Genomic DNA, 72,089 nt, shown 5'->3' on the forward strand with positions numbered 1-72,089 from the left:
TCCTCCTGATTACCACCAATTGTTAAATGAATGTAATATTTTTATCATTTCCACTGTATCCACTAATCGGTATATTCTCAACCAGTGTATTTAGTAAACTTCTATGTGGGTTTAATACAATAAAAACACCTTTGACTTTGACTCGTTGCTTACGAAAGTTCCCATTTACGATTGTTACCGAAAACTACGATTGATTGTTACCATATACTACGACTGGTTCTTTCCGTATGCTACGATTGTTACTGATTCCTACGAGTGATTGTCATCGTTAACAACGATTGTTACTGATTGCTACGAGTGATTGTCACCGTTCACAACGATTGTTACTGATTTCTACGAGTGATTGTAAACGTTAACAACGATTGTTACTGATTGCTACGAGTGACTGTCACCGTTAACAACGAGTGTTACTGATTGCTGCGAGTGACTGCCACCGTTAACAACGATTGTTACTGATTGCTGCGAGTGACTGTCACCGTTAACAACGATTGTTACTGATTGCTGCGAGTGATAGTCACCGTTAATAACGATTGTTTCTGATTTCTACGAGTGACTGTCACCGTTAACAACGATTGTTTCTGATTTCAACGAGTGATTGTCACCGTTAACAACGATTGATACTGATTATTACGAGTGATTGTAAACGTTAACAACGATTGATACTGATTTCTACGAGTGATTGTAAACGTTAACAACGATTGTTACTGATTTCTACGAGTGATTGTAAACGTTAACAACGACTGATACTGAATGCTACGAGTGACTGTCACCGTTAACAAGGATTGATACTGATTTCTACGAGTGATTGTCACCGTTAACAACGATTGTTACTGATTGCTACGAGTGACTGTCACCGTTAAGAATGATTGTTACTGATTTCTACGAGTGATTGTAAACGTTAACAATGATTGTTGCTGATTGCTACGAGTGATTGTCACCGTTAACGACGATTGTTACTGATTGCTCCGAGTGATTGTCACCGTTAACAACGATTGTTACTGATTTCTACGAGTGACTGTCACCGTTAACAAGGATTGACAATCACTGGCTTGTCTCGTCCGGACTCGATTGTTTACAAACGTTCAGCTGCCGAAACAAATACATACTCTTGATATAGTCAGAATTGTACAATCGACTCTGCTTTTAGCAACAACAAAAAATCATGAATGTGGAAAGGATTTTGTCACTTCCATTTCAGAAAGTATTTGAAACGTGGAATTAATCCCTTGTCAATTAAAAAAAACCAAAAAAACCAACCAAAAAAAACAGCAAAGGATCAGAGCAGAACCGAGTTCAGTTCTGTCATTTATTTTCAAACGTTCTACTGCGCTGGTATCCACGACAGAACGTGAAATATTCCGCATTCCGGTAAGAACTAGGCATCCCCATAGGCACCAAATGTACTCCCCTTCTTGCTAATCTGTTTCTTTGTGCATATGAATCTGTATTTCATACAAAGGCAATTTGGACAACACGTTTAACCGCAGGGACATAGCTGATCTGATATCATTCAAGAACGGTCCAACACTGACTTATGGACCACTATGACGGCCTAATTTCATATTCAGATCTGTGTTTAACGTTTGAAGGAAAAAGGAAACATCACCTCAAGTCAGTGGGACAAGAGGGATAACTTTTAATGAGTCAATTTTCCTTTCAAGTTTAGTAATACCCAAACAGTACCAGCCTGTGATGTCAACCTTTTACAAATGAAGAGCAACATTTTCTAGAGCAATTTATAGTCTGTTTGCGATGAAAACGTACCGATGAATTTCACTTTAAACAAAAATGTAAAATAAATAAAGTGAAATTAAGATTGCGAATCCTCATGATCTTACCTTGCAAATTGAACATTTAAATCTCAGAATTTTATTCACCTTAGGATAAAAGTTGTTTAACAAACGATCATAGATTCAAATCGCTATTATTGGCTTGTATTTCGAGGGGGTAAGCGCACATAGTTGGAACAGTGAAACAAATGCACCCGCGGTACGTGATGAGCGTTAAATTAGATCAACTCTTCTTGTTCTCGGTGTTTCATTTAAGGTGCATACCCCCTTGTAATACAAACCAATAATAGCGATTTGAAACTATACTGAGTCAGAAAAGAAACTTCATATTCTTTCTTCAGGGCACTATAAAAGAACAAGAGATGGTAAGATGGTTAAATTGTTATGATTTCATTGCTGAGATCTGTGTGATGTACTCGATACACTGACAGTGCAATAATCAGTTCCATTAGGCTACACCGCCGTTCCAAAACATGGGTATACAGAATGTCAAGTCACAAGAATAAAAATGCGAAATTTCTCAGTTCAATATCTCGTACGGCCGCCCCGCACATTCACCACTGCCAAACACCGTCTCCTCATCGACTGCCTGATGCTTGTGAACAGGTGGTTGGGGATTCTGCGCCATTGCTCTTGCAAGGCAGCGCCAAGTTCCTGCAAATTCTGAGGTTGGTTCCTAAGACCACGAAGCCTTCTCCCAAGTGCATCCCAAACGTGCTCTATTGGATTAAGGTCAGGGGACCTCGATGGCCAGTCCATTACGTTGATTGCAGCGTTTTGAAGGAAATTTCGTGTCAACATCACGGTATGCGGCCGAGCATTATCATGCTGGAACTGTAACCTGGGCCATGAACCGCCATGAAAGGAACGAGTTCAGGGGTGAGCACCTGGTCGCGGTAAGCAGCAGCTTTGAGGTTTCCACGGATGACCAGAAGTCGGGAACGGTTGTTCCCACAGAAAGCACCCCACACCATGCAACTTCCGCCCCCGAATCTGTCGACTTTTTGTACACAACATTGGGCATACCGTTCACGACGTCGTCTCCAGACTCTAGGCCTGCCGTCCGCGAATGTGAGGGTAAACCTGGATTCATCGCTAAAGACGACTCAATTCCAGTCTCTCTCGGTCCATTGGAGGTGACGTTGGGCCCACAGCAGACGTTGACGTTGATGGAACGGCGTCAATATTGGCCCACGATATGGACGTCGAGAATGGAGATTGGCAGCCCGCAACCGATTTCGAATGGTCTGTGAGAACAGTCGACCTCTAAACATCTCAGCCCTGGTTCTGTAGCCGGCAGAAATTTGTCACGTAGGTGACGTAGGACGATTTGACGGTCTTCTGCTCGTGACGTCACACGTGGACGACCCGACCTTGGGCGATCAGAAGTGGTGCCAGTTTGATGTAGACGACCTCGCAAGTCATACACAGTACGACGGCTGCATCCCATTGCTCTTGCGACGTCAATAACTGATCTTCCCGCTTGCAACATGCCAACGGCACGTTCACACTGCACATTTGACAATCGTGGCATTTCAAGTACCGTTAGAAATGTGGTTTAAAAGTGTTTTTTTCAATTCTTGAGGCCAATGCAAATACGTGCATATGGAGAAAACGTCGATGCGAAGATCACGTGATCGACTGCACGTGCAAAACCTGATTTGGCACTAACGTCATTTGCACGACGAATGGATGGGTTTGAGTGGGTTTTGCTAACGTTTTTCTAGAGTCGAAAGATAGGGATCCCATTTCGGATACATAGATGTATCATCAGAGAAAAATTATTCATTATTTTTCAAATTACATTTTGTGAAGTTTCTTTTTTGACTCAGTATATGATCGTTTGATAAACAACATTTATCCTAAGTTGAATAAAATTCTTAGATTTAAATGTTCAATTGGCAAGGTAAAATTATGAGGATTCGCAATTTTAATTTCACTTTATTCGATTTACGAAATTCATCGGTACGTTTTCACAGCAACGAGACTACAGCAAATATTTCTCAAAGCGTCATATTTCAAAAGTAATCCGACCAAGGTTACAACACTGAAGGCCTTTAGTTCAGCATAACGTTCAAGAAGTACTCCTGTAGACATGTGGAAGATATGTCTGAATTCAACGTATCAGTAACAAACAGTGCATCCCGTGAAAATCCTACATGTTTAAGTGAACAGTTGACAAATGACACACTTGTGTTTGGACGAGGCACCATAGATTAACCTTTCCACGAACATTACTTGATAGCTACTGATATATGGTCGGAATTGAACAATGAACTTCCATTATCAATTTCCATCATAAACTGTGTCATGTTTTCCATGGAAATATTTTATATGTTAAGTACAGATAGCACATTGCTTACATATTCTGCATTATCATCCAACCAACTAGAACCCACCTTTAAAACACAAACCCAACTTGGCATATCTTTGTGTATTAAGCATATGGTAATTCGCACAGATTAAGATTTCTGTATATACCCATCCCATGTAATCTGACTTACATTCAGGCCAGAATGTTGCTTATCACGCTTGTGTCTGCACTGCTGTTCCGCCAGGGACTCTCGGACACCACAGTCACCATCTACAACGAGTGGCTCTCCCAGGGTGGACGGGTCCATTATGAAGCTGACCGTTGGAATAAACATAATGGTCTGACCAGAAGCAATCTGATTTCAAAGTGTAAAGCTATTGGAACTGCGAGTGGGCGCTGGATTAACAGAGACATAGACCTGTTCAGAAATGTAGGTATCGCCTTTTTGTTAAGTTGGTACACTCGTAGTTTGTTGTTAGTGGGTTTCTTAAGGATGTTCGCTGGTCACGTTTTCAACTACTGCTGTGCAACTCAAACAGCCGTATTCGGCTAAGATTAACGACAACCACAATAAATAATACTCACTAATAATTTTATTCTGATTGAGTCTATAAGTGTAACTATCGACTCCTTACATCTCATTGAATACAATAAACACGTACAAATCGATAGCTAATACTTATTGCACGACTGCCGCAAAGCAAAATATCTCAAGAAAACCAACAGTACCCCCTGCTTTTCTGGGCTGTTTTTGCAAAGACAAACGTCATAATTTAAAAATACACCAATTAGAAAAAAATATTAAGACTATTTATATTACCAGCGAACATCCTTAAGCAAAACTACCCGTGAAGATCAGAGTTAGAATTGATATGCAGTAACCCCTGCTTGTCGATCTGCGCAATTGGGAACCGATGACATGTGTCAACCAAGTCAGCCGAGCCTGGCCACCCGATCCCGTTAGTCGCCTCTGAGGATACGCATGGGTTACTGAAGACCAATATTATACCCGGAACTTCACGGGTTCATCTGAAATGACTATTTCCAGATGTGGGCCCCACTGTGACTGATCATGAATTACACGTTTTTATCCCACTGTTGCCTCAGTCTGCTAAAATACACTGATAAAAAGCTGAACCTGATTTCCAAGATTTATGGTTCGGGTTTCAGTGGCACCAGAGCCCAAGTCACCATGGTTACCCAGATCCACACTACCTCCAAGACCACGCGCAACAGACGAAAGCATGGAACTACTGGATGGAAGAGGTGCATGGCTATGGCAGTCAAATCGACAATATGGTGTGGGAAACAAAAAGTAATTATCCCCCAAAAGAGTAAATTGTGCAAATATACTAGCAACATAAAGAAACATTGCATTGTCAAAATATTATCCCAGTTGATAAGTACGATAACTATGTCAAAGGTACATATAAACTGTAATGTAGGGATCATGAGACCATAACAAGTCGGGAGAATTTCAATTGAAAAGTCAATCACAATGACGTCACGAGTCCACAAGCGGGACAGGGGTCAAACGACCATGTCACAAGCTCAATAACGGGTATGTCCACCATCACCATTGAGAACAGCAGTGCATCGACGACGCATAGAGCCTATCAAACGTGCATAGAAGGCTTGTGGGATGTCACGCCAGATTCTCTCAAGGTCTGTTGCAAGGTCAAGGACGTTATCTGGCGGATGAGGAAGACGGCGTAGACGTCGATCCATCTCGTCCCAAACATGCTCTATCAGGGAGAGATCCGGTGAATTTGCAGGCCAAGGCAGTAAGTCAACGTTGTGGTGTTTCAAGAAATCCATAGCAACCCTTGCCGTATGAGGGCGGGCATTGTCCTGTTGGAATGTTAACCCAGGGCCATGACGTTGCAGAAAAGGAATTGCCACAGGTCGAAGAATCGGATCCCTGTAGCCCACACCAGTTAAGTTGCCCTGAACAATCACCAAAGGAGTTCTTTGGCGTGCTGTTGTTCACCCCACATCATCACGGAACCACCACCAAAGCGATTCCTCTCCAAGACACAGGCCTGTGCATAACGTTCTCCCACGCGTCTATAGGCACGTTGACGTCCATCACTATGGGAAATGTTAAACCTGGACTCATTTTTAAAAACAACATTTCTCCACAAAAACAAGGGTCTGCAGACATGATTTCGGCACCTCATTCGGCGAGCTTGTCGGTGACGTTGTGTCAGGATAGGCCGTATGGCGGGACGTCGTGGTCTGATCCCGTGATGACGTAAACGTTGTCGAACTGTGTTGGGGTGGATACGGCGTCATCCTGGGAAATTTGCAGCCACTTGTCGTTGAGACATTCCCCCCACGGACCATCCCAATTGCCTCATGACGTTGTGCAGACGTGAGCCTTGGCATGCTTTGCGTTTCAATAGCTGTTTAATTTTTTTGAACGATCGCAAGTGCAGGGGTTGAGCTTTCCAAAGTGACAGTATTGTGTGGCATTCATTTGCTCTGTTTCTCTTTCCCGGAATGCACGTGCAACAACGCATTGCACGTCTCAAGGACGAACCCACTGACGTCACGGAACGTGGCATGTGCATGCATGTTGGATACATGTCACTAACCTCTGAGTTTAACTCCTTATGTGTCTACACAGGTTTGATGAATTTAGTACTTGTATGCACAGTTTCTTTATGTGCCTAGTATATATTGAAGGAACCATAGTGCACACTTAATAACTTATACTCATACGTCCACGAACTGATGGTAAACTGTGGTATTAATTCCTGTTTGTGATCCTTGAAGGAATATTTACTTTGGCGACATGTCATCAACCACGAAAATATCTACCACAGTAACCATTGAATCAATTTTCTCAGTTAAACCGTCATCATCTGTGGTCAATTACGATATATGTGATTTGACATTAATAGTTTGTCGTTTTAAAATGGTATTCCTTCCCAAGCTTCCCATCCTTTTTACGATGTTGTTGTCTACACCAGAGGATGTCCTCGTTTGTCATCCCTATGTGCGGTGGGGGTTACGTTGTGAAGGTCACCATCACTTTATTTAATATACTATAAACTATTCCCAGAAATTATTGCGAAAGTTGTTTCGGCAAATCTAATACGAGTATATAAACTATAGAAGTTTTACTTAAATTGATATGTTGAGATATGATTCTCGTACAGTCTAAGTGTCTTTTCAGTACTTTGTGAGACCTCCTTGCCCTGCTATACACGACTGAATGCGCCTAGGTACACTGTCGATCAAAGTTTGTAAGAAATCGTGTGACAGCGTATCCCAGTATTCGACCACTTCTTTCTTCATACCCTCAATATTTTTAAGCCTTTTTTGATTCATTCTGTCCTTCATTGGTCCCCACGCATTCTCATTAGGTTTAAGATCTGGGCTGTAGCTGGGCCAGTCTAAAACCTGAACATTTTCGTCCGAGAACCACTGTCTTGTGTAGCCCGCAGTGTGCTTTGGGTCGTTATCATGCTGGAAAATTCAATTATTTTCATACAGTGTTCGGGCCTTTGGAAGGAGGTGATCATTTAAGATCAACATATCGTTCTCCACAACGGCGACACTCCATGTGATGATATCCCACCCCACATGTGAAATTTCAGGCTATGTTTTGGGCGTTGGTAGATAGGTTTCACGGTATCTTTTGTCTAAACTTTCACACAGTTAAAAAAAAGCCAGACAGAACTTTCATCAGAAAATAAAACATTTCGTGAGCCCTACACCAGTTTTAACGTCTTTCTTCGTGTGCATCTTTCATCAATTGTGAGGGAATTTCGCGCTTTTTCACCCAGTTAAATCTTTGTAATTCTTGTCTAAGGATTTCATTAGATACCGAGGACTTCCTCTATTAATAGTTTCATTCATGAATTCTAAACGATTTTTAATTTCCCCCCTACTCTCAATCTGACCAAGTCGCCGGCGATCCGTAGTACTGAACTTCCTTTGCCTCCCTGCCTCTGTATTGTGCTCAATCCCAACTCCTGACTGAATATTCTTCAAAGTTCTGTATACTTTAGACAGAGGAATGTCATGTCTGTCAGCTAACTCTGTTCCATTAGTCACATCCCTTTCAAAATCATCTAGGACCAGCTTTCTTGTCTCTTGTGCTGTCAAATCTGCCGTGTCAACAATTGAAGCCGTCTGCTACACCAGGGCAGATAACTCTTGATGTAGTAAGGTTCAATCTTAAACCTACAAGAGTTGCTTCCCATGTTGAGTACCTTACCACGTAAAGCTTTATTATCAGTATCAGGAAACAAAGATTTTCTCAATAATTTCTGGGAAAACTGTATGTAAACCTATATAGACATGCACATTTGTAACATAACGATAGATTTTATTGTGTGTTCCTTTGCGTTTTAGAGATTTTGAGTTTATTTATTAATTCCCATTTTTGTCCTAAACAGGTCAGTTCTGGCCCAGCTGGATTGATAAGTCGCATCATCAGGGTAAATTCCCCAACAACCTCGACGCAGTCGGAGAGTTTATGTCACTCATGGTTGAGAGCGCCAAGGACTACTCCAAAGGACACATACCTAAAATATTTGAGGTCATCAACGAACCTGAGGTAGAACACTATATTGATGAACAAACCCTTCTAGATTTACATAAGATAGTAGCCCAGAAGCTGAAATCCAGGTTTGGAATGAAGGTTGGAGGACCAACGTACACTGGCTATACCATCCTGAAATCAGATCTTAACAACTTTGGCATTTGGAAAAGGACAGCGAGGTTTTTGGACATGTCTCTTGATCACTTGGACTTCTTCTCTTTCCATGCCTACAATCACATCTATGTATCTGGTGGAAGTCATAGGTTCAGTGGCATCAACGAAGCTCGTCTTGTTGGTGGTATTGACCTAATAGAAAATTACTCCCATCTGAAGAAAGGAAAAAAGGTTCCGCTCATTATTAGTGAGTATGGCAGAGGTGGTGTACACGGGATAGATCAGTGGGCACCCAGTAGTTTACTCGACTTTCAGACCATTTACCAACCAAATGGCTTCATGTTTACTTATCTGCACCTGAGGGAGTTTATTGACAGGGCTATAGTTTTTATTCTTGCAAACGAACAGCACTCCGGTCACACCAGTCTCAACTGGTCCTTGTTTACACAAGATGGTCATCCAACACAAATGGTCAAATTCTTTCAGTTTTGGCATAATTTCTATTATGATCAGAAATTCCTCAAGACTGGAAGTAAATTCGATGGAGTTGAGCGAGTAGTCTCCCCTCTTGCTCTGGCAAACCCACACAACAAAGAGGTGGTAGTTCTTCTCCACAACTATGGCACTGCCTGGCAGAATGTGAAGCTGGACTTCCACGGCGGGTGGATCAAACCTACAACTGGAGAATCAACTTGTGTCCGGTTCCAAAACGGTAAGCCAGCAATGAACTCCAATGTCCACTTCGACACTACCAAGAACCATGGAAATGTTGGCCTTCCTGGAGAGTCAACATGTTTCTACAAGTTTAAAACCAACTACAACTTTGGAGGCGTCCGCACCAACAACGAGAACACCTACTATGGCAAGAACATGGTCATCCCCATCGTCAATGGGCATGTCTATCAGACAACGATCAATCTGCCCAGCTCTGGCTACCATACATCTCATCTTAGAGTGGGAGTTAGTCGTTCTAAAAACGCCAATGCAAAACCGTTGAAAGTTGAGCTCAATGGATACACCCTATCCTCAACCTACACGCTGTTTGACGCCGACAAGGTTGAAGCATCTACCAAATGGGAGGTGTGGGAGTACTGGGTACCAACGGATCACGTCAAATCGACTAACACCATCAGTATGACCTTTGCTGGAAATGGCGGTCATGTGTCGTCTGTGGCGCTGATTGTAGGGAAGCTTCAATAAAGGAAATTGTCGCCATCAAGACCTTTTTTTGTTTAATGTTTTAAAGTAGACAAGGAATAATATTATTAGAAAATATTTGCATAGACATATTTTTATTCATGTTAATATGTATTTTCAAGTAGCGCCTACTACGGATACAAAAACATGATTTGATTGCTTTTATCATTCAATTGTATACCTAATGTTATATTGTATTATTTCATTTGAATTCAATATAAGTTCACAATAATATTGTACTTCATGCATGGCGAATTGGTGCTATAGGGCACGAATACCAGGTATCCTGAATGTTGGGTAAACCAAAAGGTGTAGTGCTATAACAAGTATGGGTTGGGTTGCAAGGAGAACAGAAATCGTCATTCAATATCATCTCATTGCCTTAATTACTCTCCGGAAGATTAAAATCTGCTCCCGTTATCACCTACCAGAATAAAAATTGAATAAGGCTGCCTGGCTGAAAGCAAGGCCTCTCCTGCAAAAGGTGTGACCATGGGAGGTTAGTATTGGCAAGTCTGGAGTAGATTAAGCTCGCCAGGTGTCTTCGCAAACTTGTTTCCCGACAATATCTCTCCAAAGGGCCATGACAGCTTTGGTCATTCTGACAGTTTTTTGGTTGGGACGTTTTTGCAAGGCTCGCTGTATCATCAAAGACGAGATGAAAGCAATTAAGACCCTTTGCAATCTGATTTGTGGCAAATGTACCTGCCAACTGCAGTTTTTAAGCAAAATCGGACGAATTCCTTTTAGCCTCTGGCGTTATTACGGACTGCAGAATGGTGTAAGATCCCTTCCAAGACATTCAACTGGGTCGTTTTAATGTATAAGTACACGTACATAATTCATACCCTGTTACATATTGTAGAGTGCACTTATATTAGTTCTGTAGCGTTCTTGCGACTGGCACTTAATTGACACATTGTATTGGCTTGATGATTTTAAACCAGAGCTGACTGTTTAGATAGCAATGACTTATAGGTGCGTGGTTATTTACTTACTTAATAATTCACTTCTCCTCTTTGGGAGCAATTACATAAATTCACCTCAGAAATGACCTCGATTCATTTGTCTTAAAACCAGAGCTGAGGTATATTTGACCTGGTCATAGATAAACATGAACACTCGTGAATCCCTGGAATAGTTCACTGATAGTAGTCGGTGACTGAAAGTAGAACGTTAATATTTCACGTGGATCGTCGTGGAGTGTTTGGTCCAAACTATGTATCATGGTGCCACGTTATTGACAGAATCTGACGTTCAACATTAACAAGCCCGGCTACCCCCTCACATATCAAGTTCATATTGTACTTTGATGCTCAGCTACATATTAAATATACATTGTACACATACGTACACGTAAAGACACAACATAACACCCTTCATTGACAAATGATATATTGTATACCTGACCTATCTAACCTACTCTAGGCGTAACACCAGGTCAGTTTCCAAAAGATACAGAAGTTCCCTGTCATTCTAAATATTAAAATTCACGGTTGAAATGGTCAAACAGGAAATCGCATTGTACGGCGTGAGTGTCATCAGGATTGGTACCATAATTTAGAGTGATATGTCTACAGGTGCACAGACACTATCATCAGTATCCACAGTTTCTCTAATCTCACCCGCGACACAGATAGCTGAACATTACCTACAGTTTGACAAAATAAAAATGCAGTTTTTATTTCTGGGAGAGACAGACGTGATTCACTACTGGACAAACTGAAATCCACACTCTGAGTGCATGGATTCTCGTCAAAACTGATAAACTACCGAAAAAGGAACTTACCAAAACTAATATGAAATAGCTCACTCAGACTGGGGAAAGTAAACATTAAATTGGTGCTCTTGGGTAGTAGCTATTTGAGAGTGAGTGAGTGAATGAGTTTAGTTTTACGCCGCACTCGGCAATATTCCAGCTATATGGAGGCGGCCTGTAAATAATCGAGTCTGGACCAGACAATCCAGTTATCAACAGCATGAGCATCGATCTGCGCAATTGGGAACCGATGACATGTGTCAACCAAGTCAGCGAGTCTGACCACACGATCCCGTTACGTCGCCTCTTACGACAGGCATGACTTACTGAAGGCCAATATTCTAACCCGGACTTTCACGGGTCAGCTATTGTAGAGATCTACCAGACTGCCGTCACACACTTGGTCAACACCATTCACATCATCTACTGCACATCTTCCGAATTCGATATATGAAAACTAAGGTTTATTTCGTGACAAGAGTGTACTGTTTAGTCATGTCTACAGCACCAAGCAGTCAGTCTTCGTTGATGCAGCTGAAAATTGCAGCTCCACCACAAGCATAATGATGGCCACAGCCATTGGTGGAGAAAAGGTCCTAGAGACACATCCAGATATGTTGCTGTTCACCTCCACACAAACATGAAAGGATCAGAATTAAGCACAGTGAAACCCCGATAAATAAACTATTGATAAGTGGTAACCCCGGATAAGTAAACCTTTTTTCTCCGGTCTCGGCAATAGCCTTCATTATTTATCATTATTTCATTTTGGATAAGTAAAATCGAATAAGTGGCAATTTCGTTTAAGTAATCCTTTCTCCGTGGTCCCTTCAGACATTTTACAACAGAAATATCATCGAATGAGAGCAGGACAAAAGCCACCCTGACAACAAGTGTAGAAGTGAGCACAGCTCACATACCCCTGCTTCCCACTTTGGGACATGGAAATGACTGATATTGATATATATATAATGTGACAAGGATCAGCAGCTCACAAGACTTTCTCCTTGACTCTACTAAACTTTATATACATGTTTAATAATAGTTTTGCCATGTACTGATTACAGTAATAATTTATGGAAACACTATTTTTTTGTGTTTTCCGTGGAAACCTGACATACAATTGACTTGACTGTCTCATGTTGCACACAATAAAGTGGACGTAGATGAAGATTGTTACTGACTCTCATGTTGCACACAATGAAGTGGACGTAGATGAAGATTGTTACTGACTCTCATGTTGCACACAATGAAGTGGACGTAGATGAATATTGTTACTGACTCTCATTTTAAAGTGAAAAGTTAACATCACACTTTGAATAATCACATTTTGCAAATAAATAGCACATGGCACATCTGTGGGTCATGATTAACTTGTGTATTAAGCTTGGTGAACCTAGCATGTATACTTTCGGTGATATGCTGTGGCCGGGTAACCATCAAATACATTTTGCACCAAGTCGTGTTTCCCTTGAAACAACAACAAAACAAATTCTGAAAATAATTTTGCAAAAGGCACATCAATGAGTAATGATTAATATGTGTGTGAAGTTTGTTGAACCTAGCATGTAAACTTCAAGACATATGCTCCGTACAAAACCATCAAACGCATTTGGCACTAAGTCGTGTTTCCATGGAAACAGCAAAAAAAATTTAAAAATTCAGACAAAAAATTAAAATAGCAAAAGGCACATCAATGGGTTATGATTAACATGATTGTGAAGTTTGGTGAACCTAGCATGTAAACTTTAAGAGACATGCTCCGGACAAAACTATCAAACACATTTGGCATTAAGTCGTGTTTCCATGGAAACAGCAAAAAACCTAAATTCTGAAAAACTTTAAAATAGCAAAAGGCACACCAATGGGTAATGATTAACATGTGTGTGCAGTTTGGTAAACCTTGCATGTAAACTTTAAGAGATATGCTTCGGGCAAAATCATCAAACACATTTGGCACTAAGTCGTGTTTCCCTGGAAACAGCAAAAAGACAAAATTCTGAAAAAACTTTAAAATAGCAAAAGGCACATTATTGGGTTATGATTAACATGTGTGTGAAGTTTGGTGAACTTTGCATGTAAACTTTAAGACATATGCTTCGGGCAAAATCATCAAACACATTTGGCACTAAGTCGTGTTTCCCTGGAAACAGCAAAAAGACAAAATTCTGAAAAAACTTTAAAATAGCAAAGATCAATGGGTTATGATTAACATGTGTGTGAAGTTTGGTGAACTTTGCATGTAAACTTTAAGACATATGCTTCGGACAAAACCATCAAAAACATTTGGCACTAAGTCGTGTTTCCATGGAAACAGCAAAAAATCAAAATTCTGAAAAAACTTTAAAATAGCAAAAGGCACATCAATGGGTAACGACTAACATGTGTGTGAAGTTTGTAAACTTTAAGAGATATGCTACGGACAGCGTTTCGGGACGGAAGGACGGACGGATGGACGGACGGATTGACGGACGGAAAGACGGACGGATGGACGGAAGGACGGAGGGGGTATAAACCCGTTACTTCGTAGCGGGGGTATAAAACCACCCGGACAAAAGCCACCTGGACAAATGCCACCAAGGACAAAAGCCATCCATTTTTACCATTAAAGAAAGGTCAATTACCACCCTTATTGACTTTTATGTTGATTTTGGTGTAAAATTATGTTTATAATACTCTAGTTCTTTGTCCCACCAAGGTGGTTAAGTGACATCATATAGTTGTGACTTGACGTAATGGATACTTTTTCTTCATAACACTAGTAGCTGACTGATATATACATGTACTATCTTTTATACACTTTAAAGTAGTATCTAATGATAAATAAATTCAATTATAACTGGCAAATAATAGGTAAACATTATCCACTCTACCATATGCAACAAACACTAAATACAAAATGTAAAAATTATCACCAAACACTCCACTCAAAAAACAAAATAAAATGCTTTACTCCAAAACATACCTAACAAATAAAGTTAACATTATAATAATAAATAAATTCAATTATAGCTGGTAAATAATAGGAAAACGTTAGCCACTCTACCAAATTCAACAAACACTAAATAAAAAATGTAAAAATTATCACCAAATACGCCGAATTGATTTTTGCCATAACCAGACTAAGACTAGCAAATTGCAATCTTAATCACTATCTACACAAAATCAACCTTCATCCAAAGGGCAAATGTATCACTTGTCAAATTCCAGAAACAATAGCCGACACTATCGTTTACTGCTCAAAATATAATAAACAAAGAACCCCATTTACCAATGCTTTAAAACAGTACCTCAACAATGCTAACTCTTCTGATCTCAAGCACATTCTAACAAATCCCAAATTAATTCAAAAGAGTTCTCTCTTTTTTATCAACTTCCTTTTTTTAACCTTTTATATGTTTATCATTATTCACATAATAAATATGTTTTTAAACATGGGTCGGTTGAAAAAATACAATAATAATAACAATAACCATTTACTACACTACATCTATATTAAATTCCAAATCTCTATTACTCTTTACCTATTTCAATTTTTTTTTTAATTTTTAATTCTCAAATTTCCTAATTCAAATTTGTTTTTAATACTCAGTTGTTGTTTTGGGTTTTGTTGAGTAGTAACACCTCTCTTTCAAGATTTCTGTTTTTTGTTCCCCCTCATTTCTTAATAAGTGTACTACCCTGTCGCCGAAATATCTTAGTTGTGCGTGCGACGTTAAATAAAGCAAATAACTAATAAACTGACCATTTCGCTTCCAATATGCACAACCAAGTTGAATATGTTTCATCGCAGGAAGGAGTATGAAAGCAATATTAATAAAAGTGTGAATGAAAAATGAAAAAAGATGAGAATGAAAGTAATAATGAAAGTGTGAAAATGAAAATGAATTATCATGCAAATACATCTGGGAAACATGATATTGTGTTGGTGGTTTTAATTTTATTTGGGTGGCATTTGTCTGGGTGGCATTTGTCCTAGTCGGCTTTTGTCCGGGTGGCTTTTGTCCGGGTGGCATTTGTCCTAGACCTCATCGAATAAGTGGCAACATCGGACCTGTCCTTGTGGATTCACTCAGCAGTAATTAACGTGTCTCACCTCGCATCAGCCACATGGGTTGTTAACGAGCCGACTAATTAGTCTCTTCCTGCATGTTGGTTATTGTCACAATTAATCCTAATCCATGTCAAGTGTGCCATACACTGGATATAGTGGATCTAAGTAGAGGGGCAAGTTCAAACAGAGCGCCGCGATTGATCACATCTCTTGAGTTTTTATAAAATTGTGGAGTAGGGTTTTTATACGAAATAGAATTACCACACTGCTGTTGCTGTTGCTGTTTTAGTTGACTTATTTTCCGTGTGATATTTTCGTGAAACTTTTAGTGTAACCCGATAGTTAAACGACAGTGTGATGTTGATTTGCTGTTCAAATTCGTGAAATCATAACAGGTGATATTACATGTACATGTATATAAAATGGTTTTTAATGATGAATGTTGATATTAAAAATGAATCAAATTTGTATTTATATATTTATGTTCTTTATTTTGATCTGCATATAAATTAATGAATGGTCCCGATGAGCGGGGCAGGTTGTCTTGATACAATGGGGATACGATGTCTATTTACTTTACTTGGAAATGTGATATAACTTGCTTGGATGGATAAGTGGCAATACGGATAAGTAGCAACTTTTAAAATGATCCTTTGGAGGTTTACTTATCCGGGTTTCACTGAGCATGTCATAATAAGTCAAGCTGTTTCTCAAATTCCAAAAACAGTTAGGTTTGACACCTCAGACCAAAGACTGAGATATTTGAAACCCAGACTAATCTTAAGGACGTGAGTCAAGTTCACACTCTCATCATAGTTTGTAAACTTTGCTAAGAAAGTTACGTTTGTTACGTATGTAGCAGTGTTATTCACTGTGTAACAATGTTCCAAGAATAATACATTGTACATATCTGTGGTCAGTGAGGTGCGGTGTGCTGTATTTAGTCTTGTGCTACTTTTAGACAGAGTTCTGGAAAGTACTACCGAGTACTATAACCCTATGGGCTTCCACATCTTCTGGAGTAGTTTCGTAGTCATAGTAGTTTTCTCATCTCACATTGCATCTAGAGTTACAGTCCCTACCTCTCATCTCACATTGCATCTACAGTTACAGTCCCTAGTATGGTGATCTACCTTCAACCCTTGGCAATCTACAGCCTGTTTTGTATAGTATTGTCTTCTGGCCTATAAATATTTTAGTATTTTCTACCTTCATTGGCAATCTATAACTGTGGTATTCTAGACTAGTTGTTTTACTGTCCTTCGTTGACAGACTTTTCATAATTTACATATATTTGTGGTGAATATAAGACTTGTTTTAGTCACGGTATGACTGAAATACTGCCCATGTGACTTAAAATGTTACCTCACTTACTCTGAAGTAACAAGAAGACCAGCACTTGCTTGAAGATCATTCCTTCGCTGGGTACTCAGACTATTTGGGGAAACTTAACCATTGTTCCAGTGAGGTGAATATTAACAATTCTGTATTTATTTCTATAAGCACTGCGTAAGTTTTATATTGCCTGTGAACTTGTACTGAAAACATTATTTTCGTCTGTACTAAAAGCAGAAAGTCAGCGCTCGGAGATAAGGAGATCAAGGACATTTTATAAAGAAGAACGGGTTGGCTTGAAGCCAGGATACTACAAGAAGTTGACTGGCACTACAAGAAATACATTTGTCCAGGTAAGCGGAATAAAACACGCTAAAAACACGTGTATGCCAAAAGACAGATGAGATAATCTTGAAAGTAGCAGCCTTGAACCCTGTGAAGAATGGCTTGAACAGTGAACTGTCAACAGTTTTATTGCTATTCTGTCTATCGGGGTTTTCGTCCGCTTTGATGCCTTAGCACGAGTTTGCACTTTTACATAGAGTTACATACAAAATAGTAACTCTATCATCTATTTGAAAGACTATTTGAGTGGGTAAATGAGATATGTTTTAGTCCAATCGGCAGTATTTAGCCATATCATGACTAAAACAAGCTATACATTCACGACAAAGGCAGTTACATTATAACATAGAAACATGTCGACGGAGGACAGTAACCCAGCTAGAATGTCCATCAACAGAAGTTAACACCAGCATTTATCGCTACAATTTGACATCTATCACAACAATACAATAAAAATGCTCTCTTGATCGCCAGAAACTGAAAGTAGATACCTGGGACCATAGGGTTTACATTAACATGCTACCTGCATGGCCCCTAGCTACATTTGACTGTTTAAAAATGCACAGATGATATGTGCATTTTTCAAACAATTTTCATCCTGATTGTCGTCTTTATTGAGTTGAATATTATATACTGTAAGCCATTAAAAACATAATTGGTATTTGTTGTCCTGAAACTCACAAAAGTTCTATTGAAGATTTTTGCCTGCGATACAGAGGATGTAGGGATAAAAGGCTGTTATTCTGGCCCATTTCGAGTTCGAGTCCCGGAGCATTCCTCTCACATGAACTTTGATACTTAAACCTGAACCTGTGACATTTCTCGTAAACACAACCACATTCATGAAACACGTTGTGCACATGCATTACTTGCACCAGGGCCCTGTAAAAGCACAAGGAATTGTGGAACTCAATCACTTTGAGAAAATGCCACACTTGACACAAGACGAATGGAATCAGGTTATCGGTATGGTCAGCCAAGGTGCTTCAGATGTGATGATTGCCAGGCACTTTAATGTGCATTCATCCACTGTAAGTCGACTCAGACAACGATCGGGCTACCGGAAGTGTTACTGATCGTCCGCGACCTGGTGCACCACCTGTGATAACAGCTCAACAAAACCGCAATATCCGAGTTTCACACTTGCGAAATCGGTTCCAAACAGCTGATGATGAGGCAAGGAGGACAATTGGGTCAAGTCAACGTCATTTCAGCGCCCAAAAGCTGCAAGGACGCCTTGCTGCCTTCAACATCCGGTGTCGTCACCCGTACCGTGGTCCAACCTTCTTGCATCGCCACAGACTTGCCAGTCAGCGATGGGCAGCAAATGGGGCCAATCTTGGCAACAGGCCTAGGACATGGCCAGATGTCATTTTGTCAGATGAATCCAGGTTTAACTTACCCTGTGCAGATGGACGTCCACAGACTTATCGACGTAAAGGAGAAAGACTTGCGCCAAACTGTGTCCTTGAGCATGATCGTTTTCGAGGGTGTCATGATCAGACCACAGACCATCAGAGGCTGCAGACCATCCAACAGCTGTTCCTGAGAAATGTGTGTCTTTCAATGCCCCAAAGACTGCGAGCATGTCTTGCATCGCACGGTGGACACACACGATATTGACTGCAAGTGACCCCTCCTTTGTTTGATGTCGTTGTTGCGTCACTGATGTTGTTGTTGACTGGACATTTTCAGATGAAATTATTCACAGATGTTCACTTAAAACATATCTGCCAGTTAGGTTTATATATGTTGAAATTGGTGTGAGTAAAGAAAGTATGAATGTCAAATTGCGTTTTTAATGGCTTACAGTATATATTAAAAAACAAAAGGCGATTATTTCTCTGCAGATTTAAAATCATCTGTAAATTGAACCTAACCATAAAATAACCGCATAGACTTTTTTGTCTGGTCTCATTAATCGGTTATCAACCTATCCCAAACAAACTGTATCCAGTGTATTTTACCTTGACAAAATATACACTAGATAAAACTTCACCGGGTTATATTCCACGTGCTCGCTTCGCATACAGATTACTATCCAATATAAACAGCACCATACTCGTTTCCTGCACCTTTAATCACCATGGTACTGATATTGGTCTTCCTGAACTCTTTGCTATGGAATGGAGTGTATCTAGACGCTACAGTCACCATCTACAACGAGTGGCTCTCTCAGGGTGGACGTGTCCATTATGAAGCTGACAGATGGACCAAACATAATGGGCTTGACCGCGCAAACCTTATTCCATACTGTAAAGCTGTTGGATCCCCAACCGGACGATGGATGAACAGGGACTTGAATGATCATCTCTTTGGAAATGTAGGTATAAAGTGAAAAGGACATTAGCAAGTACATCCACACTCCAAAAATAGAGGATATTGCTTATTTTCGTGTAGATTAACGCACTGTAAACTATAGAAAGTGCCCACTATGACGTCACAACCGCGAGGTCACAATCGCCGCTCTACTGAATGTGTAAGCCCTGGTATTGGGACCAGGAGAGTTGTTTGTTGATCTTTAGTTAGCAGTGATATTACGTGTACTTTGTGTGACTGTTTAATGTATTTCAAAATGTCTGTATAACATTTATCTCCTTTAAGATATAAGACTTGGCCTTCATTTGGTGTAGGCATAACAAAACAAATCATGCATTGTGGAATGGGACAAGCACATCTATATATTTACAGGGTGCACAACCACAGCAGCTGTAAAATATCACTTCGCCAACGTAAAGCGATAATGCATTTGCATGAGATTCACACACGCACGCACACGCACGCACGCACGCACACACACGCACATAAGGGCAAATAACGCTGCACATTTGGTCACTGGCTATCCATAACCCGATGGTGCCTTTCGTATATTTGCTGGAAGTAGAATTTTATGATCCGCGGTGTTTCCACAGTGGCCCCAGGATCCCCATCACCATGGTTACCCGGATCCCCACTACCTAGAGAACCACGCCCTCCAATCAAAGATGTTCAGTTACTACATGGAACAAGTGCATGGCTATGGAAGTGAAATTAAGAACATTATTTGGGACTTAAAAGGTATGTGTATTGATAGTTTCTTCTTCTGTTCAGTGATAGGTCAGCTGAATATATATACACATGCTCGGTGCAGTGGAGTAGCCCCGTTTTTGAAGCGTTTTTCCGTCAGGCCGAAGACCCGGGTTCAATTGCCAACATGTGTACACTGTGTGAAGCCTGTTTCTGGTGTCCGCTGCCGTGATATTACTAGAATATTGTTTACAGCGGGGCAAAGACCTGACTCACGCACTCGCTCACTCGGTTACAATCAAACTTATCTGAGGACATTCTTCCGTGGAAGAGTCACAAGGTGACAGTAAATGCTCGTAAACACAATACCGTATACACAATGCTTAAAATGACGTCTTATGATAATATGCACTTCTGTACAGGTTTGAGCTGGCCTGACTGGATGGACAAATCTCACCATGAAGGGAAATTCCCCAACAACCTCGATGCTGCGGGTGAATTTGTGTCACTTATGGTCCAGAGTGCTAAAGACTACAGCGGGGGTCATATCCCTCACATATTGGAAGTCATCAATGAACCAGAGGTGTCTAATTTCATTGGACTGCAGTCAATTATTGATTTCCACAAGGTTGTTGGTCAGAAGCTGAAGTCCAGGTTCGGAATGCAAGTAGCAGGACCAACGTACACCAGTTATAGCATAGTCAAATCCGACCTCCACAATTTTGGTATGTGGAATAAAACAGCAGTTTTTCTGGACATGTCTCTTGACCACCTGGACTTTTTCTCCTTCCATGCCTACAACGATCTGTATGTCTCTGGCGGAAAGTTTCGCTTCACTGGCATTAACGAAGCTCGTCTGGTAGGTGGTGTAGACATGATAGAAAATTACTCTCATCTTAAAAAAGGTAAAAAGGTTCCTTTAGTTATCAGTGAATATGGAAGAGGTGGCGTGACTGGTCTTGATCTGAACCTTCACAACAGTATCATAGACTTTGCTACAACTTACCTACCTAGCGGTTTCATGTTTACCTTCCTCAATCTGAGAGAGTTTCTCGACAGGACCGTGATCTTTATGCTTTCGAATGAGCAGTACGGTAGCCAAACTAGTCTTAACTGGTCCATATTTACCAAAGATGGACGCGAGACTACAATGGCCAAATTCTTCAAATTTTGGCACAGCTTTCATTATGATCAGAAGTTTCTCAAGGTGTCAAGCCCATACACAGGATGGGAGAGATCTGTTTCGCCATTAGCTTTGGCCGACCCTCACAAAAAGGAGTTGGTAGTTCTTCTCCACAACTATGGCACTGCCTGGCAGAATGTGAAGCTGGACTTCCACGGTGGATGGATCAACCTTACAACTGGAGAATCAACATGTATCCAGTACAAAAATGGAAACACAGAAATGCATACCAATGTCCACTTTGACACTACAAAGTACAATGGAAATCTAGGTCTCCCGGGTCAGGCAACTTGTTTTTATAAATTCAAAACAAATTACAACTTTGATGGTTTACGTACCAACAATGAGAACACCTACTATGGAAAAGACATGGTCATTCCCATCAACAACGGCCATGCTCAGACAACCATCTCCTTACCAAGTTCAGGTTATCATACATCACATCTTCGAGTAGGCGTCAGTCGTGACAAAAATGCCAGCGGAAAACCACACATTGTCGTGTTCAATGGATATACCCTACCCTCAACCTTCACATTGTTCGACTCCGACAAAGTGCAGTCAACAACTAAATGGGAAGTATGGGAGTTCTGGGTACCAGCTGATAAACTCAAAGCAACTAACACGATTACCATGAACTTTGATGGAAATGGTGGCCACGTGTCATCAGTGGCGCTTGTTGTAGGCAAACTGGAATGAAATCTTTTCATATTTTGTTGTGTTTTGCTTAGTATGTTATTTTGTGGATTTGGTACTTGAAGATCAGGGTTAGAATTGATCTTCAGTAACCCATGCTTGTCGTAAGAGGTGACTAACGGGATCAGTTGGTCAAGCTCGCTGACTTGGTTGACACATATCATCGTATCCCAATTGCGTAGATTGATGATCATGCTGTTGATCACTGGATAGTCCAGACTCGATTTTTACAAACCGCCGCCATATAGCTACACTCACTCACTTGAATAGGGAGCTGTTTGTAATGTCTGTTCGTAGATATAACGTTAAGAAATGTCTGGTGATGTACTACTAAGCAGAGAACTACGACCGACAATCAAATAGGAACTGATAATGTGATTCCCAGCAGATCCGTGTGTTTATATATACTGAAGAGTGTCATACCCACATGTGCTTGTCTACAGATATAATGAAAGAAAGTTACCACACAAAAATAAATGATATATGATGAGTATATATTTTGTTCTCGGACACACAGCGTTTGCGCTGAGGATTACATTAGACCCACTTGGCTATGGCTTAAGGATTTCATTATTGGCGTAAGGCTTTTATCCTTGTTCGGAAAATCAATGTCTACATTTCCTGTAATGTTTTTTTTCATATAGTTTTTCACAAACTAGTAATGATAATAATCCTAATAATGTGTGTACTTCTTTTACTGACGTGTTTACCGCAGTCAATGAGTCACTGTGCAATATAGCCAAAGCTGCAAGAAGGTACACTAGTGTAATATCGCTGTAAAATATTACACTGCAGTATCTTCCACGGGCGAGTAATAACAACAAATACACATTCACTGCTGGGTGAGCAAATTCAATTTTGAACAAAGTCACTTGCCTAAGGTTACGCTACATGACTTACAAGCCCTGCGTTGTGGAGCTCCAGGAGTCCAGTGGCCAAACATGCTCTCCATACATGGACTCGTGTGTGTACTCTTTGATAAGGAATACATTTAGACTATAAAAAGCTGTCAACAGTGGACACTTAATCAACAGGAGAATCACATAGTTAGAATTATAACTAGCATGCTATCATAAACAAAGATCTCACTGTGAAGAATTTCGAAGGATATAACATCATAACAGACTATGGATCGCAAGCAAACACCTTACCATAGACAATAGGGACAATAGGGGCAGTTCCTTTGTTAACTGCATGATGATTTAATTCCTCACTTCAGTTAGCCAAACATTAAAAGAACACGTATTCTGCTCTTGAAACAATAAAAAAGTTATTTTATAGTAAAGTCTCGCATACCCTCCCAAAAATTTGAAAATGCTTTTATAAATGTTCATAACATGTTGAAGTTTGGGGGTGTTGAGATCCTGACATTGTGTGCATGTCATAAACATGTTTAGTCAAAACAATCAAAGGGTTTGTTCCTTTTGCGACTTAAACACAAACGCTAGGCACATTCAGAGCTCAACATTGAGCGTATGTCTCATGCGATAACACAGTTGATAAAATATATTAATATTATAACATCCTTGAAGGTTATATGAATCCATTTGGTCAATCAGGTGTATCCGACATACAAATACGAACTCGATGTCGCGCATGGATAGCTGGTCACAGTACACTGCAGGTGGTATTCTTTTACATGCGTTTCAAGTATATCAAGTATATCAAGCATAACAAGCATGTCATGAGCCGTGCCTTTGCACTTGTTTACATCGGATTCGAATCTGCTTTTAGTAAATATTTAATATGGATGTGGAAAAGGTTTTGTCACTTCATCTTTAGAAATCATAATAAAATCAAGTTGTATCTGAAGAGTATGATGCTCGCGTGATAGATTTGCTTTATGTAGAGGTTTAATGAAGCATTTATATGGGAAACATATGCCTTTCGTGCATTTTCTCAAAACACACTCACATACATTGAGTGAGTGAGTGAGTTAAAATTTTACATCGCATAGGCAATATTATTGTCATATAGCGATGAAAACAAGGTAATCAATTTTTAATATCTGTCGAAAAAAGGACAGTAAACGAACTAGACTATCACAGACATAAATATATATATATATATATGTATTTAAAACTAGTAATTAAATCTAAAATACTTTAACTATAGAGGACGATACAATATAAAGCCAGGCTATAGATCGCCAACAACTGAAGGTAGATCACCATACTAGGGACCATGGGGACTTACAGTACTTTTGCTACCTGCATGGACCCTAGCTGGATTTACATCATCCCTACAGCAGCTGGCGATTGTAGGAACTAATTAGCCAAACATTAAAAGAACAAAAATACTACGTTTTAAAAATCTGGTAAGTTTAAAACTAGCTTTGAAAGTGTTGGGACTTATGTATCCCCACAGGAGACACACATTGAGAAGGGGATCTCAAGATCCAAGAATCTTTAGTCAGTATACAAGGCACCTTGCCCAGAGTACGTGTGTTTATAAATGTAAGCTATTTTCAAATGGCACCCACTTTAAAAAATAATTGTATACATTTCTGCAGAAAAAAATAAGACCGCACAAAAACCCAGAACTGTGTTTAAATGGAACACCAGACAAAGTTGTAAATGAAGCCAATTTCTTCTGAATTCTTACTCTCATTTTAACTTTCTTGCCACGTAGTATATACCTTAAAGCTAAATGCCCGAAGGCACTCGATTTGTTGACTCGAGTTGTTTCAATTCAAAATGGGGAAGGGACTAGACTACCTTCCTACACTTATATAGATCACTGATCCGCTCAAAATATAGATTACAGCTCCATCGTATACGGTAGAACTTGCAAAAGCAACCTTCATCTACTTGATTTTGTCCACAATTAATGTCAGAGACTTTGTCTTGTGTCTTTTCGAACATCTCATGTTGTTAGTCTTTACGTCGAGGCTGATGAGCCATCAACATCGCGGTATGAATTATTTTTACAAAATATCACAAAACTATATGCTAATGAATCGCATCCTTCATCCAACTACTGTGTTTTAATCCTCTAAATGGAGATCTGAGCAATGAGAAATCTTATCTTATTCCACCTCTATGAATAGGATTTCCTTTCTGCTGAAGACATTGAGCTAGAAAATATATCTCCTTTCCACATTTTTCTCCTCCTTGTCATTTGGTAGAACTAACACATACCACATTTAGGAACTCTGGACCCTAGGCCGCCTTGTCCAGGGGCGATTATTTACAGACCGCTGTCATTTTGGAGGAATATGTTTGAGTGCAGGTTTAAAAATACAAACAAACAAAACATGTCTTGATGTGACAGGAACGTTGTTTTATGAGGCTTCCATCCCAACTAAGTCACACAACTACTCACCCAGGTGTTGATAGATACAGTCTTTCTACATCTGTGCAAGAACATAAACACCATCAGTAAATATATTGAATGTGTATCTTTATACAACACAGACTGAACAAGTCCCACAAGAACGTCCCTCACGCTTTGTCCGAAGGATATCTCCTAAACTATTCGTGATAGCTTAACTAAACTTGGTACACATGTCAACCATGATCCCTAGATGTGCCTTTTGGGGGTTAGACCCCGATATGAATTTTATTTTCTGCTGTTTCCATGGAAACATGACTTAGGCTGTGACTATGAGGATGTTATGAGGATGTCATCTTGTCCGGAGCAGATCTTCCAAAGTATACATGCAAGCTTCATCAAAGTTAGTACATATGTCAAGTATGATCTATAGATGTGCCTTTTGGGGTTTAGACCCAGATATGAATTTTATTTTTGCGGTTTGATTGGAAATGTGACTTTCCATGGAGGCTGTGGCTATGAGGATGTCATCTTGTCCAGAACAGAACTTTAAAACCGTTGAATATTTCTTCACCAAACTTGGCACATAGATACGTCTGGTGATATACTGGTGCCTTTTAGTAGTTTTGGATTTCTGAATAAAACATATTTTGTGTTTCCATGGCAACAAGTTTGACTTTGACTGAAATTGGTGGTAGAGCTCTTTTCAGGAGCAGAACTTAAAAAACCTTTCAATTGACCATAGTCACAGACTTGGTTGACACATATCATTGCATCCCATTTGTGTAGATCGATGCTCATGCTGTTGATCACTGGGTTATCTGGTCCAGATTCTATTATTAACAGACCGCTGGAATATTGCCGAGTGTGGCATAAAACTAAACTCACTCACTGCTATATACACACCAAAACATTTGACATAGTCGTAACTAACTGACATATACATGAAGAGTATTTTGCCATTGCGGAGGATATTGATGACTTATTCTGCTTGATACGATATATATATGCGACATCAATTAAACTTCCACATATAGTGCAGACACAACATTTGAATTTTGGAGAATATAAATAACTTTGGAATTATTTTGTGAGATCAAATTGTCCAGCCATAGGAATATCAAGATATGCTACCCTTAGCTGGTATCCCTGCTTGCTCTCAAAATATAGTATGACCAGACATTATTGAGAATTTTAGGAATATGTTTAATTGGATTTCTAGTATAAACAACTTTGACCAGCTATCAAGTGCTTGGTTTCATTCAAGAGAGACAACTCTGTTTATCCTTTTTCACTAGTTTGTGAAGAGTTATCCCCCTTTGTTTACTTGCTAGGAGATGACATTTTCAGTGATCCTCAGTATGGATGATTTAGAGAAGAGGAAGTTGATTTTAGAGTATCATAACAAGGACATCAGATCAGCTAAAGTGATTTCAAGTAGAACAGGCATCCCGTTGTCCACTGTTTAGCGTGTTTTGAAAAATATTGCAAATGGATATGGCATTGAGCACCAGGGAGGCGCAGGTAGGCCTGACTGTCGGTGACAGGAGGCGGCTTGGTATTCTTGTTTCTAAAAACAAACGAAGGAGTTTAGAAAACTTAAGGCTGGATATGATTGATTGAGGAACTGTGGCTGTCTGTAAGGAGACAATTAGAACTGAGCTGCATGCAATGGGTTGGCAGAAAAGTCGAGGAATTCAATCACCGATCATGAAACCTGAACAAAAGGAGCGAAGGTTGAACTGGTGCTTACAGCATAGAAATATTAACTGGGACAATGTGATTTTCTCAGATGAAAGTTCTGTGTGGCTGTTTCCTAATACACTGAAATTCTGGACCAAACAAACTGAAAAACCTTTGTATCAGCGCCCAAAGTACAGTCCGAAATTGAACGTGTGGGGTGGCATATCTGTGTTAGGGGCAACGCCCCTGTGTGTATTTGAAGGGAATATGAACAGTGAGCAGTACACAGATATTCTCGAGGGACATTTACTTCCATCTGCTCCATTCTATGGAAATGTTTGGATTTTCCAGCAGGACAACGACCCAAAACATCGTTCAAAGCATTCACAGGCCTGGCTTCAGACCCAAAATATGACATTATTAGATGCACACAATTAAAGCAGTAATGTGTGATAAGAACCTTTGTTCATGTTGTGAAATTCCAAAAATGATCCCTCTGCAGATTTGTTTAGTCTCTAAAATGAAGAAAGTATCAGGCCTCTTTTGCATTATGTTGTTGTTGTTTTTAACTATGAACTTTTTTACAGTAAAATAATATACATTTCATTTCAGAGATTAGTTGTTAGTCTAGACTGTCAATAGCTCTGACAGCCAAGCATGGTTGTACACTTGGCCCGGTCTTGTAAAGTCATAGTTGGCGGTCGCGCAATTTCGAACTAGAACTGGTTCTTGAACGTATGCTTGTAACCGGAAATAGGGTACCGGTAGTAAAATGGGCCAGGCCTCGCATAAGTTGGCGCGCACCGGGACCATGCTTAATAGTAGCGCCTCGCGAAAGTGAGTGCGATAAAGATCAATTACCATGCGTCATTCGATGATGATTTGCTTCAAGTGAATTTACTCACATCAAGTGATTGTCTTTAGTCCAATAAAATTTGCAGATTTCAGGTGTATAATTTTCAAAGATGTTCTCTTGCCCGTGAGTTTATAGGGAATGCGCTTTGCGTATTGCCTTAATCGACACGAGTAGAAATCTTCAAATATGAAGGGATTGGTCCTATGTGGCCCTTTAAAGATATTTCTTTATTCTTAGCATAACTAAAGTGCAATGTCCAGATAAGGCTTATATCTTTCTAAACTAAGCAGTCGTCACTGTTGGCCACGGATACTGAGGCGCCGCTATTTCAATAGGGAATTCATCCGGTGTTAACATTTCCACGAACATTCTTTGATTGCTGCGGAATTATGGAGTCCATGGAAATATTTCATATGTTACCCACAGATAACGCTACGTAAATAGCTTGCATTGCCATCCAATCATTTTTAACCTTACATATACACACCCAACCTGTCATGTCTATGTGTATTGAACATATGCTACTTCACACAGATTCAGATATATATAACCATCCCATGTAATCTGACTTACATTCAGGCCAGAATGTTGCTTATCACGCTTGTGTCTGCATTGCTGTTCCACCAGGGACTCTCGGACACCACAGTCACAATCTACAACGAGTGGCTCTCCCAGGGTGGACGGGTCCATTATGAAGCTGACCGTTGGAATAAACATAATGGTCTGACCAGAAGCAATCTGATTTCAAAGTGTAAAGCTATTGGAACTGCGAGTGGGCGCTGGATTAACAGAGACATAGACCTGTTCAGAAATGTATGTATTGCTTTTGTGTCAAGTTATCCCTTAAGTGCTTTATAATCGTAGGTAATTGTGTGTTTAGTATTTCTTTAGCTATGCAATCAGCATCTTAGCCAACAGCGTCTATATTCCTGATATTAGTTCCTTTGAAGACACAGGGGTTGTTCAGAAACGTATGTGTCGCTTTTGTAAAACGGAAGTGTCTCGTGGATGTGAATTATAACTTACCATTTGTAGAAGTGGTTCTCTTTTCAATTATTGGTCTCGGTCTTGTGCTGTATGTTTTAATTCAACCGCGTGAAACAAACTGCATTTATTACGATCTAACATAAGTAGTCCATTGAGTTCGATATAACCGATATAATAGTCACTTGGGTTTGAAAGAGAACGTTTAGTTTTTCTTTGCCAAGACAATTAACATACTAGCCCTAAAAGTCCATATTCTTCATATAATCTACGGTGAAGACACAAGACATGTTTAAAAATGTATGTATCGCTTGTGTCAACCTTAGTTCGTTATAATCGTAGATTCTTCTTACTGGGTTTGAAAGAGAACGTTTAGCATTTCGTGAGCAAGACACTACTACTACTACTACGACGACGACCATGACGACTCCTCTGGCAATCGATTATGTGTAGGTCTCTTGTTTTTATGTGTGTGGAAGCGATAAGGCGAAACATTGAACCATGATGGGCACTGCCTTCTGCATATATGCTCATCGTTACATCGTCCCTCGCCATTTGAAGTTTTTTTTTGGTTTTCTAAACTGTGATCAAAACTTTAACTGGCTTATTCAACAGCAAAAACGATGACATGACGCATTGTGTCCTGCTGAGGTTTGAATCCCAGCTACCATTGATAATGTTAGCTCAGATATTAACTTAATCTAATCACATGAAATATTAGTTCGAGGTATGATATTATGTACTGGACAAGCCCGACAATATATCGACATCAAGATGAACCTGATTTCCAAGATTTATGGTTTGGGTTTCAGTGGCATCAGAGCCCAAGTCACCATGGTTACCCAGATCCAAACTACCTCCAAGACCACACTCAACAGACGAAAGCATGGAACTACTGGATGGAACAGGTCAATGGCTATGGAAGTCAAATCGACAATATGGTCTGGGAAACGAAAAGTAATTACATGCTTTTGGAAATGGTGCGCCTTCCCATGTCCCCCCAACCTTTTTGCCATTGTCTACCTTCATGTATGTCAAAGATGAGGAGGTAAAATTGTAAGGACACTGTCACTTTATTTAAGATAATCTATGTCTAACTAACTTACTGGTATTATAAAGTAGCAGCTGAGATTGATAGTGGTAAGTACGGAACATTAACTGTAATTTAGATCTGACATTATCCTTGATCGTGGTGTATTTGTTATTTTATGGCAAGATTTGAATACAAGTGCTTGGTAACATCTCAAGGGACGATGTAAATCCAGTTTACAGGCATTATTGAGAGAGTTGTTTCGGCAAATATCTGATACATGTATAGAAACTGTAAAAGTTTGACTTAAATGAATAAAATTGAGATATGATTCTCTTAGATTCCAAGTGTCTTTTCAGTACTTTGTGAGACTTCCTTGTTTGCTTATTGATGTCTATGTTTTGTCATGAACAGGTCAGTACTGGCCCAGCTGGATAGATAAGTCGCATCATCAGGGTAAATTCCCCAACAACCTCGACGCAGTGGGAGAGTTTATGTCACTCATGGTCCAGAGCGCCAAAGACTACTCCAAAGGACACATGCCTAAAATATTTGAGGTCATCAACGAACCTGAGGTAGAACACTATATTGATGAACAAACCCTTCTAGATTTGCATAAAATAGTAGCCCAGAAGCTGAAATCCAGGTTTGGAATGAAGGTTGGAGGACCAACGTACACTGGCTATACCATCCTGAAATCAGATATTAACAACTTTAGCATTTGGAAAAGGACAGCGAGGTTTTTGGACATGTCTCTTGATCACTTGGACTTCTTCTCTTTCCACGGCTACAATCACATCTATGTATCTGGTGGAAGTCATAGGTACAGTGGCATCAACGAAGCCCGTCTTGTTGGTGGCATTGACATGATAGAAAATTACTCCCATCTGAAGAAAGGACGAAACGTTCCGATCATTATTAGCGAGTATGGCAGAGGTGGCGTACACGGGATAGATCAGTGGGCACCCAGTAGTTTACTCGACTTTCAGACCATTTACCAACCAAATGGCTTCATGTTTACTTATCTGCACCTGAGGGAGTTCATGGACAGGGCTATAGTTTTTATTCTTGCAAATGAACAATATGCTGGTCATACCAGTCTCAACTGGTCCTTGTTTACACAAGATGGTCATCCTACACAAATGGTTAAATTCTTTCAGTTTTGGCATAATTTCTATTATGATCAGAAATTCCTCAAAACTGGAAGTAAATTCGATGGAGTTGAGCGAGTAGTCTCCCCTCTTGCTCTGGCAAACCCAAACAACAAAGAGGTGGTAGTTCTTCTCCACAATTATGGCCCTTCATGGCAGAATGTGAAACTGGACTTCGACGGCGGATGGATCAAACCTACAACTGGAGAATCAACATGTGTCCAGTTCCAAAACGGTAAGCCAGCAATGAACTCCAATGTCCACTTCGACACAACCAAGAACCATGGTAATGTTGGCCTACCTGGGGAGTCAACATGTTTCTATAAGTTTAAAACCAACTACAACTTTGGAGGCGTCCGCACCAACAACGAGAACACCTACTATGGCAAGAACATGGTCATCCCCATCAGCAATGGACATGCGCAGACAACCATCCAGCTACCTAGCTCTGGCTACCATACATCTCATCTTAGAGTGGGAGTTAGTCGTTCTAAAAGCGCCAACGCAAAACCACTGAAAGTTGAATTCAATGGATACAACCTACCCGCAACTTACATGTTGTTTGACGCCGACAAAGTTGAAGCAACTACAAAATGGGAGGTGTGGGAGTACTGGGTACCAACTGATCACGTCAAGTCGACTAACACCATCAGCATGACCTTTGCTGGAAATGGCGGCCACGTGACGTCAGTGGCGCTGGTTGTAGGGAAGCTTCAATAAAGGAAATTGTCGCCAAGTCAGCTCAGTTTTATTTGTTTCATGTTTTAATGTAGACAAGGAATAACTTTATTAGAAAATAGTAAATTGTTCCATAGTCTAAATCAACATTTCCTAGCTATAATTTGAATTTATGCTATACATTATTAAGTACCAACTACTTCGGACAAAGCCAAATACAATTGACAGTTGTCTCTTAGCAATATACTCATAGTGTAGTGCTTCTGAAATGTGTTCCTAGGGTTGACCAAATTTCAGGGGGCAGCGTAATGGTTTTGGTTTCATTTTCCCCAAATGGCCAATCTCGTTTGATCTTCGTCCACAGGAATCTTGCTGCCATACGGCCATACTGTACCGGGACTAAGGTTCGACCACAGACTTTCTGTCATTCACGATTTATCTAACTGCCAGCTTACGTATATACATTCTAAGCTACCCACAATGTTGCTCCAAGTTTATTAAAGCCAAACTGGCGGCACAACGTACTTCCATATTCCATGTAATTGCAGTTGTCGTCCGGATAATCTTACTATTGACCTTGTAAGAACACAGCAAAAAGAAGCTGTCCAAAAACTTCAAAAGAAAATATGGCCTCCTGCAGCCCTGACTCGGCCAAACAGTGATGAGTGAGTGATAGTACCCTGGATGCATCTTCGGCTCGGCCCGATTATTTTATTACCACCCTTTGTTGGCTTTTTGTCCAATCAGGTGTCTACCTGATAAGTTGAGCATACCAATCACAACGCTTCTATCATAACTTTCGCTTCTTTTATCTAACCGATTAAACTTGGGAACACAATTGTAGCAGAGGTATTCTGTAAGTGGTAGTATGAGTTCTTGCATATATTTTCGAAGGTTTCAGACCTGTCAATTTTTCTGTTTGATTTTTTCCCTAAATCTGAGTCGCACAGCGAGCAAACCTTCGCGGCTGCGGCCGCTATCTTTGTTGACAACGGCAAGCTCGGATGTAATTGCTTATCTGTTTGACTACTGTGAGAAGGCGGATCCAGCAAAGGGAGGTAATAAAATTATCAGCTAAATTCATCAACGGTTCTAGTAGAGCTTTATCGGAACGTATACCCTGGAGATTATCGAGGATGAATGCACGTGACACTGAACACAAGATGCAATGCAAAGTCACCTCAGGAGTTTGGCCTGTTGGAGAATGTGTTTGACAACCCAGCACACCGAGCACACTGCAAGCGACACACTGTACACGAAATGCAATATACAGTATATTGCACTTGGTATACTGCATACTCCTGGTGATAATAGTTCGAGTACCTGTTGTGTTTGGTCAGACTGAGAACAAAAAACTATGTATAACCGTCATGTTTAGTAAAGAAGACGTTTAAATGTGCACATGCACGTGCATTTTTGATGTATTTTCAATTAGACTAAATCAGCGGCATTTCGTAATACCTTTTCTTACAATAAGAATCAGCACAAACGATTGGCTGAACAGTCTATGATTTTGAGGTTGATGGAATGTCTCTGTACACATGTGTTGAACTTTACCCATGAAACAAAGTTATTATGCGAGTGTGTATTTGGATGATATATATCCTATATCAATAAACCAACAATTAGCAAGCCTTGGCGCGCTAATTCCATTCGGCTTCAAATGAAAATTGGAGACTATCAATTCGGTCTAACATTTATCTAATTTCCAAACACAGTATGTTTATCTCCGTTCTACCATAACTGATTTAAAATCGAACTTATTCGTTCTGCGGAAGACGCTACGTAATCCGGCATGGGACGAGAGGCGATTTGAACTCCTCTGTAAAGGGAGTGGTAGGTGCCATTCGTATTTTGTTTAACACTGCCACTTAACAAATATTCTGTCCAAAGAAAACGAACAACTGTTTATTCAATGCAATAATGTGATACTTAAGAGCTTGGTTTATATAATCCCAACTTCACAATAACGAAACCAGCCTACTGTTTTTCTGTGCCGTGTTACTCTACCCCCCTGGCCACACTATAATGGAATCGTCTGACCTACTTATTTTCTTGAAAGTAGTTGTTGACAGCGCAACAGTTTGAAATGGCGGACGAGCCAGTGTTTGCATTTTGAGAAAGGTTGAAATTTGAAGTGACAGTGGAAAATACTTGACTGACTGTCGAATCTGAACCCTGCAGAATCGAAGAAAGATCCTTTTCTGATCGACCTACGACCTGTAACTCATCAAAGACTGTTAATTTTTATGACCTGCGAGTGTCGATCATGATTTCACGTACGTGCCTCCACCCCCGCATGCGACGAAAGAGTGACAGTGCAGCGTTGTGTTGAAAGAAGTCAGATTTATGTTTGTCTCATCTGAAGAATGCCAAGCAGCAATTGTACAGCTTTCACAGAGAAATGTGAAACCCTTGAAAGGGACACTCAAAGTACATGCTGTTGTTAGACTTTCCAATTCAACACTTGCCGTGAGAGATGTCAGCTGCTACTGTGACACATGCATTGGGAATGACCTATGTGACACATGGCGCACGGAATGCATTGGTCCCAATGTGTCTGAGATACATATTTCCGCACAGCTACCAGAAGAAGCAGAGCCTGCAACTCATGCAGCTGTTTCTGATTCAAGAAGTCAAAGTGACCCTACACTGCTTCATCCGAGCCTCAATATTGGCGACATTATTGCAGCTGTTTATCAGAAGGAATGGTATATTGGCGACATCATTGCAGCTGTTTATCAGAAGGAATGGTATATTGGCGACATCATTGCAGCTGTTTATCAGAAGGAATGGTATATTGGCGACATCATTGCAGCTGTTTATCAGAAGGAATGGTATATTGGCGACATCATTGCAGCTGTTTATCAGAAGGATAACTTGATATTGATGATACAGATGGAGAAGCTGAGGTTTACTTTCTGGAGAAGACGAAAAGTCTGTTCCAGTGGCCCAAACGCGAAGATGTAATCTGGGTGTCGAGATCAGCTATTTTGCGTATAGTAGATAATCTAGTTCCTACTGGCAAGTCTCAGAGAATGCTGAAGTTGGATGAAAACGAAATGAAGTTGGTTGTGCAGGCATTTCAATCCTGGATAGAATCACAGTAATGTACGTTACTTGAAACGGAAGTTTTGGTCACATATTGTGGAACAGTTATTGTTAAAGTTACATTTGCATTGTTGCAGTTTGAGTTCTTGGTAAGACAAGAGTAATAGCGTCAAGTGAAATCAAAACATTGTGATATATGTCTTGGATACATCGACTTATTGTTTCAACTGAAATGTACGTTACCTGTTTATGATTTTAAAAATGTCAGTCTAATCATTTGGATTTCATGTCCATTGTCTTTAACATACTATGGAAACACATCTACTTTACTTTTAAGGTGTCAGAAGTATATTTTATATGTGCCAGTCACATTTGACATTATACGCAATTCATTGTAATGTGCGTTACAGTTTACATCATTCTGAGTTGGGTGGATAAGCTGTCATTCATTTTCTTAGCTATGTGTTAGCTGGTATTTCTATGGACATGTTCTTGCTTTCTAATGATTATTTTGCAATCAGGTAATGTTAATATTAGATGCCTTCAACAAGATGAACTAGAAAACTACAACATGATGTGTTGGTATGTTCATTACACCCCAGGTGAAAGTGATACGTCACATGTACTGGGGATTGTGAACGAGTTTTGATACCTTTAGGTCTAACTGTCATATCTCGTATATTTATCTGTGTACTGATACTAATGATTTAAACAGAGCTTTCGTCAAAGATTGATAGGTTGCTGGTAACGTACATTACATGTTCCAAATTTGCTGATTAGTACTGGTAAAGTTGGATGGAGACTTCTTTATAAAGGAACTGACTTTATATGCTACTTTTTCCTCTTCTGTATACTTGAAAACCTTTATAACAAAGACAATGTCTTTTAATTCCAATTGCGTGACATTTATATTTTTGAAATTGCGGGTGGCAAATGCAACGGTTTATTTAGAATGGGTGGCGCATGACACTAACTTGGGATTCCTTGGAACATTGTTTTCATCACTTGAGACGGGATTATGGCCAATCTTTTTTCAAAGTGTACGAACATAGATCTCCAGCAGTGACAGCCTTGTGGGGAAGCTAGCAGAGAGCAGATTTCTGGTGGTTCAATTTTTGACATCTAGTTTTTGAACGATGCAGCAGGACATGGAGCATGAGTGGCATAAATTTGGTGTTTCGCCTGATCGTTATCTTGTGAATTTCCCATTCTAAACGGAAACAAATATACCATTTACCAGGTAGGCAAATGTTTACTAACGTTTCGCTGCAAATTTTGTGTAGATAGGGATGTATTTTTACAAGGCTTTCTGATTTATAAGTTAGATATTGTTTGTTTATGCTTGGGGTTGTGTATTGTAATTGAGTTTGAATATTTTTATAATAGAAGGTAACATGATAGTGAGTTTCCCAAATAATTGAGGAGGAAAAATCATAAATGCATGTTTCGAATTTTAATAAATGTTTTGTAAGCATTTACATCACGTCTGTTTGTGTTGATATTAGCCATGTTGGTGGTCAAACTGAGGTAGTGCGGCAGTGTTGTATACGTGCACAGTGAAGCGCCGTGAAATCAGACGCATTTTCAATCCAAATTGATACCTTCTGAATTCATTGATTGACCAATCAACTTCGAGCATTTCACGTAGTCATGGTAGAATCTCAATTATATCATTACCCCAGTGACGTGTCGGTCGCCCAGTGACAGGATGGGTCCAACATAAGGGCGTTGAGACCGTAATCCTGCCGCACGGAGACGGCGTCGGACGGTGGAAGCACTGATCAAACCACGTCGGCCTTGGACAGCGTTGGCGTTTCGGGCAGCCGGCAACGTACGATCCCGAATATGGCGCCGAACAATGTCTTGATCTTGGCGAGGGGTGGTAACACGTGCCTGGCCAGGACGTTGGCGGTTCCTGGTGGTTCCTGTTTGTTGGTACCTGTTGGCAAGTCTTATGATGGTGGAATGATGGCAACCAAATCGTCTGGTAATAATCCTGCTTGATGTGCCAACCTGCAACATGCCCAACGCCCGTTCTCGTTCCTCTGGTGACAATCTTGGCATTGCAAAATAAACTTTACTTGCGGAGGTAAAGCTGAAATGAGAACGGTTTTTTATACCCCTTATCAACATGTTTTACGCATGCAATTTGTGCTTTTCGTGTGTGTTGTGCATGAATTTTGCTGTCGTCATGTGATGTGTTCCATGATGTATTCGGGCAATCCGTTCTTTCCTGTACAGCATTATTTATTGTCTTGTGTTATTAACAACATTTCCAACGTTCATTTTCACTCTCAAAACAATCATATTACCATATGTCAAAATTTACAGGTGGTGCGTGTTCAATGATGTTCAGTATAGAATCTAAAAAAAAATACAAGCTTCATAAAGGCAAAATAATGAAATCTTTGAAGCTGAATCGATATCAATCAGAGAGAGATAGATAGATAGAGAGAGAGGGAGAGAAGAGAGAGAGAGAGAGAGAGAGAGAGAGAGAGAGAGAGAGAGAGTGAGAGAGAGAGAGAGAGAGAGAGAGAGAGAGAGAGAGAGAGAGAGAGAGACTAAGGTGGCTTGCGGTTCATTATACAAGCAGTGCAACATGTATGCACCATGAATAGAGAGTGCATATTCGCATATTCTTCTTTACATTTGCAACTGATTATTTTTTTTCCCATGGCAAGTACATACTTTTCTAGACAATTAAAAAACATCTGGGTTTTTGGATGATAATAGCTGATAAATTGTAGGATATGTTGAATTCAGGTAACAATCATACTCAGCAGCAAAAAAACGTTGATTTTGACACATCAATGAATAACTCGACCTTCGAATTTCAAGGCATTAAGTGAACGTTTGCAGTCCATTCAGACTCTTGACTTCAGGATCTAGTGTGACCACCACGAGCGGCAATAACTTCAGCACAGCGTCGATGCATGGAGTGCACCATTCGACTGATGAAGGCCATTGACACCTGGAACCACACTCTGAGAAAGGCCTGCCGGAATAAATCGGCTGTGTTCGGCCTTGGTATGACATTATTCAATCTCCTCTGAATTTCATACAAAAGATGTTCAATTCTAAGGGCTGGCCACTGCATAATGTTGACACCGTTCTGCTGCATTAAGTCCCGTGTAGCTCTGGCAGTATGGGCCCGGGTGTTATCATGCTTTAAAATGTTCCGGTGACGTGCTAAATGTGGTATGTCGTGGGGTCTGAGAGCTTGGTCGATGTAGCGCACCGCTGTGATGCCGCCTCCTCTCCCTGAACCAAGGTTCTGGAACACCACAGGACCCACTCTCTGGTTCAGGCCTATTCCACCCAATACAATGATGCTTGCACCTCCCCATGAGTCTCTTTCCATAACACATTGGTCTGAGTAACGTTGGCCACGTCGTCGCCATATTCGTGTTCTTCCATCTGCAGTTGATACGCAGAACCGATTCTCATCTGTGAACAGAACAGTTCTCCATTGCCTGTATCGCCAGTTTTTGTGTTATAGGGCAAACTGTAGACATTCACGCCGATGACGAGGGGTGAGGATAGGTCCACGGTAAGGTCTACGGCAATGGAGGTTCCCGCTGTTAAGACGTCGGCGTACTGTATCAGTACTGATTGGTCTTCCGTGTGTTCCCACTGTCTGACGTGCTGTTTCGGATGCCTGCATGAAGGGATTCTGTACACGCTGTCGCACAACATGGCGGTCTTGTCGTCTTGTGGTCACCCTTGGTCTGCCAGTACGGGGGCGATCATTTGTGGTGTTGGTGGCCCGGAAACGTTGCTGCAGCCTGTCGATGGTCCGAACGTTGACCTGGAAGCGATTGGCAATTGTGCAGTGTGGCCAGCTTCAAGTCTTCCTAGCGCCTGGTTCCTCTGAGCTGTCGTGAGTCGCGGCATCCTGCTGACGTTGTAATGTCAATGTTTCAACCAGGTTTGGGGGTGCATTTTATAGGGCTGGCCCTTGTGAACAGTACGTGCAGCATGGGTTGCATAAAAAACATGGAGAACAACCATCTACGAGATCAGGTTGCGTTTTTGAGACCATTTCCTGGGTTCCATTCTGAGTTTGGGAAGGAATGTCTTTGCTCAGGTAAAGTTGGAGATGTCAAAAATATACAATCAAAACATTAAATGAGATTACAGTTGTCCGTTTCTGCGAAGGAAAATTCCAAACTGACGTTTCTTTTGCTGCTTAGTATAGATCAAATCTGACACACAAAAAAGGACATATGAAGCAGATATGGTTTCAATACAGGTAACAATACATAGATGACAACATCGTTGATCTTTAGCAATATCTTCCGCTATCATTAATCTGTGATTTGAACACCTAAATTTAGTAAGGGCTATTCTATATGAAGTAACATTTTCAACTAACAAATATTCTCCACAACATTATTCCTTCTTTAGAGATTGATATGCAGTACGTTAGGGAAACGAGCATATTTTAATTCAAACGATGTCTGTTGATCTATACGTTTCTTTTAAATCAAATAAGAACTTTTTTATATAACTTACATCCTGATTTGTGCCTCTCACATAACTAAAACCATATTTTTTAACAATTGTTTTACATTATGGGCTCAACATGGTAGACCAACTTCTGCTAATTTATATTGATAACGGTATGTGTGGTATAATATTCCATTATCCGTTTGGTATTATACCCGCGTCCAATATTTTAGAATTTTTATATTGTCACTTAAGCATTCACATTTACCAAACATACAATAAATACATCAAATCAATGTTTTTTAAACAGATGTACTATACTAGCTACATAAAGAAACTGCATACAGAAAATTCCTTCAGAATAAGAATACAACACAGAAAAGACGAAATGATAGAGACACTTTATAAGCTGAAGTATCGGACCACAACAAATGTCAAAAGAACATGAACACAATCCGTAACGATGACGTCAGAAGTTCAAAATCGAGTAGGTGGTCACACGACGAAGTCACAAAGTCAATAACGGGTATGACCGCCATGTGCGTGAAGCAAAGCAGTGCATCGACGACGCACAGAGGCTACCAAATGAGCATTGAAGGCCTGGGGAATGGTTTGGGACGTGGTCACTGCCGTCTGGAACCTGTGTCCGAGATGAGTCATCCGAATCAATCTGTCCTGTCTTGGCGTCGTTACGTCGGGGACGCCCAGAACGTGGATGGTCGGTGACGTCATTACTGTTTCGATAACGCCTGATCAATGCAGATATCGTGTTACGATTACGATGCTGCCACCTGTTGTTGGCTCATTCTTGCTCGAACCATTCCAATAGCTTCTTGACGTTGAGCAGATGTTAATCTTGGCATGATGAGCATGTGACTTCTCATGTGAATTTGTGAACGTTTGAATGACCAAAGATCAAGCTTTCGACAGTGACTGCAATTTCTGAGTTTCACGTGTTGTGAGCGGCTGCAAGGGCTGCACGTGCAGTAACACATTGCAAGTCCATAGCCCACCATCAATGACGTCACGTCGCCTGGCACGTTCATGCGCGTTTGATTGTCTCCAACACTTGCTATGTTCACACTTGTATTTATGTATAAAGACGCTGTCTGCCTATATTTATATTTTCTGTGTGAACAGTTTCTTTATGTGGCCAGTTTATATCGGCATGTCATGAGCCGCGCCTTTGCACTTGTTTACATCGGATTTAACCGATGGGGCGGGATAACACCTACTATGATAACTATATGACAGTGATTCATAAACCAATGAACATGCTAAAGTCGGAATTGTACGATCGAATCTGCTTTTAGTAAATATTTAATATGGATTTGGAAATGGTTTTGTCACTCATAATAAAGTCAAGTTGTATCTGAAGAGTATGATGCTCGCGTGATAGATTTGCTTTATGTAGAGGTTTAATGTAGCATTTGTATGGGAAACATATGCCTTTCGTGCATTTTCTCAAAACACACTCACATACATTGAGTGAGTGAGTGAGTTAAAATTTTACATCGCATCGGCAATATCATAGCCATATAGCGATGAAAACAAGGTAATGAATTTTCAATATCTGTCGACAAAGGACAGTAAACGAACTAGACTATCACAGATATATATATAAACTAGTAATTAAATCTAAAATACTTTAACTATAGAGGACGATACAATGTAAAGCCAGGCTATAGATCGCCAACAACTGAAGGTAGATCACCATACTAGGGACCGTGGGGACTTACAGTACTTTTGCTACCTGCATGGACCCTAGCTGGATTTACATCATCCCTTCAGCCGCTGGCGATTGTAAGAAATATTTTACCAAACATTAAAAGAACAAAATTACTACGTTTTATAAATCTGGTAAGTTTAAAACTAGCTTTGAAAGTGTTGGGACTAATGTATCCCCACAGGAGACACACATTGAGAAGGGAATCTCAAGATCCAAGAATCTTTAGTCAGTATACAAGGCACCTTGCCCAGAGTACGTGTGTTTATAAATGTAAGCTATTTTCAAATGGCACCCACTTTAAAAAATAATTGTATACATTTCTGCAGAAAAAAATAAGACCGCACAAAAACCCAGAACTGTGTTTAAATGGAACACCAGACAAAGTTGTAAACGAAGCCAATTTCTTCTGAATTCTTACTCTCATTTTAACTTTCTTGCCACGTAGTATATACCTTAAAGCTAAATGCCCGAAGGCACTCGATTTGTTGACTCGAGTTGTTTCAATTCAAAATGGGGAAGGGACTAGACTACCTTCCTACACTTATATAGATCACTGATCCGCTCAAAATATAGATTACAGCTCCATCGTATATGGTAGAACTTGCAAAAGCAACCTTCTTCTACTTGATTTTGTCCACAACTAATGTCAGAGACTTTGTCTTGTGTCTTTTCGAACATCTCATGTTGTTAGTCTTTACGTCGAGGAGCCATCAACATCGCGGTATCAAATATTTTTTACAAAATATCACAAAACTATATTCTAATGCATCAAATCCTTCATACAACTGTGTTTTAATCCTCTTAATGAAGATCTGAGCAATGAGAAATCTTCTCTTATTCCACATCTATGAATAGGATTTCCTTTCTGCTGAGGACATTGAGCTAGAAAATATATCTCCTTTCCACACTTTTCTCCTCATTGTCAATTGGTAGAACTAACACATACCACATTTAGGAACTCTGGACCCTAGGTCGCCTTGTCCAGGCGCGATTATTTACAGACCGCTGTCATTTTGGAGGAATATGTTTGAGTGCAGGTTTAAAAATACAAACAAACAAAACATGTCTTGATGTGACAGGAACGTTGTTTTATGAGGCTTCCATCCCAACTAAGTCACACACCTACTCACCCAGGTGTTGTAAGATACAGTCTTTCTACATCTGTGCAAGAACATAAACACCATCAGTAAATATATTGAATGTGTATCTTTATACAACACAGACTGAACAAGTCCCACAAGAACGTACTGGTCGTCAACGACACACAACACAGAATAATCAATATCTTATGTCTACCGTAACAGATGTAATGATGTAAGACGCAAAATAACCGTAAAAAATATATGACTAATCACTGCAAATACGCTATGAAACCAGATGTTCACACATATCAGTGGCACTCGCCAGTCATGCGTCTTCTGCAGAAATCTAAGTGTGTGTTATTGAGTAAGTGAGTGCGTGAGTGAGTTTAGTTTTACGATGTACTCAGCAATATTCCAGCTATACGGCAGCGGTTTGTAAATAATCGAGTCTGGACCAGGCAAACAAGTGATCAGCAGCATGAGCATCAATCTACGCAATTGGGACATGTGTCAACCAAGTCAGCGAGGCTGACCCCCCGATCCCGTTAGTCGCCCCTGACAACAAGCATGGGTAACTGAAGATCATTTCTAACCCGGATCTTCACAGGAGTGTTTTACTGACTGCAGTACTACTGCAACGACGACAGCCTGTATAAAAGCGATTCTTGCCCAAACAAATACGCATGGTCCAGACGATCCAGTAACAAGATATCACATTTACATATCTTGTGAGGATATGCTGTGTCTAAGAGCATAAAGATGAAAAACAGATGATGAAGCTACGTGCTCGGGCAGCATCGGGGGCAGTTTTAATGTCTCGACCCAAATATGTCTCTTCTGGATGACTTACAACAGTTGATAAGACATGATGTGACCATGCAGATAAGGTAAATAAATAAGACCCTTCAATTGTGTTCCATCAACAAAAGGGAAGACAGTACCACTGGGTGGCGTACTGAACAGATTGTAGAGCCATTTAGGCTGTCAAAAAGCAATACGTGGGCATCGCAAATAGGGCCCGTAAGTAGGTCACGGTACTTCGCGAGACCTTAGTACTTCCGGTGACAAACAACGTTTCATACCTTTTCGAATGGCCTCATGCTTGTCAGCTGACACTAAGGAACCGATAATCCTTCTAGGAATAAATTAATTCCGATCTAACCATCCCCAAATTATCCTACTGTTACGACAGTCTGTCGTACAGACCCTAAAGCAAATATATCCAAGAAAGCCCACGCAAGTCTAGAAAATGTGGCAAGTCTAGATTTCCTCAGCTTCAGGGTATGTACCAATCTGCTGAATTCACGAGCCAGAATATGGTAATTATCAGTTGATCTCTAGCTGTCACTAGTGTTTAATATTAACTCATGGGGAGCCTCCCCCACCACTTCCCAAGACCCTTCACTTAGCCAAGTCCTCCTGCTTCTGCCCTGTCCTCTCACTCTAGACAAACAACGTGTGTGATTATACTAGACACCTGATGTCTTATAAAATCTGAGTATTTTCTTTAACTGTTTAATTTTACACTGGCGAGGAGAGGGGGTCATTTCGAAAAAATTTCCATCTCAGGGTAAAAAATGAATTGGAACTTTGAGGAGGATGAAAGCAAATATACTTAGCATTCGTCCAAATCAGAATACAATGATTGAAAAGTACTTAAGTGGTGAAGATGTGTTGTTTTGTTCTCCATCCAGGAGTGGAAAATCACTGACATTCGAAATTCTCCCTATTCAGACAGGTCAGTAGAAAATACAAGCCATGCTACTGTTATTGTTGTGTCATCCTTGATTTACATGATGAAGAGACAAACAGAGAAATATAAATCATTAGGCTCAAAGCAGTGTACCTCAACGATGTAGGCAATTGTGACTTTATCTATAAACTTTGAAAAGACATTGTCATGGGGATCTGATGGCATATTGTTATCCCCCGCAACAACGAAGTTGCGGGGAATATAGAAACGAGTTCCGTCCGTCCGTGCGTCCGTCACGCTTTGTCCGAAGCATATCTCCTAAACTATTCGTGATAACTTAACTAAACGTGGTACACATGTCAACTATGATCCCTAGATATGCCTTTTGGGGGTTAGACCCCGATATGAATTTTATATTTTGTTGTTTCCATGGAAACATGACTTAGGCTGTGACTATGAGAATGTCATCTTGTCCGAAGCAAATCTCCAAAATTATACATGCTAGCTTAATCAAACTTGGTACACATATCAAGCATGGTCCATAAATGTGCCATTTGATGGTTAGACCCAGATATGAATTTTATCTTTTGCTGTTTCCATGGAAACATGACTTAGGCTGTGACTATGAGGATGTTATGAGGATGTCATCTTGTCCGGAGCAGATCTTCCAAACTATTCATGCACGCTTCATAAAAGTTGGTACATATGTCAAGTATGATCCATATATGTGCCTTTTGGGGTTTAGGACGAAATTCATGGGCAACTAGAATTAAAAATGTTCTTTTTCAATTTGGTTTTGGATTTGTTTGGATAAGTCAGGAAATTGGTGATCACAAAATATTTATGGAAACAGAGACTACATGATAATTTATTTCAATCTTGGCAATCATCTTTGGACAGTAAGTGTAAATGTCTTTACTATAAGCAATTCAAATCTTTGTTAAATGTTGAGAGCTACTTGATAAATAATGATATCCCTCAATATTTAAAAACTATATATGCCCGATTTCGGTGCTGTAATTTTAAACTAGCAGTTGAAACGGGCAGATACACTGATGTTGCATATAATGAAAGGCATTGCCTGTTTTGTAAATTAAATGGTATCTTCGTTGTTGAAGATGAATGGCATGTGTTTTATATCTGTGATGCATATTCTCATATCAGAAATAAGTACATATCAAAATATTTTAGTAAATGTCCATCAATTATTAATTTTATATCAATATTACAGAGTACAAATGTTAATATTATCAAGGATGTATGTCTATTTTTATACTTTGTTGACAAGAAATACAAATCTAAATGAAATATATATGTGCTCTACTTATCATCAATTTATGTACATGTATTTTGGGCCGGAGGCCTGTTACTGAAATAAAATTCTGTTCTGTTCTGTTCTGTTCCTTTTGGGGTTTAGACCTTAATATGAATTTTATTTTTGCGGATTCCATGGAAACGTGACTTTCCATGGAGGCTGTGGCTATGAGGATGTCATCTTGTCCAGAACAGAACTTTAAAACCGTTGAATTTTTCTTCACCAAACTTGGCACATAGATACGTCTGGTGATATACTGGTGCCTTTTGGTAGTTTTGGATTTCTGAATAAAACATATTTTGCGTTTCCATGGCAACAAGTTTGACTTTGACTGAAATTGGTGGTAGAGCTCTTTTCCGGAGCAGAACTTAAAAACCTTTCAATACTCTCCTTCCACTTTGTAATATAGTCACAGACTTGGCTGGCACATATTGCATCCCAGTTGTGTAGATCGATGCTCATGCTGTTGATCACTGGGTTATCTGGTCAAGATTCTATTATTTACAGACACCTGGAATATTGCTGAGTGTGGCATAAAACTAAACTCACTCACTCACTGCTATATACACACCAAAACATTTGACATAGTCGTAACTAACTGACATATACATGAAGAGTATTTTGCCATTGCGGATGATATTGATGACTTTTTCTGCTTGATACGATATATATATGCGACATCAGTTAAACTTCCACATATAGTGCAGACACAACCTTTGAATTTTGGTTTTGTGAGATCCAGTTGTCCAGCCATAGGAATATCAAGATATGCTACCAACAGTTTGTATCACCTATTTCAGCACCTTAGCTGGTATCCTTGCTTGCTCTCAAAATAGTGTATGACCAGAAATTATTGAGAATTTAGGAACATGTTTAATTGGATTTCCAGTATAAACAACAACCTATCAAGTGCTTGGTTTCATTCCTGAGAGAGAACTCTGTTAATCCTTTTTCATTTGTTTGTGAAGAGTTATCCCCCTTTGTTTAATTGCTAGCAGACATTTTCAGTGATCCTCAGTATGGATGATTTAGAGAAGAGGAAGTTGATTTTAGAGTATTATAACAAGGACATCAGATCAGCTAAAGTAAATATTCCTGTCACACACAATTAAAGCAGTAATGTGTGATAAGAACCTTTGTACATGCTGTGGAATTCCAAGAAATGATCCCTCTGCAGATTTATTTAGTCTCTGAAAATGCATTATGTTGTTGTTGTTGTTTTTTACTATGAACTATTTTTCAGTAAAATAATATACATTTCATTTCAGAGACTAGTTGTTAGTCTAGACTGTCAACAGCTCTGACAGCCAAGCATGGTTGTACACTTGGCCCGGTCTTGTAAAGTCATAGTTGGCGGTCGCGCAATTTCGAAACTAAAACTGGTTCTTAAATATATGCTTGTAACCGGAAATAGGGTACCGTTAGTAAGATGGGCCAGGTCTCGCATAAGTTGGTGCACACAAAGGGAACCGGGACCAAGCTTAATAGTAGCGCCTCGCGAAAGTGAGTGCGATAAAGATCAATTACCATCCGTCATTCAATGATGATTTGATTCAAGTGAATTTAATCACATCAAGTGATTGTCTTTAGTCTAATAAAATTTGCAGATTTCAGGTGTATAATTTTCAAAGATGTTCTCTTGCCCGTGAGTTCATACGGAATGAGCTTCGCGTATTTCTTTTAACGACACGAGTAGAAATCTTCAAATATGAAGGGATTGGTCCTATGTGGCCCTTTAAAGATACTTCTTTATTCTTAGCATAACTAAAGGGAATTCATCCGGTGTTTCCACGAACATTTCACATGTTACCCACAGATAACGCTACGTAAATAGCTTGCATTGCCATCCAATCATTTTTATAACCTTACATATACACACCCAACCTGTCATGTCTATGTGTATTGAACATATGCTACTTCACACAGATTCAGATATATATAACCATCCCATGTAATCTGACTTACATTCAGGCCAGAATGTTGCTTATCACGCTTGTGTCTGCATTGCTGTTCCGCCAGGGACTCTCGGACACCACAGTCACAATCTACAACGAGTGGCTCTCCCAGGGTGGACGGGTCCATTATGAAGCTGACCGTTGGAATAAACATAATGGTCTGACCAGAAGCAATCTGATTTCAAAGTGTAAAGCTATTGGAACTGCAAGTGGGCGCTGGATGAACAGAGACATAGACCTGTTCAGAAATGTATGTATCGCTTGTGTTAAGTAGTCACAAGTTCATAAAAATCGTAGATTTTTGTTATTGGCTTTGAAAGAGAACGTTTAGATTTTCTTTGGCACTACAATTAACATACTAGCCCTGAAAGTCCATATTCTTCATATAATCTACGGTGAAGGCACATGACATGTTTAGAAATGTATGTATCGCTTGTGTCAAGTAGTCACTTAAGTTCGTTATAATCGCAGATTTTTGTAATTGGGTTTGAAAAAGAAGGTTTAACATTTCGTGAGCAAGACACTACTACTACTACTACTACTACTACTACTACTACTACGACTACGACGACGACTCCTCCTCCTCCTCCTCCAGCAATCGATTATGTATACGTCTCTCGTTCTTTATTTGTGTGGAACCGATAAGGCGAAACATTGAACCAAGAGGGGCCCGTCGGCATATATGCACATCGTTACATGATAAGGTTAATTAGAACTGAGTGAATATTCCAAATCCTAAGAAGCGAAAAATGAACATATATACACCTCGCCATTTTGAAGTTTTTTCTCGGTTTTCTAAACTGTGATCGAAACTTTAACTGGCTTATTCAACAACAAAAACGGTGACATGACGCATATTGTCCTGCTGAGGTTTGAATCCCAACTACCATAGATAATGTTTGCTCAGCTATCAACTTAATCTAATCACATGTGTCCTCTAAAATATTAGTTCCAGGTATGATATTATGTTCTGGACCAGCCCGTTGTTGTCTTTTTCTGCTAAAATATATTGACACCAAGCTGAACCTGCTTTCCAAGATTTATGGTTTGGGTTTCAGTGGCACCAGAGCCCAAGTCACCATGGTTACCCAGATCCAAACTTCCTCCAAGACCACACTCAACAGACGAAAGCATGGAACTACTGGATGGAACAGGTGCATGGCTATGGAAGTCAAATCGACAATATGGTCTGGGTAACGAAAAGTAATTACATGTTTTTGGAAATGGTAAACCTTCCCAAGCTCCCAAACCTTTTTGCCATTGTCTACCTTCATGTATGTCAAAGATGTTCAAAGATGCGGAGGTAAAATTGTGAAGGACACTGTCACTTTATTTAAGATAATCTATGTGTAACTAACTAGTTGGTAGAATAAAGTAGCAGCTGAGATTGTTAGTGGCTGTATCACCAAAGGGGATTAACGTATCGTAAAATTATTGTCCTCCAGAGAGGGTACGTAAGTACGGAACATTAACAGTAAATTTACATCTGTCACTATCCTTGATCGTGGTGTATTTGTTTTATGGCAAGATTTGACTGTAATTGCTAACATCTAAAGGCCACGATGTAAATCCTGTGTGGTCCATGCAGGTGGCAAAAACACTGTCCCCTAGGTCACAAGTGTTGTGATATATAGTATTCCCAGAAATTTTTGTTTCGGCAAATATCTAATACATGTATATAACTATAAAAGTTTTACTGAATAAATAAATAAATTGAGATATGATTCTCTTAGATTCTAAGTGTCTTTTCAGTACTTTGTGAAACTTCCTTGTTTGCTTATTGATGTCTATGTTTTGTCCTAAACAGGTCAGTTCTGGCCCAGCTGGATAGATCAGTCGCATCATCAGGGTAAATTCCCCAACAACCTCGACGCAGTGGGAGAGTTTATGTCACTCATGGTTGAGAGCGCCAAGGACTACTCCAAAGGACACATACCTAAAATATTTGAGGTCATCAACGAACCTGAGGTAGAACACTATATTGATGAACAAACCCTTCTGGATTTGCATAAGATTGTAGCCCAGAAGCTGAAATCCAGGTTTGAAATGAAGGTTGGAGGACCAACGTACACTGGCTATACCATCCTGAATTCAGATATTAACAACTTTAGCATTTGGAAAAGGACAGCGAGGTTTTTGGACATGTCTCTTGATCACTTGGACTTCTTCTCTTTCCACGGCTACAATCACATCTATGTATCTGGTGGAAGTCATAGGTACAGTGGCATCAACGAAGCCCGTCTTGTTGGTGGTATTGACATGATAGAAAATTACTCTCATTTGAAGAAAGGACGAAACGTTCCGATCATTATTAGCGAGTATGGCAGAGGTGGCGTACACGGGATAGATCAGTGGGCTTTCAGACCATTTACCAACCGAATGTTTACTTATCTGCACCTGAGGGAGTTCATTGACAGGGCTATTGTTTTTATTCTTGCAAATGAACAATATGCTGGTCATACCAGTCTCAACTGGTCCTTGTTTACACAAGATGGTCATCCTACACAAATGGTCAAATTCTTTCAGTTTTGGCATAATTTCTATTATGATCAGAAATTCCTCAAAACTGGAAGTAAATTCGATGGAGTTGAGCGAGTAGTCTCCCCTCTTGCTCTGGCAAACCCAAACAACAAAGAGGTGGTAGTTCTTCTCCACAATTATGGCCCTTCATGGCAGAAGGTGACTTCGACGGCGGATGGATCAAACCTACAACTGGAGAATCAACATGTGTCCGGTTCCAAAACGGTAAGCCAGCAATGAACTCCAATGTCCACTTCGACACTACCAAGTACAATGGAAATGTTGGCCTACCTGGGGGAGTCAACATGTTTCTACAAGTTTAAAACCAACTACAACTTTGGAGGCGTCCGCACCAACAACGAGAACACCTACTATGGCAAGAACATGGTCATCCCCATCAGCAATGGACATGCGCAGACAACCATCCAGCTACCTAGCTCTGGCTACCACACATCCCATCTTAGAGTGGGAGTTAGTCGTTCTAAAAGCGCCAACGCAAAGCCACTGAAAGTTGAGTTCAATGGATACACCCTATCCTCAACCTACACGTTGTTTGACGCCGACAAAGTTGAAGCATCTACAAAATGGGAGGTGTGGGAGTACTGGGTACCAACTGATCACGTCAAATCGACTAACACCATCAGCATGACCTTTGCTGGAAATGGCGGCCACGTGACGTCAGTGGCGCTGGTTGTAGGGAAGCTTCAATAAAGGAAATTGTCGCCAATTCAGTTCATTTTTATTTGTTTCATGTTTTAAAGTAGACAAGGAATATAGCAAATTGTTGCACAGTCTATATCAACATTTCCTAGATATAATTTGAATTTATGCTATGCATTATTAAGTACCAACTTGACAGTTGTGGAAAACCAAATACAATTGACAGTTGTCTCTTAGCAATGTACATTTTATAGTGCAGCAGATATTGCTTCTGAATGCAAAATAAAATAAAAATATAAGTTTACATTGTGTAGTAATAGAAAGGTAACATGGAGCATCTACCGGTATAAAATTGACATTAGCCTGCCAGAAAGCAAGTGGTCCTGTAAAGAGTGTGAACCTAGGACGTTCTCATTGGTGGCCAAGACAGGAGTAGGTCAGGCAACACAGGGATGGGACTGTGCGCCAATGGTGCCACACAAGGTTTACAGCCCAATCCAGCCTGGTGAAGGTGAACGATTCCCACCCCCCAAAAATGTATCCGTATCTCAATGCGTTTTGTCGATTGCAGGATATTGGTGTAGCGCAAGGGGCATGTAACGTCACGCACAGTGTTGTGTTCCTAGGGTTGACCGAATTTCAGGGGGCAACGTAATGGTTTTGGTTTCATTTTTCCCAAACGGCCAATCTCGTTTGATCTTCGTCCACAGGAACTTACTGCCATACGGCTATACTGTACAGGGACCAAAGTTTGACCACAGTCCTTCTGTCATTCTCGATTCTTTTATAGTATGACCAGAAAGTATTGAGAATTTTAATTATTGAGAATGTTTAATTGGATTTCTAGTATAAACAACCTTGACCAGCTATCAAGTGCTTGGTTTCATTCAAGAGAGACAACTCCGTTAATCCTTTGTCATTAGTTTGTTAAGAGTTATCCCCCTTTGTTTACTTGCTAGCAGACGACATTTTCAGTGATCTTCAGTATGGATGATTTAGAGAAGAGGAAGTTGATTTTAGAGTATTATAACAAGGACATAAGATCAGCCCAAGTGTTTTCAAGTAGAACAGGCATCCCTTTGTCCACTGTTTATCGTGTTTTGAAAAATATTGCAAATGGATATGGCATTGAGCACCAGGGAGGCGCAGGAAGGCCCCGAAAATTGACTGTCGGTGACAGGATTGGTATTCGGTGACATAAAAGGCAAAGGAGTTTAGAAAACTTAAAGCTGGATATGATTGATAGAGGAACTGTGGTTGTCTGTAACGGAGACAATTAGAATGAGCTCCGTGAACAAAAGGAGCAGAAAAGTTGAACTGGAATTCAATCACCGATAATGAAACCTTACACAAGGAGCGAAGGTTGAACTGGTTTTTACAGATAGAAATTTTCTGTGAAACTGTTTCCTAATACACTGAAATTATGGACCAAACAAACTGAAAAACCTTTGTATCAGCGCCCAAAAGTACAGTCCGAAATTTAACGTGAGGGGTGGAATATCTGTGTTAGGGGCAACGCCCCTGTGTGTATTTGAAGGGAATATGAACAGTGAGCGGTACACAGATATTCTCGAGGGACATTTACTGCCATCTGCTCACGTGTTCTATGGACATTTTTGGATTTTCCAGCAGGACAACGACCCAAAACATCGTTCAAAGCATTCACAGGCCTGGTTTCGGACCCAAAATATGACATTATTAGATTGGCCAAGCTATAGCCCTGACCTAATTCCAATAGAAAATGTTTGGGGACTTATGAAGGAAAGTGTCAATAAGAAAAATCTGACAAATATTGCTGAAATGAAAGAAGAGGTGGTCCGATATTGGGACAGCATGGACCACGACTTTCTAAATTCTTTGATCAGTAGTATGCCCCGCCGCATTGAAGCCTACATTGCTGCCCATGGTGACTTGACAAAATACTCACTGTTCACCTGTCTTTGAATCTGGAGTTATGTTTTGCTAATATTCACATTTAATACGTGAGTAATGAGTGCAAAAAATAAAACAATTACAATCTTTAAATTCTCAATAATTTCTGGCTGTACTGTAACTGCCAGCTTACGTATATATACTCAGCAGCAATAAAAAACCGTCAGTACGAATTCAAAATTAGATAGGCACTGTAATCAAATCATTACAGAAATGGACAAAATAAGCGGATGAAAAACATTTTTGTGTACAATATCTTGACACATCAATGAATAACTCCTTGACTTCAGTATCTAGTGTGACCACCACGAGCGGAAATAACTGCAGCACAGCGTCGATGCATGGAGTGCACCAATCGATTGATGAAGGCCATGGGTACCTTGAACCACACTCTGAGAAAGGCCTGGCGCAATAAACCGGCTGTGTTCGGCCTTGGTATGACATTATTCAGTCTCCTCTGAATTTCATCCCAAAGATGTTCAATTGCGTTTAGATCAGGACTAAGGGCTGGCCACTGCATAATGTTGACACCGTTCTGCTGTAGGAAGTCCTGTGTAGCTCTGGCAGTATGGGCCCAGGCGTTATCATGCTGGAAAATGTTGTTCCGGTGACATGCGAAATGTGGTATGTCGTCGGGTCTGAGAGCTTGGTCGATGTAGCGCACCGCTGTGATGCCACCTCCTCTCCCTGGACCAAGGTTCTGGAACACCACAGGACCTACTCTCTGGTTCAGGCCTATTCCACTCCATACCATGATGCTTGCACCTCCCCATGAGTCTCTTTCCATAACACATTGGTCTGAGTAACGCTGGCCACGTCCTCGCCATATTCGTGTTCTTCCATCTGCAGTTGATACGCAGAACCGACTCTCATCTGTGAACAGAACAGTTCTCCATTGTCTGTATCGCCAGTTTTGGTGTTGTAGGGTAAACTGTAGACTTTCACGCCGATGACAAGGGGTGAGGATAGGTCCACGGTAAGATCTACGGCAATGGAGGTTCCCACTGATAAGACGTCGGCGTACTGTATCAGCACTGATTGGTCTTCCGTGTGTTCCCACTGTCTGGCGTGCTGTCTCGGATGCCTGCATGAAGGGTTTCTGTACATGCTGTCGCACGACATGGCGTCTTGTCGTCTTGTGGTCACCCTTGGTCTGCCAGTACGGGGGGCGATCATTTGTGGTGTTGGTGGCCCGGAAACGTTGCTGCAGCCTGTAGATGGTCCGATCTTTGACCTGGAAGTGATTGGCAACGGCTTGTGTAGTGTGGCCAGCTTCAAGTCTTCCTAGCGCCTGGTTCCTCTGAGCTGTCGTGAGTCCCGGCATCCTGCAGATGTTGTCAAAAATATGCAATCAAAACATTAAATTAGTTTACAGTTATCCGTTTCTGCGAAGGAAAATTCCAAACTGTCGTTTATTTTCTGCTTAGTATATATTCTAAGCTACCCACAATGTTGCTCCAAGTTTAATCAAGCCAAACTGGCGGGACCACGTACTTCTATATTCCATGTAATTGCAGTTGTCGTCCGGATAATATTACTCTTGACCTTGTAAGAACACAGCAAAAGAAACTGTCCAAAAACTCCGAAAGGATGTCTGGCCTTCTGCAGCCCTGACATGGCCAAACAATCTAAACTGGTTAACACGATACCAATTGTTTTTCGCCCCTGCAGTTAAGCTGTCAACATCTTGCAGACACTCAGGTGGCGTGTGCGTGTATGTGAGACAGGACATTGCAAACAAATGTGTTGAACTGAAGTCTGAAATCAACAATTTAGTGTGTTTGAAATTTCAGAGATCTTTGTTTTAATCTAGCAAATGACTTATTTCTTGTTTGTATATATGTTCCCCCTGTGAATTCTCCATTTTACGACCAAAGTACTGATTTAAGATGTCTCATTGAAAGACTGGAGTCGTTTTATTAGACAGCTGGTCTGATATGTCTACTTCGCACGTACTGCTACGTTGCGATTTTAATAATCGTACTAGTAATGAAAATAATCCTATTTGCGAAGATCGTGATGAATTTGGTAATGATGATGTCTATACAGATGTAGATAATGCTCATGTTGACCAGCGTGTGTCCCATGACAGTATCGTTAACTGATTTGGGCGTGTGTTACTGAATCTGTGTTATGTGTGTCGCTTGTTCATAACGTACGATAGAGTAGAAGGAGACAGAGGAGGAGAGAGTTTACATTTGTTGGAGAAAATGGCTCAAGTGTCGTTGATTATTTGCTTGCATCTGCTGATTTGTTTGAGTTCGTAGAAAAGTTAAATGTTGGTGACAGACCTGATTCTGACCATTTTCCTCTGGAGTTGTCGTTCAGGTTTCCTTGTACATACCGGTCTAACCGGACAGCTGATTGTGCTGAGAGTCCTAGTTTTAGTAACTTTGTATGGGATGCTTCTAAGCCGGATGAATTTATAACTTCTCTCAAAGAAAGTTTGGATGCCAATAAAGAGTCAATATTTAGTAAATAGGAGTGTATATTAGATTCGGCATCTTGTATGAGGAGATGGTTTAGACAAGGTGATCTAAATCGTAAACCCAAATTTAACAAGGAGTGTAATGTAGCTAGATCGGAATCCAGGAAGGCTCTTAGGCGGTTTAGGGGTTGTCGCACTGAGCAGACTCGTAGGAGCTATTGTAAAATTAGAAATAAGTATAAGAGTTCCTGTAGAGCAGTTAAGCTTGGAGTGCAAAACTCAAGGCTATGTCGACTAAATAGTACCCTCCACAGCCCAAGGCTATTTTGGCAAAATATTCACACCCTCAAGAGAGGCTCCCCACCCGTATCAAGTATATCACAAGCAGAATGGTTTTGCCACATCAGGGACTTGTTTTCTAAGGACGATATTATCTATGATGTACATGATGACACAATAGATACAGATAATGGATGTGACGAGTTTAGTGATGTTGATAAGTTTCTACTTAAGTCTCCTATTACAGAATTAGAAATAGTTCATGCTGTATCACGTCTTAAAGTTGGAAAGTCTGCTGGTGTGGATTTGGTGTTATTTCAGAGATGATCAAAACTGCCTTGCCTGAGATAATGCCGTTTCTAGTTAAAAGCTTTAATCGAATATTTGATTCCAGATGTTTTCCGTCTGAATGGGCTAAATCAATAATTGTTCCATTATTTAAGAATGGAAACATATATAACCCTAACAATTATTGTTCTCAGGGAGAACATAATTCGAACATTTTTCTGCTCATAGTGAGTGAGTGAGTTAAAATTTATAGTCACATCGGCCATATCGTGTTTCTTCTCATACATGTTGGACTTTTGGGATATCGAGATCCAAGCATTTGCATGTCATAAACATGTTCCGTCAAAACAAGCAAAGATGATTTCCTTATACGACATTAACACAAATACAGGGCACATCCAGAGCTAAAAATATGACGTGCATCCGTTTTTGCGATCGCATATTAGTTATAATGTATTAATGTGACAGTTGTCTTCTGCATTACAACGAAGGCAAAAGCAATTATTGAAGAATATACCAGATCGAAATTTAGCCTATCAATCAGGTTTATTGATACGCCACATAACAAAATACAAATAAAACAAATTCATTAGGCTTGACAGCAGGTGACAGAGTACTACAGCTGGGTATTATTTTACATGCGCTTCATAACACGCCCAGTAAATCAGGTGTGCCGTAGGAATCAGTGAACAGTTACACTGAATTTAGGGCGGTGGGACAGCCTAGTTGTTACACCGAAGACTCGGGTAGTAGAATGTGAGGCCTATTTCTGGTGTTATCCGCCGTGATGCTGCTTTAAGAATCCGATCCTCTAAGCAAATTTCTTCAGAAACAGTTGGGTTCTTGTTTAACGCCGCGCTCAGCAATATCACAGCTATATGGCGGCGGCCTGTAAATGATAGAGTCTGGACCAAACAATCATGTGACCAACAACATGAGCATGCATTTGGGATACGATGACATGTGTCAACCAAGTCAAGACAGCCTGACCGCTCGATCCCTTTAGTCGCTTCTTACGACAAGCATGGGTTACTGAAGACCAAATCTAACCCGGATCTTCACAGATCGGATCGGCGTACAACTAAACTCACTCACTCACTTATGTCAACAATTGACAAATAACAAATATTATTTTATCGCCGCTGTGATATAGTCGGAATTATAAAATGTGCCATGTTTTCCATGGAAATATTTCATATGTTATGTACAGATAAAGCGACATTAATAGTTTGCATTGTCATCCAAGCATTTTTAACCAGATACACACCCAGCCTGCCATGTCTATGTGTATTGAGCAAATGCTACTTCACACAGATTAGGATTTCTTTATATAACCATCCCATGTAATCTGAGTTACATTCAGGCCAGAATGTATCTTATCACGCTTGTGTCCGCACTGCTGTTCCGCCAGGGACTCTCGGACACCACAGTCACTATCTCCAACGAGTGGCTCTCCCAGGGTGGACGGGTCCATTATGAAGCTGACCGTTGGAATAAACATAACGGTCTGACAGAATCCAATCTGATTTCAAAGTGTAAAGCTATTGGAACTGCAAGTGGGCGCTGGATTAACAGAGACATAGACCTGTTCAGAAATGTATGTATCGCTTTTGTGTCAAGTTAACCCTTAAGTGCTTTATAATCGTACGTAATCGTGTGTTTAGTATTTCTTTAGCAATGCAATCAGCATCGTAGCCAACAGCGTCTATATTCCTGATATTAGTTCCTTTGAAGACACAGGGGTTGTTCAGAAATGTATGTGTCGCTTTTGTGAAACGGAAGTGTCTCGTGGATGTGAATTATAACTTATCATTTGTAGAAGTGGTTCTCTTTTCAATTATTGGTCTCGGTCTGGTGGTGTATGTTTTAATTGAACCGCTTGAAACGAACAGCATTTATTACAGTCTAAAATTAGTAATCAATTGGGTTCGATATATCCGTAGTTTATTTAATTGGGTTTAAAGAAAAGTGTAGTATTTCTTAAGCAATGCAATCAGCTTTCTAGCCACTGACGTCCTCACCTACCACACTGGTTAGGGTGACAATGCAGGGCCAGGCTTGTTGATAACTATGCAAATTACGTCAATCAATTGCAGAAAACTGCATACACGCCATGCGATTCCTAAAATGTTTAACATGTCATTGATGACGTCGTCGCGAGTTTACATTGTTTGTAAACAAACATGGTTGCCCCCTTTCTCAAAATTGGTGCTTCTGTAAGAATTGATGACAGAGGTTCTGGAGTCGCTACTGCAGTAATTGACTTTGGAAAACCTGAAACGGAGTACTTCGTTCAAATTGAAGGTACGGATTATGAGGCACAATCGTCTAAGAAAGGTCCCAACCAAGGATTTCGATATATCGATCACAATACAGACAATGAATCGATTCCGTCAGGAATCAGAAACTGATATTGATGAGGTGATTACCCGCAATGAAAATAGAAACACTGCCATCATAACGTTATATGATAAGGGGCGGTGGGGTAGCCTAATGGTTAAAGCGTTGGCTCGTCACGCCGAAGACCCGGGTTCGAATCCCCACATGGGTACAATGTGTGAAGCCCATTTCTGGTGTCCCCCGCCGTGATATTGCTGGAATATTGCTAAAAGCGGCGTAAAACCAAACTCAGTCAGTCAGTCAGTTATATGATCAAGAGATTATTTACCTCGTGTGTTTCCATATCATTAATATCATATATTAGAAATAAAAATAAAAATTATGTATTCCTAATATATGATATTAATGATAAGTGAAAAAGAATACACTTGCTTAATAATCTCGGCATATAGTGCAGGGGGATATAGTCAACGCCTCGTCTATCTGTCCGGTCCGTATGTCCGTCTGTCCATAATCATTTCGTCACCGGAGCATAGCTACAAAAACGTTCATATATGGTTTATAAATCAAACAGAACCTAAAGTGATGCATGGAAACAATTTGCACTTAGTCTATAAAATCATGTTTGACTTTAAGTACACTCTTAAAAAACAACAACAAACAAACAAAACAAAAAGAAACACATACGCCATTTTAGAAGAAATTATTGCATAAGTTAATCAGCATTTCAATTTCATGTAGTTTCAATGGTAAAAAGATTCAATTCACACGTCAAAAGAAACAAGAAGACAAAGTTATCGATATCCCCCGCAACAGAAAAATACTCTTCATGAATATGTCTACGAGTTATGATTATGTCAAATGTTTTGGTGTGTATATAGCTAAGTGGTAGGAGGGTACTCAAAGGTTTCAAAGTTCTGCTCCAGAAAGGGGCACTACCACCACATTCATTTCAAGCGAAAAATGTTGCCATGGAAACGCAAAAAAAACCATTTTATTCAGAGTGAGTGAGTTAATATTTAACGTCACAACGGCAATATCTCCGCCATACATTTTATTCAGGAATCCAATACTACCATAACGCATCAGTTCCTTACTAGACCTAACTATGCATGAAATTTCGTGATGAAACAGTGAACAGTTTTAAGTTCTGCTCCGGAAAAGAGCACTACCACCAATTTCACTCAAAGTGAAACTTGTTTCCATGGAAACGCCAAAAATATTTTATTCAGAAATCCAAAAATACCAAAAGGCACCAGTTCACCACCAGATTTATCTAAATGCCAAGTTTGGTGAAGAAACATTGCACGGTTCAGAGTTCTGCTCCGGAAAAGAGTACTAGCACCAATTTCAGTCAAAGTCAAACTTGTTGCCATGGAAGTGCAAGAAATATTTTATTCAGAAATCCAAAACTACCAAAAGGCACCAGTTCACCCACTAGACCTACCTATGCATGAAAGTTGTTGATGAAACAGTGAGCAGTTTTTAAGCTCTGCTCCGGAAAAGACTACTACCACCAATTTCAGTCTAGGTGAAACTTGTTGCCATGGAAACGCCAAAAACACTTTATTCAGAAATTCAAAACTACCAAAAGGCACCAGTACCCCACAAGACCTATCTATTTACCACGTTTGGTGAAGAAATAGTGAACGGTTTTAAAGTTCTGCTCCGGAAAAGAGCACTACCACCAATTCCAGGCTAAGTCAAACTTTTTACCATTGAAATGCAACATATAATATATTCAGAAATCCAAAACTACCAAAAGGCATCAGTAGACCACAAGATCTATCTATGTGCCTAGTTTGGTGAAGAAATAGTGAATGGTTTTAAAGTTCTGCTCTGGAAAAGAGCACTACCACCAATTTCAGTCTAAGTCAAACTTGTTTCCATGGAAACGCAAAAGATATTTTATTCAGAAATCGAAAAAATACCAAAGGCACCAGTAGACCACCAGATCTATCTATGTGTCAAGTTTGGTGGTGAAACACTGAACGGTTGTAGAGTTCTCCTCCGGAAAAGAGTACTACCACCAATTTCAGTCTAGGTCAAACTTGTTTCCATGGAAACGCAAAAGATATTTTATTCAGAAATCGAAAAAATACCAAAAGACACCAGTAGACCACCAGATCTATCTATGTGCCAAGTTTGGTGAAGAAATATTGAACGGTTTTAGAATTATGCCCTGGAAAAGATGTGCACACACGGACGGAGTCCATTTTAATACCCCCCGCCTTGCGGGAGATAAAAAGAGTTCGCCCAACACAACAGCAGCCTTCGCTGTCGTGTTTCTGTTTACGTGAGTCCACAAAATAACGTCAAAATAAGTACTTTGTATGATCACCATTGGCAGAAATTACTAGCGTTGACATGCTGGAACAACTCCCATCTGTCGGTCCATATTCGGGAGCATGTGACGTGAAACGGCTTCGTTTATGTGCTCTTTCGTTGTCAAATTTCCCTGAACCACCAAATAAATCAGATCTTTGCGTGCTGGATATCAGACCCCACACCATAACACTAGCTCCACGGAATCTGTCGAACTGTCGGATGCAATTAGGGGTAAACGTTCATTTCCCCGACGGTAAACACGCTGCCTTCCGTCTCGCCGGTGAAGAAGAAATCGTGACTCATCACTGAACCAGACTCGCCTCCAGTTTCTAAGGTTCCAGTTCCGGACTCTACGACATCACCGCAAGCGATTGCGCCAATGGAAGTCTCTCAACACAGGGGCAACAACTGACCATCTTGGTCGAATCCCCACTTCACGCAATCGATTCCTTACAATTTGGTCGGAAATTCTTCTCAAACCAGGGATCAGTCTCAACGGCTGTGGGAAGAGGATGACGCAAGTGCTGAACCCGGATGTAGCGGTTCTGGGCTTGGGTGTTAATTGTAGTCTGCAAGTCTGCGGAATTGGTCTGCAGGAAATGATCCCAAAAGCGAAATATGGTGCTCTGATGAACGTTGAAATGTCGGGCAATTGCATACAGTGACTACCCAGCTTCAAGGTGGCCTATGGCGATGTTTCAATTGGCGGTACTCAGTCGTGACATGATGATTTCCTTTTTTCCAGGCAAAAACGAATTACAGAATTAAACACAACGTTTGCCATTTTATAGTGATCGATACAGCATGCGTTTTTTTCCGCTTACTTGCACGTGCATTTTCCTTTGCATGTTTTCTTGGTGACGTTTTGGCGAATATTTCTTTAAATGCTTCGAAAAACAAAGGAAAATATTACAATTGCCGTGTTATGGCGCTGAAGCTGTTTTCGATCACACAAAGATGAAGTTTTGGAAAGCAATAGTACATTTATATTGTTTTTGCCGCAGCTACACCTATGTGTTTCTTCTTCTTTTTTTATTGAGTGTAACTGTCGGATGATTTTTGTATTCACATTTGTGGTGACCGGGGAGATTTGTGATCTACTGCTGACTGTAGTTTCAAGTTAACTCGCCTTTGCATATGTTTAGGATAGGTGCCACCGGTGGGACAGGATACGCTCAGCTTATCGTGAATGCATTTAGTTTCCTCTTGTTGATTATGTCTGTTAAAATATATTGATATCAAGCTGAACCTGATTTCCAAGCTTTATGGTTTGAGTTTTCAGTGGCCCCAGAGCCCAAGTCACCATGGTTACCCAGATCCAAAGTACCTCCAAGACCACACTCAACAGACGAAAGCATGGAAGATCTGGATGGAACAGGTGCATGGCTATGGAAGTCAAGTCGACAATATGGTCTGGGAAACGAAAAGTAATTAAATGTTTTTTGAAAATGGTAAACCTTCCCAAGCTCCCCAACCGTTTTGCCATGACGTTTCTACCTCAATGAATGCCCTCGTATATCATCATGAGGCGAGGAGGTTAAGTTGTGATGGACACCGTCAGTCTGTTTATGATGTCTAACTATGAAGACAGGCACATTTTTAACATGAAGATATATACATTTCAGTGTATGTCCCATTATGTTTTAAATAAAATTGTTTTAAAAATGTTGAGTAATAGTGAGTGAGTGAGTTTAGTTTTACGCCGCAATCAGCAATATTCCAGCTATATGGCGGCGGTCTTTACATACTCGAGTCTGGACCAGACAATCCAGTGATAAACAGCATGATTGAGTAATATATTTTGTAAATGGATACATGGCATTTTAAAATTTGTAGCATTAATTTGTACCTAGTGGTTGTATCCTCATAGGGGGTTAAAGTATCATAAAATAATTGTCCTCCATAGAGTGTACGTGCGTCCCGAAACATTAACAATACATCTAGATCTACCACTATCTTCAATGCAGTATACATTTTTATTTTATGGCACGGTTTAACGAACAGTTGCTAACATCGGAAGGGACGATGTGAATCCAGTTTGGGTCAATGCAGGTGGCAAAAACACGTTCTCTATGGTCCCCAGTGTGGTGATATATAGTATTCACAGAAATTATTGAGAAAGTTGTTTCGGCCAATATTTAATACATGTATATCAACTATAGAAGGTTGACATAAATGAATCTGTTCAGATATGATTCTCTTTGAGTCTAAGTGTCTTTTCAGTACTTTGGGAGTGAGTCCAGATTTAAGGTCACATCGGCAATATTTCAGCCATTTTGTAACTAAAAGTAGTTTTAAATTCATAATACATTCATATAATATACTGAACTTCATTGAAAACGCACCACTTATAAAAGTTCAGATTATTAAACGCCTGTGTAAGGAATTGATATTTTATGAGTGGATAATAACAGATGGACGACTGACAAACAACAACACAGAAAAGACGCTCATTCATTGAAATGTTCCACAGTCAGAAAGGATCAAACACACGTGGGGTCAAATCGAAAATTCAATATCGCGTGTGACCGCCATTTGCATTGACACATGCAGTTCAACGTCTCCTCGTGGAGTCAATAAGCGTCCGAACAGAGTTCTTGAGGATGGCATTCCACTTCTGCAGTAGTGCAGCCTCAAGTTCCCGGATGTTTCGCATCTGTTGTCGCTGCGAAAGACTTTGACCAATTTCGTCCCACAAGTGCTCCATGGGGGATACATCTGGCGACGGTGTTGGCCTATGAATAATCTGGATGTGTTGCTGGGCCAGATACTGCATAGAAAGTCTTGTTGTGTGTGCCCGTGCGTTGTCCTGTTGAAAAGTATGGACATCTTGGTGGTGATTGAAGACAGATACGATGTGATTCTGAAGAATCTGCTCACGGTAATAAAGGGCATTAACTCTCCCTTGACAGACATGAAGGCAGTCCTGTGATTGTAACTTATTCCACCCCAGACCATGACACTCCCACCATCCAAAGGTCTGTCTGAACCACACACCCATCAGCATAACGTTCACCACGTCTACGCCAAACACGTAATCGGCCGTCAGCATTACGTAGAAGAAGACGTGACTCGTCAGTGACTACCACACCATGCCATTGTTGTAACCTTTACTGAAAATGCCTGCTAGCCCATTGTATACGTTCATTACGGTGTCTGTCAGTCAGAATTGGTCCAACGTATGGACGTCGAGCATGGAGCCCTGTACCGTGTAGACGGCATCTCTGTCCTCGTTTCACAATCGTTAGTGAAGCAATGAGAATCGGTTCTCATACACCTGCTTTTAATGTCACTATCAGTATGATTTCAGAAAGAAATTCGCGCTTTTTTCATGGCGTGACTGCATGTTGATGCATTTTCGATTACGAGTCATACTGTGGACAGGAATTTGTTTCTAAAGCATTCCTTTCAACTGGACATGCCCTTCGACTTCAAGTTAGTTATATTCATTGATCATTGTCATGCTGAAATCCATCTTGATGAAAATATGGACAATTTTAAACTGGTGCGTTGTCAGTGATGTTCAGTATATATAAAACCCTGTCAACGAAGGACAGTAAAATCACTAGGTTATCACAAAACGAGATAAAACTAGTTAGCCAGTACTTTGTGAGACCTACTTGCCCTGCAACATACGATTTTATAGCTAAAATACATGGAATTATCATGAAACGGCCCTCCCATTATCAGAAATTTGCGGGCCGCTGCAAATGATATTGGACCGCTCAACCTTAACGACGGGCCACTATTAGTTCTGTTGTCAAGTGACGTCATAGTGAGTGCGTGGGCTTACAGTTCATTCGACATTAATTGGCTTTCGACTGGCAGATATTCTGGGTCAAACAAGTCAAAGCAACTCGAATTACCGCTTTAAATAGCGGTAATATTGGCTTTCTTGTTGGTGCTAACCTTAACAATTGCACTATTAAGGCTATTGATGGACCAAAACCGAACACTGACATAGTTTGACATGTTGCAGGCTATGGTCTTGTCAAAGGCCAAGGTCGAATATCGTCACTTTCTGTTGTAACGTCACTTGAATTGTTCGATGACGTAATTGCATTCGGGCAGTCAACCCCGTCACAAGTTGATTTGGGTAAACTTACAGTCAAATTCCTTCATTGTTCCCTTTTTTTCAACACAAATTCAATGTATTTTAGCAATAATAACGGTAATGCTATTTTTGAGGGCATTATCATTTGCAGAAGCCCTCGGGATTCTGCAAATGATAATGCCCTCAAAAATAGCAGTTCCCTTATAGTATGCGCCTAGGTACACTACTGATCAACGTTTGTAGGACATCGCGTATCCCAATATTCGACCACTTCTTTCTTCATATCCTCAATATTTCTAAGTCCTTTTTGGTTTATTTTGTCCTTCATTAGTCCCCACACATTCTCAATATGGTTAAGATGTGGGCTGTAGCCTGGCCAGTCTAAATCTTGAACATTTTCGTCCGACAGCCACTGTTTTGTGTAGTACGCAGTGTGTTTTGGGTCGTTATCATGCTGGAAAATCCAATTATCTTGATACAGCCGTTCTTGGCCGTTCATTGAAGAGGTAATCATAAAAGATAATAAACTCCATGTGATGATATCCCACCTCACATATGAAATTTCGAGCTATGTTTCGGGCGTTGGTACATAAGGTTTAACGGTATCTTTTGTCCAAAGTTTCACAGACTTCTGAACAAGCCAGACACCATTTTCGCCAGAAAAGAAAACCCTATCCCAATCTTGATTTTTTTTGTCCTGAACAGGTCAGGTCTGGCCCAGCTGGATAGATAAGTCGCATCATCAGGGTAAATTCCCCAACAACCTCGACGCAGTGGGAGAGTTTATGTCACTCATGGTTGAGAGCGCCAAGGACTACTCCAAAGGGGACATGCCTAAAATATTTGAGGTCATCAACGAACCTGAGGTAGAACACTATATTGATGAACAAACTCTACTAGATTTGCATACAATAGTAGCTCAGAAGCTGAAATCCAGGTTTGGAATGAAGGTTGGAGGACCAACGTACACTGGCTATACCATCCTGAATTCAGATATTAACGACTTTAGCAAGTGGAAAAGGACAGCGAGGTTTTTGGACATGTCTCTTGATCACTTGGACTTCTTCTCCTTCCATGCCTACAATTACATCTATGTATCTGGTGGAAGTCATAGGTTCAGTGGCATCAACGAAGCTCGACTTGTAGGTGGTATTGACATGATAGAAAATTACTCCCATCTGAAGAAAGGACGAAACGTTCCGATCATTATTAGCGAGTATGGCAGAGGTGGCGTACACGGAATAGATCAGTGGGCACCCAGTAGTTTACTCGACTTTCAGACCATTTACCAACCAAATGGCTTCATGTTTACTTATCTGCACCTGAGGGAGTTCATGGACAGGGCTATAGTTTTTATTCTTGCAAATGAACAATATGCTGGTCATACCAGTCTCAACTGGTCCTTGTTTACAAGAGATGGTCACCCGACACAAATGGTAAAATTCTTTCAGTTTTGGCATAATTTCAATGATGATCAGAAATTCCTCAAAATCGGAAGTAAATTCGATGGAGTTGAGCGTGTAGTTTCCCCTCTTGCTCTGGCGAGCCCAAACAACAAAGAGGTGGTAGTTCTTCTCCACAACTATGGCACTGCCTGGCAGAATGTGAAGCTGGACTTCGACGGCGGATGGATCAAACCTACAACTGGCGAATCAACATGTGTCCGGTTCCAAAACGGTAAGCCAGCAATGAACTCCAATGTCCACTTCGACACTACCAAGAACAATGGAAATGTTGGCCTTCCTGGGGAGTCAACATGTTTCTACAAATTTAAAACCAACTACAACTTTGGAGGCGTCCGCACCAACAACGAGAACACCTACTATGGTAAGAACATGGTCATCCCCATCAGCAATGGACATGCGCAGACAACCATCCAGCTACCTAGCTCTGGCTACCATACTTCCCATCTTAGAGTGGGAGTTAGTCGTTCTAAAAGCGCCAACGCAAAGCCACTGAAAGTTGAGTTCAATGGATACAACCTACCCGCAACTTACACGCTGTTTGACGCCGACAAAGTTGAAGCAACTACAAAATGGGAGGTGTGGGAGTACTCGGTACCAACTGATCACGTCAAATCGACAAACACCATCAGCATGACCTTTGCTGGAAATGGTGGCCACGTGACGTCAGTGGCGCTGGTTGTAGGGAAGCTTCAATAAAGGAATTTGTTGTCAGTTTACTCGGGCTTTATTATTAGTCTTATAACTTTATTAGAAAATAGTTGCATAGACTATATTCTCATTTTCCCTGATATAATTTGAATTTATGGTATGTATTTTTTAGTAATACCTTCCAAGAAAAACTGTTTGTATAAATGGTTTGATGGCAGTCTCTTAATATATACTAATGTCTGACTATCTTGTAGTGTTGCTTCTGAATGCAATAGGGGAAGTTGGGCAGCCCAGTGGTTAAAGCGTACGTCACGCCGAAGACCCGGGTTCAATCCCCACATCGACACAATGCGTGCAGCCCATTTTTGGTGTTCCTCGCCGTCATATTGCTGGAATATTGCTAAAACCGGCGTAAAACTAAATTCACTCACTCACTGAATGCAGTATAAAATCAAAATTTTACATTGTATATAAGCAGCACGTGTTACAAGTGTACATAGAATCCAGAGTATAGATGCGTCCACCAGGAAATACACAATAGAATGGAGGTTGGGCAAAACAAGTGTGATTTGACTGGAAGGTCAGAGTCGGTATCGATGGAATTGTCCTTGACTGGGTACGTTCTTACCTATCTGATAGGTCACAGTCCGTCAAAGTGGAATCTGTACTCTCCACTGCATCACCACTCCACTATGGCGTTCCCCAAGGATCTGTCCTTGGACCTTTACTGTTTAGTCTGTACATTCTTCCCATTGGTGACATTGTCCAAAGCACTCACTGAAATTTCATCTTTATGCTGATGACAATCAGTTATATCTGTCAGCGGAGCCTAACCTTGCTCAAGGTTGTGCACTGATGATACAACAATGTATTGCTAAAATAAGAGACTGGATGACCTTGAACTTTCTGAAATTGAATGACACAAAGACTGAGTTCTTAACCATCGGATCCAGGCATCAACTTTCCAAAGTGCCTGACAGTTTATCTCTTGAAATTGGACAAGATGTTATCACGCAGTCCGACTCTGCAAAAAGTCTTGGTGTCATCTTTCAATCAACAATGTCATTAAAAAATCAAATCAAATCACTCAGCAAAGGATGTTTCTACCATATCTTCAATATTAGCAAGATCCGAACCCTCTTAGACTTCAACACCGCCCAGCTTCTAACGACCAGCCTTGTTCTCTCTAAACTTGATTACTGCAACTCCCTCTATTACAACATTCCTCAGCAGCTCCTTTCACAACTCCAACGGATTCAGAATTCAGCCGCCCGTGTTGTTGCCCGTGCACCACGCTACCAAACTGTGACACCTATCCTCCAAACTCTTCACTGGCTTCCTGTATCAAGCAGAATTCAATACAAACTTCTTCTTACACACAGCTGCATCTATGAAAACATGTTTTCTCAATATCTTAAAAGCCTCATTCATCTCCATGTTCCAAGCCGATTGCTCCGCTCATCAAACTCCCTACTGCTTACACAGCCTCACGTCAAAACAGCCATGGGATCAAGAGCGTTCTCTGCTGCAGCCCCCTAACTCTGGAACATTCTACCACTCACCCTAAAAGAAATAGAATCTGCTGATGCTTTCAAAACTGCCCTCAAAACTCATCTGTTCAAACTCTCTTTTCCATAGACATTGTCTACAATCTTTTCTCTTCATAGCGCCATTGAGCAATATCTTTTGGAAATAGGCGCTCTATAAATCAATTATTATTATTATTATTATTTTTCCACATAGGAACAAGAGCCATCAAGGAGACATGGGCATAGCAAACTTACAAAAACCGACATGGAGAGAATGTCATCTCATTGTGTTACTTGCTCTGCGGAAAATCATGTTATCACTTGAGTATTCCGCCCAGTAAATGAAAGGTAAATTGCAACTTACACAGCAATAAAACTGGCATCAGGCAGCCCACCAGATAGCAGGGCGTCCTGTGAGGGTGTGAGCCTAGGATGAGTCTGGCTTCCCATAGCCAATTGCACATTGCCTGATCGGAGATTCGGCGCAGTCCAGGGATTTGGAGTGTTGTGGATGATGCAGACGTGTTTGAACGAAGATGTCTCAACCGGATGTAGCGATCCTGGGCGGCGGTGGTAACTCCAGGTCGACCTGACCTGGGTCTGTCATTAACACTCCCAGTATTGTTGGTTCGAGATGGCCTTTCTGGACACGCTGAAGTGCCTTGCCACCTCATGCTGCGATGCCCGTCCTTGTAAACGGCCGATGACGTTGTGCCGTTGAGCTTCTGTCAGTGTTTTCATTCTCTTGTCGTCTATTGTGGCATAATGCAATGCACGTGGAGTACCATTGATGTGGCTTTTTAAAGCCTACAGTCATAGGCTTCAGCTCAAGGTGATACACGATTTCATGATGCGCGTGCATTTCATGTAGGGTGCGTTTTAGCGATTTACTACAGACGGGAGTGTAACGTTACGCTTTTGTTCAACGTTTCTTTTTTCAAACTTTTTGTCATTCCCCTACATGTTGGGATTCAGCATGGGTTGGTTTGTGTCAAATATTTTCCTAAAATTCATTTTTTTCCTATGTATAATTTCTTTTTTGGAAAAGTATATTTTCTTTACATTTTAGTGTGTCCATTTATATATCATTACACAACCCTAATCCATATTTGATAGGGCATGTGAGTCCCTCGAGGCGCTGCTTCCGGCATTAAGCTGGTTCCCGGCACCAATTGCGCACGCCAACTTGCGATATGCGAGACGGGGCCAAAATTAATTCCGGGACCAGATTTCCGGTGACAAGAGTATATTCTGGAACCAGCTCTGGTTCTAAACTGCGCGACCGCCAAATATGACATTACTAGACCGGACGAAGTGTCTAACCATGTTTGTCTGTCACAGCTTTTGATACTCGTCATAGTTGGCTGATTTGGGATGGTTAATATATTATCCCGGCAAGGATTATCGGTTCCTTACTGTCAACTGACAACCATGAGATCATTCGAAATGGTACGAAACGTTGTTTGTCACTAAGTACTAAACAACGTAAGGTCTCGCGAAGTGCCGTGACCTACTTACGGGTCCTATATACAATGTACGGCATGCCAAGGATCCCAGCTGATGTGGCTATGGTCCCACTCAGGTAGATTCAGATTCTCATACCACGGTGCTGCTAAGTCGTTTGTTCCACTTGTAAATGTTATCATGACGCTCCTGTGTTGCACATAAGATGTATCATTGGTCAGCAGTGTTTTATCACACGGCGATACAATCGAAGAATCACCTCCTCTGGTGAAAAAACCATGAGGGTTTTTAATTGCATTTTCACAGTCGTTTACACACGAGTGTATAGGCTCTGAAACTATTGACAGAGTGACTTTTGTTTTACGCCGCTTTTAGCAATATTCCAGCAATATGACGGCGATGGACACAAGAAATGGGCTTCACACATTGTACACATGTCGGACATCGAACCGGGTCTTCAGCGTGACGAGCAAACGCTTTAACCAACAGCTACCCAAACTATAAAACATGAGTTGGAACCTTTGTCTGGAGAAAAGAAGTGTTCTGAACCAATATTTACGGGTTTATTATTCTGGATACCCAGCGATTACGCCACGATGAATTTTTACGAGCGACACTATCTTTGCTGGAGCTACAGAAACACAATCTGAAAACATTTATCGAGCGACTAAATATTTCGATACATACCATATTCCAGTTTTCTCTTAATCCTCAATTGAGTTGCTATATCGCACAGATAGAATAAATGTTGCATATATCCAAACTACAGAATCCTACTGAACAACAGGGCCGGTGGGGTAGCCTAGTGGTTAAAGCGTTCGCTCGTCACGCCGAAGACCCGGGTTCGATTCCCCACAGGGGTACAATGTGTGAAGGCCATTTATGGTGTCCCCCGCCGTTCATTCAGACTGACTGACTGACCGAGTTTGGTTTTACGCCGCTTTGAGCAATATTCAAGCAACATCACGGCGGTCATTCAGACATATGCTGAAGCAAAACCAAGTTTACCCTTTGGCAGAATCTGTCTTACCTCTATCCTCTCTTCACAATCTTACATTCAATGAATACCTCCCTGTTATCAGGTATTTAATGAATGGTGACTCTACCTTCTCAGATCACTCTTTAGAAGCATAGTCAATGCTGCCAAAGCATATAAAGAGGATATTCAGAGTGGATTAATTCAGTGCATGATGTTGATTGTTTGCAGATTGCACCAACTGAAACAGAGAAAACAACACTAGAGTATATTCTGCCCAATCCAGCTGTCATCCTTAGTCGGGCTACCATATTTTGTTAAAAACCGATGTGATGATCAGATAGAGTACCATATACGTCTTAAATCAAACACGATCTGAAGTTTACTCTGGACCTCATTCATAGCGAGTGATTTTAGTTCTACGCTGCATTCAGCAATATACCAGCTATATGGCAGAGGTCTGTATATAATCGAGCCTGGACCAGACAATCAAGTGATCAACAGCATGAGCATCGATCTAGGCAATTGAAATACCATGACATGTGTCAGCCAAGTCAGTCTATCCCGTTAGTCGCCTCTTACGACAAGCATGCTCTACTGAAGATCAAAACTTCTGCTCGGAAAGGCTAAGTAACAAAGGCAATTAGTTCAATTTTTATGAAAGCTTCTGGTGTATCCATGACTGATCGATGCGTACTAAAAGTTCAATCACCATGTTTCAAAATCTCCTAAACTGATTTAGCAACATGAGCTATAAATAATTGAAGAGATGCGAGGCCAGCTTACGACGTCTATGCGTGTGTATGTGTGGCTGCTTGTGCTAGTCCAGACTTAAGCTGGTTTTATAATGCAAGCTCCGAGCCGACCAGTCTTTGTTGTACCCCGAGCGCCAGACAGGGACCAACAAGCACCATATTTTAATGTCTTTTGGCATGACGCAGCCGGGGATCGAACCCGGGACTTTCCCCTTTACAGGCAGATGCTCTAACCAGTACACCACGGAGGCGGTGTACCATAAAATGTAGTCTGCATTGCATTAAAATATTATGCAAATAATGCAGAATAAAGTTAAGATCACTATATATGTCTTTAAATTTTTCAAGATATTTACAAAAGTAACTTAGAAAATAAAAATCATGTCCATGATATGCAGCTATTATGACGGACAACTGGTACACTGATGAGACATATATTTCCTAATCACTAATTTGGCAAACTCTTATCTCACATATGCTTTAAATATTTCTTGAGATCTGACACATGGAGATTGCAGTCATGAATCAAACATATAAAAGCCATGTTAGTCAACAGAATTATCAAAATACCACAGCAGAATGTTGCTACAGGTTCTGTGCGCTTTGTTTCTGTGGGGAGCGGCGTTCTCTGACACAACCATCACAATCTACAACGAGTGGCTCGCCCAGGGTGGACGTGTCAATTACGAACCTGAAAGATGGAACAAGATTAATGGGCTCTCCCAGCTGAACCTAATTCCAAAGTTGAAAGCCATCGACACATCTCCCGGGCGGTGGGTGAACAGGGACCTAAATCTCTTTCCAAATGTACGTATGCAGGAAGATTGGTTGGTTGGTTTATTGTTTAACGCCGCACTCAACATTGTTTCAGCTACATGGCGGTGGTCTGTAAATAATCGACTCTGGACCAGATAATCCAGTGATCATCATCATGAGCATAGATCTACACAAATTGGAAACGGTGACGCATGTCAACCAAGTGAGCGAGCCTGACCACCAGATCTCGTTAGTAGCCTATTGCGAAAAACATGGGTTGCCGAAGACCAATTCTATACCAGAGCTTCACGGGTAGTATACGGAAAGAGGCATACATTTTTGAACTATTTTCAGAAATTGTATGACGTAATGCAAGTAGCCGTATTTCTTCC

General features: G+C 40.5%; 4 protein-coding genes across 5 annotated transcripts in view; all 4 read left to right on the forward strand.

The window, feature by feature from the left end:
* The first annotated feature begins 4,288 nt into the window (after positions 1-4,288).
* On the forward strand, positions 4,289-32,062 carry LOC124257178 (beta-agarase-like). 2 transcript variants are annotated; one of them, XM_046691200.1, is made up of 3 exons: positions 4,289-4,534; positions 5,275-5,419; positions 30,586-32,062. In XM_046691200.1, exons 1-3 carry the CDS (start codon positions 4,307-4,309, stop codon positions 32,040-32,042), a joined length of 1,830 nt encoding a protein of 609 aa, XP_046547156.1. In that variant the 5' UTR covers positions 4,289-4,306; the 3' UTR covers positions 32,043-32,062. The 2 variants fall into 2 exon arrangements, with proteins under 2 accessions (XP_046547156.1, XP_046547155.1); XM_046691199.1 differs by lacking the exon at positions 30,586-32,062 and adding an exon at positions 8,514-9,992.
* LOC124257177 (beta-porphyranase A-like) lies at positions 19,502-22,363 on the forward strand. The gene is made up of 3 exons (XM_046691197.1): positions 19,502-19,786; positions 20,376-20,520; positions 20,892-22,363. Exons 1-3 carry the CDS (start codon positions 19,550-19,552, stop codon positions 22,346-22,348), a joined length of 1,839 nt encoding a protein of 612 aa, XP_046547153.1. The 5' UTR covers positions 19,502-19,549; the 3' UTR covers positions 22,349-22,363.
* Positions 32,063-56,723: 24,661 nt separating the features above from the next.
* Positions 56,724-66,285, forward strand: LOC124257179. Its single transcript, XM_046691201.1, has 3 exons — positions 56,724-56,978; positions 61,332-61,476; positions 64,809-66,285. The coding sequence occupies exons 1-3, from the start codon at positions 56,751-56,753 to the stop codon at positions 66,263-66,265; spliced, it is 1,830 nt and encodes a 609-aa protein (XP_046547157.1). The 5' UTR covers positions 56,724-56,750; the 3' UTR covers positions 66,266-66,285.
* A 5,235-nt stretch (positions 66,286-71,520) lies between these two features.
* The window catches only part of LOC124257170, a 1,965-nt gene continuing 1,396 nt past the window's right edge, over positions 71,521-72,089 (forward strand). The window contains exon 1 of the mRNA XM_046691189.1: positions 71,521-71,748. Coding sequence (XP_046547145.1) covers positions 71,521-71,748 — 228 coding nt within the window. The remainder of the gene's footprint in view (positions 71,749-72,089) is intronic.

The sequence above is a fragment of the Haliotis rubra genome, unplaced genomic scaffold (genome assembly GCF_003918875.1).
Source record: "Haliotis rubra isolate DU_JTF1 unplaced genomic scaffold, ASM391887v1 Scf650, whole genome shotgun sequence".
NCBI classification, from domain to species: domain Eukaryota; kingdom Metazoa; phylum Mollusca; class Gastropoda; order Lepetellida; family Haliotidae; genus Haliotis; species Haliotis rubra.

Bases quoted from the DNA above. Each gene is read 5' to 3' on its own strand.
- LOC124257178 (XM_046691199.1), top strand. From the start codon at position 4,307: ATGTTGCTTATCACGCTTGTGTCTGCACTGCTGTTCCGCCAGGGACTC. The intron at 4,535-5,274 runs GTAGGTATCGCC...TTCGGGTTTCAG, and splicing joins ACATAGACCTGTTCAGAAAT to TGGCACCAGAGCCCAAGTCA. The intron at 5,420-8,513 runs GTAATTATCCCC...TGTCCTAAACAG, and splicing joins TATGGTGTGGGAAACAAAAA to GTCAGTTCTGGCCCAGCTGG.
- LOC124257177 (XM_046691197.1), top strand. From the start codon at position 19,550: ATGGTACTGATATTGGTCTTCCTGAACTCTTTGCTATGGAATGGAGTG. The intron at 19,787-20,375 runs GTAGGTATAAAG...GTGTTTCCACAG, and splicing joins ATGATCATCTCTTTGGAAAT to TGGCCCCAGGATCCCCATCA. The intron at 20,521-20,891 runs GTATGTGTATTG...ACTTCTGTACAG, and splicing joins CATTATTTGGGACTTAAAAG to GTTTGAGCTGGCCTGACTGG.
- LOC124257179 (XM_046691201.1), top strand. From the start codon at position 56,751: ATGTATCTTATCACGCTTGTGTCCGCACTGCTGTTCCGCCAGGGACTC. The intron at 56,979-61,331 runs GTATGTATCGCT...TTGAGTTTTCAG, and splicing joins ACATAGACCTGTTCAGAAAT to TGGCCCCAGAGCCCAAGTCA. The intron at 61,477-64,808 runs GTAATTAAATGT...TGTCCTGAACAG, and splicing joins TATGGTCTGGGAAACGAAAA to GTCAGGTCTGGCCCAGCTGG.